Raw genomic sequence first — 72,089 nt, 5'->3', positions numbered from 1 at the left:
TGAGGTTTGCTACAACCCAGTAAAGCAAACAAACAAGTGAACCAGATTTAATATCACCTAAAAAGGTATGAAATTCTACAACTTTCTTAGATAATTAATTTTATTGATGAATTCTTTCTATTGTTTTGGGGTTCACGGCTAATTATATTGATGTGCGAATTTTAAGGGTATCAGAGCTAGGTTCTCATCAATAAAATTAATTCCATAATAGTTCTTGAATTCGGTTTTCCTTGGAATTGTTAATTCGATTTGATGCATATGTTATAATGATTTTGATTATTTCATATGATGAATAATTAGATCTGAAACTTATTTACATATAATATATTCTGGTCTTTAGATAATTTTATTTGTTTTTGGTTTTGATCCATTGAAAACACAAATCTGATTAAATACGATTTTGGCGTATACAATTAAAATTGGGTTTGTTGCTGCTTTTGTTTTATTACCTTCAACTCCAGACCTGAACATCTAATGTTCATGGTGTTATCTTAATGTTTGTAAGTGATAAAACTGATTGGACATGGATCAAACTCATGCTTTTGCATTAAAAACGTGTAAAGTGCACTATGTTCATAATTGGTTAGTGTTTATTGGCTAATTTAATTAGCTTTGAGTTGGTTGGTCCAAGCAACAAATTAGAGTTCAAAACATTAATCTATAAATAATCAAAAAGATTTTCTAAGTTGCTGGAGTTGATCCAAAGTCGTTTGGATTAATTCTATTGCAAAACTAATGCAAATTGAGTTTTGAGCTTATACTTAAAATATGATTTTGTATAGTGTTACTTGAAAATATTTAATTAACAAAATCTCTTATGTGATAAGAGTATTATTTCTGGAATTATGATTTTTATATATATTCAATATGATAAGATAATTGATTTTACAATTTAATTATTAATTGTATTGATAATTGGAAACAAGACAACTCAACTTTACAAATATATATATTGCTTTGGTTTTTTAATGAGATTATAAACTTTTTCTTTAAAAACAAATATGAAAAAGGTTTTCATATGTGGTTTTTAATTTCATTAATGAGATTGATGAAGTTTGTTTTCAATTATTAAATATTTCAAGGTTAGGCATATGCATGAATCCAAAGGTTCAAGAGTTGAATCTCTACTTTCACTATCAAACCGAATTCAAAAATTATTAATTTTCTTTATGCATTAGATAATGCATGTAGGGGTGTATGTGTTGGCATCATGATTTAGTTGTGGACTAATATAGCCAATGTGGTTGATCATGCATGGTTTTATTTTGGTAAATAGGCCTTGCAAGTCCTGCCTTTCTCTATTTCTCTATTGTATTTCTTTTCTCACCTGACTCCCCTCAAATGTAACTTGACGTTTTCTATTGAGAAATTATGTAATTAGATTATATAGGATTAGATTAGGAAAAGAAGCTTAAGGAGAAGAAGAGGAGATCACATCAAGAGAAGGACCAAAGAAGAAAGATGTAATAGATAGAGATTTATGTTTTTTTTTTCTTTGATTTGTAACATCATGCATTTTTCCTAGGTATGCCCAAATTGATTTCCTTTGTGGCTTGAAGAAGTCAATCCAGAAAAGTCCATAACTAGATCATATTTGTTTATTTACATGTTAATGAGATTAATATGATTTGCATTCCAAAGCATGTCAACCGTGTGTGATGAGACTTAAAAGGAAGAAATCCCTCACTTATTACGACAAAATGCCTTCTCCTAATATAGTATGAACTGGAATTCTCTTTAGAATTAGGTTGTTGAGCATACTCAAGCCTATTCTATATAGAATATGTTCAAACCATATTAGTAGATCGGTCTTAACTAGTTCTTTAGTTTGTTGAGCATACTCAAGGCTATTGAATTGGAGGCCAGATTAGGAAATGTATATGAGATATGCTTGGGTCAAGAGTTGATAACCTAATGATTTAGTAGTTGCATTGGATGCAATTGGTATGAGATACCTATCGTTTGAGTTAGAGTTGGCTTCTTGAGCATGCTGAAGGCTTAACTCTAACAAAGGTGGATACTGACCCGCTAAGAGAGTTTTATATGGGCTCTCTCGAATCAATAGTGAGGGTTGTTGGTTCACAATAAAATAGTGAGAGTTAATATGCATTTAATTAAAGACCTTGTTAATGCATTCGTTAAAATAATCATATTCCAATATGTTTTTTCTTTTTGCACTTTTAGATTAAAAGGATGGGATACTATTGATCTACAATAATAACAAATTGTATGAATTACACCAAAAGATGTCAAGAGTGTCAATTACATGCAAACTTAATTCATCAACCACCTGAACCACTTCATCTAATAGTAGCATAATGGCCTTTCAAAGCTTAGGAATTGGATGTTGTAGGACCACTTCCAAAAAGTTCAAGTGGCCACCTATACATTCTTACTGCAACTGATTACTTCTCAAAATGTGCTGAAACCGCTTCATGTAAAGAAATCAAGGAGATTGTAGTGAGCTTTATTATAACGAACATCATTTATCGTTTTGGTGTGCCTCGATACATCATAACTGATAATGGAAGGGGGTTCTACAATAAAGCCATGGACAAATTATATGAGCAATAAATTTAAGCAATATACTTCGTCCATGTATAATGTAACACCCCTTCCCGGTCCACCCGTAAACCCGAATGAACCGGACCGAGACGCTACAAACTGGTTGACTGTATGGCCTGACATGCTGAAATCATAATGTATATTGAATATAATATCAATAATAATGTAATTTATATTTACAAAACATGATACTAGTGTCAAAATGAAATGGGCCCAACTGTGTGCCCTGTACATGCCATAAAAAGGGGTAGACAAAAATACACATCCAAATGAGTAGCTACCCTGAAGACTGAGTCTTCTACAGATGAACTGCAGCAGTTGTAAGCCGACTCTCTACGGTCCAATCTCAAAACCTGCGAGTTAAATAGGTAACTCGCTGAGCAAATAAAGCTCAGTGGATATCTCAACAGATAAAGAAACAATTAAACACATACATGTATAGAAAGAACCATGTAAACACATATGGCACATATAAGCACACACATCATGATACTTTCATGATACCTTGATTATCTTTTGTACTGTTTATAATACTGTATAATTCATGAAATGTTATGTCAAGATATCTGTATGGCTCCATAAGGTTATAGTGAAACCGAAGTGATAAGAAAAACTGTATGAAACTGGATGAATACTGTATGCTTGGCTGCTATGGCCCATATAATCATATCCACTCAACGGCCTGTAGCCGGAGTATCAAACTGTATGAGGTGCAGATCTGCTATCCTATGTCGCGACATAGCCTTATCTACATGGTTTCTACCTAACCTCAATGGAGCATAATGTTGGTATGTCAATAATATAACACAACATCATATTTATAGTTCATAACTTCATAATTCATAATGTATATTTGATTTCACATCATTTGCATGCTTGCATGTTGTTTTAATACATGTTCTAATGTTGTATTTTGATGTTAAAATGATTGGAGGCATATAAGTGAAGCAAAGGAATACAATTGCATTGAAAATGAAGTCCAAAAATGCATGAAAACACAAGTTGCGAGCGCCTACTTGAAAGTCGCGAGCGCGTAAAGCACCAGATGAGAGACAGTGAGTTATTGGGCACAAGTCGCGAGCGCGTACTTGAAAGTCGCGAGCGCGAGAAGTGCCAAATGAGAGACAGTGAGTTCCCAGGCCAAATTCGCGAGCGCCCAATGAAGGTCGCGAGCGCTTACAGGCTAAGGGCCAAGTACGCGAGCGCGTACTTTAAAGTCGCGAGCGCGAGAAGTGCCAAATGAGAGTCAGAGAGTTTCAGGTGAAAGTCGCGAGCGCGCATTTGAAAGTCGCGAGCGCGAGAAGGCAACGCGAGCTCATCATGCGATTCGCGCGCGCTTCGCGTTTTCCAGCCTGCACAGTCTGTACTCTTTTGATCATATCTCTCAATATACAACTCCGATTTGGATGATTCAAAAACCCATGTAAAGCTAACACATAGAGGAACAAATAACTCTTCTATGACACTTCCTAATTCCATCACTAAATGGGGTCAAAATCAAGATGAAGTTACTGGTAAAATTTCCAGCAAAACCTGTTTCAGCATAAACTCAATATTTACTTCATTTATTCAATACTTCCCCTGTTTTCCCCTGTTTTCTCACCATTACCAGTCCTCCCACTCACATAAAGCAATATGGTCTCATAGCAACACACCACACAAATCTCATACAAAGAAAATGGGAAAGGAAAAGAGATATCAAACCTTTACTCCAAAAGCTTGAGCTTCTCTTCTTTTAACTTCTTTTTTCTACACTCTTAGAACTCCCTTCACCTATAAATAAGAATTCTTATAAATTCTAATATAATAGCACCAAATGATTCAATTATGAACTTCAAGAAGGTTTACTTACTTGGATAGAAGAAAAATTGAAGTTAAGGCTTAACTACCATTAAAATTGAAAGGAAGGTGGAAGAGGAAAGGAAGAAGATGAAGATAAACATGAAAATGGGAAAGTGAAATGGGTATGCACGGGTAGGCTCTAAAAGATCCATGACTTTGTGTGTAAAAGTTCTAAATGGTACCTCAATTGTAAGAAGGTTACAACTTAACACCCAAGCTGTATGTTTTAGTGCAAATAAATCCTAACCCTTATACTTTGATCTTTTTCTCTCACTCAAGTAACTCCACTTATAAACCCATTCTACCCCAACCGGGTTTGGTTCAACTCGACTCAACTCGACTACTCGACTCTATAGGATGTCACATATAATGCACTAGAAACTAGTCTTGTAGAGGCATTCAACAAGACTTTGGGAAAACTCCTCAAGAAGATAGTCGATCTATCAAAAAGAGATTAGAATGAAAGATCAGGGGAAGCGTTATGGGCTTATCGAACTATATATAGAACATCAACTCAAGCAACTCCAAATTCACTTGTTTATAGTGTAGAAGCTGTTCTTCCTCTCGAACAATAAATTCCATCCTTGAGAATTGCCATCCAAGAAGGTCTTTCCAACAAAGATAATGCTCAGCTTCGCCTGCAAGAGTTAGAACCATTGGATAAAAACAACTTGTAGCACAATAATGTTTGGAGTGTTATTAAGCTCGAATATGCAAAGCTTTTAACAAGAAGGAACGAGTTCGCTTTTTTCATGTTGGAGTTCTGGTTTTAGCAATAAGAAGTCTAATAATCATGTCACGACGTATAAGCAATAATTTTCTCGTAAACTGGGACGAACCATATGTAGTTCAAGAAGTTTACTTAAATGGAGCATATAAGATAATTGAACAACATGGAGTGCAAATCGGGTCAATTAATGACAAGTTCTTGAAGAGATATTACGCCTAGAAGCTCGACAATGCTCCTGGTCCACACGAGCTAAAATTGTAAATGGCTAATTAAAGCAAAAAAAATCTTATAGTTGAACTATGTTATGACTTGATCCTTCTAAAAGAGGGTACATAGGCAGCTTAGTATTGTACTAAGTTTAGTCACAAAAAAAAATCTCAAAATAAAAAAGTTTATTTGAATAACATAATGACTTGATCCTTCCAAAAGAGGGTATATCGACAACTTAGCATTTTGCTAAGTACAATCGTGAAAAATTTTTGAGCAAGAAGGATAAATGTGATAAGTGATTAATGAAATCAAAATTTATTAATAACTGAAGCTTTTGATTAAATTAAAGTTGGAGGGCTAAATAAAGTCTAAAAAAAAGAGAAAAAAGGGGAAGCATCTATGGATTCCATTCAAGCTGCTCTAACTCATTGTGCTTATCAGAAAGTAGCTTTTGAACCATAGAAAGAGAGTGCTCATCTTTGGCACTACTTATAGGCACAACTTCAACTTTTGGTATTTTTTCATGAACTTTTGAAACCATCCATTGTTTCTCCAAGGTATCACTTTTTATCCCTTCTAAGGAGGATTCAAGTACTTTCTTTCTTGACGTTAGCCTTGCTAGTTCTTCCTCAATTTTGATAAGTTCATCTTGCATGAATGAAGAGTTGGCAATGGCTTCTTTTTCAAGACTCAAAGAATTGTCCAGCTGTCCTCTTAGTTTCTCTAATTTCTTAAGTTGAAATTTCGATGAAACGCTTGAAGAAAAATATGATTTCTATTGCAAAAAATCACTTGCGAGTTGAAGGTAGCTTGCGAATTGCTCTCTTAAGACAGTGGTATCAAATTCTTCTACTTTTTCTATACCATCAAATATTATATGAGCTTGCTCAATCAGAGGAGAGACTAAAAATAAGAAGGATCAGACTTATGTGAGTGCAGCCAGGCAGAGAGATCCTGTACAGACTCACTGTGTGCATCTCCAGCATGCCCTGTGCAGTCAGTCCAGTGCGCGCATAAATGAAGGTGAATAAAGCACGTGGGGCATGCTCTGGCTTGTCGACCACGATAGCAAAGTCCGGCACTTCAGTCTTAAATCCCCTCCTGATGCGCTTGCCGCACTGCTGCCATAATAGAGTGACTACAATAACCAATTAAGATGACATACTAGGGCAAAGCATAGAGAAAAAAGAGGAAGTGATACTTACTCGAGAAGGGACAACCCCTGATCTCCCATCGCTTCTTCTTCCTCCAGAGCCGGCTTATCATCAGCAAATGGAGGTACTCGTATCAACAGTTGATTCCGAACAAAGATCACGTAAGCGCCGGGTCTAAAGTCAGCCGAATGATCAATAGCTGTTGTACCCCACTTGCACGTGGCAATCATCTTGCCCCTTATCTCTCGAGTGGCCATCATGAAGTATGAGACTCCATGTGGCACTCTCCTTTTTACAGCACTGATCTCCCACTTATACACCCTCTCTCCAAGATGATACATACCATAGAAGAGATCGGGTAGGAGTAGCCTCCTCTATTGATATGGCACAGCTGCCTGCCTGGATAAAGTCAAAGAAGTCAGCAACGTGGGATATGGCACAACTGCTTGGATAAAGTCAGGGAAGTCAACAACCTATCCCCACGCATATTTCTAGATATGTAAAGGAACAATAAACAATGAGTGGCATGAATTAGGAAAAATAAAGCAAGTTTCAGCATTTTGGTGAAGAGACTCACAGTGGTCTAATCCAAGCCATTCAACATCTGACAAAATACTGATAGATCAGAAGTAGTATAAGCATATCTCTCACTATAGCTCCAAGCCGGGCTTCGGGGAAGAGTCACCTCATCTACGCCAGCATCAAAACGAGAAAGACAAAGCATAGGAAGCACCTGATGCTCGCAAGCCCAGATCTATAAAAGAAAAATAACCAACAGTCAGTTGTTAGTAATAAGTAAATGTAATAAATAGCAGAAATGATTTTGCTACTTCACCTTTATGGCATGACGATAATCGATCTTCAGATGGCTGCCTCTCACATAGAGGTCCATCCCATAATACAGATAGGACAGAGTAGTAGCTCTCTAGTTCAACTACCCAGTCATGTCAAGGTCTTACAATCAGGAACAATGCCAATTCTGCATCGTTCCCATGGTTGGTGAAGAGAGTGGTCGCTAGCAAATAAAACAGATAAGCTCGAGCCACTGTGTCTACATCCATTAACTCCAGCTCCTCCTGGGGCATCTCCTTATACTGTGCATAAATACTATCATACCGAACTTGACTCTATGTGATAGTGGGCTCGATGCCAATAGCGGCTATGAGGCTCGCTCGCAGCCCTGCCCGGCTCAAAGATCAGAGTTGATCACCAAACACAACTGACCCCCCTCCGAACGGTAGGCCAGTGATAGTGGCAAAGTAGACCAGTGTGATAGTTATCTCACCGAATAGATGATGGAACCTGTGAGTAGTGTCCATCCATCACTACATCAGATCCAACAAACTCAATGGCAAGCTCTACCCTTGAACCCACGATAAGGTATTGACGAAGTGTCCAAAGCTAGCCTCCTGGACACGGTCCTGCACTCGCTCGGGTAGCCGGTCGAACCACTCACCGATGTTAAAGGCATTTCCACCATCCTCAACGTGCGACATGCCCTTCTATAAGATAAAGCATTATGAGTAATACGAATAAATAAATGCACAACACGGGCATATGTATGATCATTGTAGGTTATCAGAGAAAAACAGAAAAAACGAGCAGTTGTACCGGCCTTGTGGCACTAGGCACAAGAAGGGGCACCAGCCACTTCATAAGTGGTGGGCGGGTGCCACTACCTCAGAGGCCCACGCCCTAAGCCAGGCCAGAGGATCAATCCAACCAAACAACAACGCAAGTAGCACATGCTGCAGCTATTGTGGCGCACGCCACAATGGTGCAAAAAAGCATAAATCAAGCGAAGCATGTATTATTTACATGTTTCTAGTGTTTCTAATGTAGGAAAATTAAAAGAAAAGGTTTCGAATTACCTTGGCCATGCTCCAACAATGGTGCGTGGTAAATCTACCTGTAAACTGACGGAATCACCAACAATCGGAACAATCTCCCCAAGTTTCATGTTGTGGCTTAATACCAGAGTCACGGGATCGATCACAACACCTCCATGGAATCCAATCAGCGATATTTTCCACAACCATAATGTTTGGATGAGTAGAGAGAGAAGCAGAGGATTTCAAAAGTTATTTAGAACCTTTTGAGTGAAAGTGAAACCTAAAGGTTCTCTTTCACTTATTTATAGTTTTTTTAGGCTTTTGAGCCCAAGTTGGGCCTTAAGCCCATATATGGGGACTAGCTTCTATGCTTAGTCGATAACCCATCATGACTCGCCACTTAAGTAGGGGCATGACTGCTGGTCACAAGTAAGATTTCGAGCCAACAAGTAAAATTTTTCTCGTTTTGCGTGCTACAGCACGTTTTTCAATTAATTCATAAAAATTTGCAAAGTCACACAATTTCATATAAATTCATGCTTTTTCACATATTTCGATGCAAAGTCACGCATTTTCACACAAGCATGCTTTTCTAGGTATAATCATGGAATTTTACTACTAACCATAATAGGCCAAAGGCTTTTGTTTTATATTAGCAAAATTGCTTTTTACAGGCCCGTCCAAAGTGGCGTAATTCAAATCAAGTCATTCAAAGAATGCACTCGCCTAAATTGGTGCATTTCAGATCAAGCCATCCCAGATGGCGCACCTCCTGATCGGATCGTTAAAACTGGCATATTCCTTCAGTTCAAACTGTTTAAAGAATGCACCCGCCTAAAGTGGCGCACCTCCTAACTGGATTATCGAAACTGACGTATCCCTTCAGTTTAAGCCGTTCAAAGAACTCACCTCTCCAAAGTGGAGCATTTTAGATCAAGTCGTCCAAGGTGGCGCACCTCCTAATCGAATCATTGAAACCGATATATCCCTTCAGTTCAAGCCATTCAAAGAATGCACCCGCCTAAAGTGGTGCATTTCAGATCAAGTCGTCCCAAGTGGCGCACCTCCTGACCAGATCGTCAAAACTTCGTATCCCTTCAGTTCAAACCGTTCAAAGAATGCATCCGTCAAAAGTGACGCATTTCAACAAGGCTGCCAAAAAGGCACAGTCATCCACAGAATGGCCAACCATCACAATGGCACAACTCCTCCACTCTACATGTCCAAAGTGACACCAGTCCAAAGTGACGAATTTCAGCAAAGCCACCAAAATGACGCAATCGTACATAGAAGATGTCAACCATCATGACGCAATTCACCCGCAGAACACCGCCAAAAATGACACCCTACATTAACAAAGCCACTAGAACGGCGCACTTCCTACATCCAAACTGTTCAAAGAACGCAAACCAATCAAGTAAGTGTGTCTTACTTTCGCGTCTACTTTACACTTTGACGACATCTTGCTCAAAGAGCAAAATGTCATCAAAGTGGGGGCAAGCTGCAGACGCTTAAATTTTTGCCCTTTGACTTTCACTCACATTTTGGTCTTCCTTAGACTAAAGCTACTAATTAGTAATTTATTATTAACTAATTTAAAAATAATTCATAATCTGTTAATTAACAATATTATGAGAACTATACTAGGGTCCTCGTGCCCATCCTTAGCTTAATTTGGAGGAATACTTGACCTCTTTGGTCGTTTACCATCATGGAGCTTCGCAACTGCACACTTGCACCACTCGACCTATTGACCCGCGACCTAGGTTATAATCACTCAAACTCGATCTTTGTCAATTAAGTCCGATCTGTCCAGCACCTTATAAATTGTCAAGCCCGGTCCGTCCGGCACATAGCATGCTTTATAGCCCGATTCGTCTGGCAAAATCGATAAAATCAATTTTCAACCCAAAAGCCCAATCCGTTCGGCACCCTTTGCCCGGTCCATCTTTTGCACCCCATAAGCTCACTCCCCCAATGGCACCTTCAAAATCCTACCATCGTAATTGATGATAGAACTTTATGTGCCTTGATCCTCACACAAACGAGATACGAAGGCATACCTACGAATTTCAGCCTAGGCAATGGGCCCCTAACCAAACTAACTGATCGAGATTTGGGAGAATGTGTCGCACGACCTAGAATCCTTAATAAACGAGATTAGAGTTGGTCTCCTCTCCGAATTACACCATTTATCCATTCATTACTTTTAATACAATATATTTATGATATTGCCATGCATTATTAGTATGTTCACACATCGATAAAAAGAACTCGAGGGGGGGGGGGACAACAGCCTCGAAGTCCCTCGGGGGGCACTGACAGTGGTCGTGCTCTTGCTGAAGAGAGGTGCCAATGCACCAACCATATCGAAAAGAGGAGCCAATGCACCACCCATTAAAGGCACCACTCCAAACAGGTCGCCCCACGTGCAGGCCTACAGTGACTCCTAACATTATTTTTGGGACCACTAGTCCTGTGACTAACCCAGGTATTTATGAGGCTGAGGCTTCTCAAGTGCCTCAGTCGTTAACGAGAAAACAAGGAAGCCAAGGAACTAGAGGGTTTGCCTTCAACATAGCTCCTCGTAATACATATACAGGTGTCACTGTGGTTCCTCAAATGGCGAGTAATCTTGTTCCTTAGATTCCCAAGTCACCATGGATATTCTGAGGGACGCTGTGCAGGAGCTGTATGGGCCTGGTCTAAGATAGGTTGCCCGCCCAGAGTTTGTGAAGCCGTATTCAAAAACAATTGACAGAGAGAACCCTTATCCCAGAGGATACAAAATTCCAGACTTCACATTATTCTCTAAAGAAGATGGACAATCGACCGTGGAGCATATAGCCAGATTCACCATCTAATGTGGGGAACTTGCCAATCTGGAAAATTTTGCTAACTCTAAGTTACGACTGTTTCTTAACTCCTTGACAAATACAGCTTTCAACTAATATTCAACACTTCGGAGGAACTCAGTCAATTCATGGTATGAGATGAAGCGTCTCTTCCATACCCAATTCTTTAAAACTGAGCCAGAGGTTTGTGTGGCCAAGTTGTCTAGGTTGACGCAAAGAAGTGGAGATATGGCTGACTCATTTATTGTAAGGTTTAAGAAGCTGAGGAACAGGTGTAAGGCGTTCTTACCTGAACACAAGTTTATTAAGATGGCTCAGAGAGGCTTGGACTTCAAGCTGAGGAAGAAATTCCAAGGGATGGAGTTTAAAGGTTTATATGAGCTGGTGGCTAAGGTAGCAGAATATGAAGAGCTACTGAAAGAAGAATCACAGATGAAAAGAAGCTCACCAGGAACTTACTATCATGAGCTTCATCAGGAAATAATTGTGGCTGACTTGGTGAATTCATTTTCCTTCGTGTGTCCAAACCTCGAAGCTCAATAAAGAGAGCTCTTCAGAAGAGTAAATCTAGTTTAGAGACTTAATTCACATTTGATGTTTCTAAGATAGAGGAGATATTTGATTTCGTGTTGAAGGAAAAGATTATATCTTTTCCATCTCATCATAAGTTGCCGACAAAAGAAAAGATGAAAGGCAAGCAATACTGTAAGTACCATGATTCCTGGAACCATAATATTAATAATTGTTGGTATTTCAGGAATGCTCTACATGATCACATTAATATAGGAGTGTTGAGTTTCTCTGACAAAGAGCAGATATTGATTGATGAGGATCCTTTCCCACTTGTGGCATCTATCAATGCTATTGAAGTAGATCTGAGGAGTATCAATTATCAATTGAAGAACCTGTAGGTTCATTCGAAGTCCTTGAAGACACCTAAAGAGTTAAGTCATATACTAATAAAGAGATGGCAATAGCTGTAACTACTATCTCCATAATTTATTTACAGCAACTATTTGACAGGGTAGCTACAGAGGAGTACCTGGAGGTTGATGTTGCTGAAGGGATCTTCAGGGAAGAATTAACATTTCTTAAGTTGGACAATGTTCTTACTAAAGTCCAAGATCTTTTGGAGGAAGTCAACCTCAATACCCTTAGGAATTCAAAAATTTTCATATATTAGTAGCCTGTTGAAACCTGAGATAAAATAGAAGATCATACATTTTTATGGTCATAAGGGCCTAGAGGAAACGCTCATTGGCTATCAAGTAGCATAGGAGAGACGCATAAGAGAAATGACAATAGTCGTTACCTTAAGGAGTATTATTCCACCAGGTGGGAAATGAGGGATCATCAGTAATGGCAGTGGGGCTAATCCCACGGCCCCACTAAGAAAGGTCACGTATAGCAAACAACGCAACAATTATAAGCAGGTGACATAGCTGATCCCACGAAAATCATGAATAAAGTAAATAGGCCTACTGGTCGTTTCTTTCATAAATGTGTAAAGGCTGATTCACGGCTTTAAATATTTTCATACAAATTCAAAAAAAAAAAGGTCAGTCAAGGTTCATATATTTGAACTGGTTCCAAGTCCACTGGTGCTATGAAATAGTGGAGGAGTGTGTCTCATAGCTTTTTATCCAAGCCTGTACCTGAGAAGAACAATGTTGATCACTCGGGAAAAAGGAATAAATAATAGATCCTCAATCTCAATAATAATAACAAATAACTTAGGAGACGAGTCATCTGCAGGTGCGACAAAGGGCAAGTGCAATAGAGAGCATACTTGTGGAGAAGAGATAACTGGAACATCTGAATCTTAAATGGTGAGAAGAGGAGACTATCAAGCAGGAGACATATGAGCCAGGGGAGTCACCTCAATTCAAAATATATATCTAGAAGCAGCTGATAGAGGATGATGAACCAATCGCAAATGTTCCTAGAGAGAATCTAACAAAAAGAAATGGTGCAAAGTTTAGCAGAGGAACTTACTTAAGGAGCTGGTGCATTAGCAAGGGCACCACCCGAGGAGTTAACAAATGAAGCAATGGAAACTATTAGTAGAAAATTAAAGGTACATAATTTGCAACACAATTTATATTCATGTTAGAGGAACTAGTTTTCCATTGGTCATAGTAGAAATATATTTTCACTGGTGCCATAATCTGAAAAAATGGTCGCCAATGGAATTGGTATGAAAATTTGGAGCCTCTAGAATTCGTTTTTATTGGTTCCATAGCTATAATTCTTAAAAAATTCATCAGAGATAAAACACAGGAACCAAACCATAATTCCCATTTCACAAATTCACTGCCATCTAAAGAGACCCACTTTTCTATTACATTTATATAAAAAAATAATATATATTAGTTATTATATGTCTATTATAAAAAAAAAAAAAAGGAAAGGGGAGTGTTGTGTGCGGTGTACAGTTGCAATGGTGGCCAAGATGGCCACAAAATGTTGATCAAATTTCCCTTAAAAAAAAGAAAACAAAGAAGAAAATGAATGTTCAGTACCGTTTATATATATATATATATATATATATATATATATATATATATATATATTTCAAAAAAAAAAAAAAGCTTTGAGCATAGTTTTTTGCAGCGATGACGTGATTATCAAGGCTAGATCGTCATGGGTTTTCAAAGTTAGCGATGAAGAAGTTATTACCTGTTTTGGTCTTTGTGGTGTTAATGATGGAGATAGAATGGTGTTCGTGTTATACAATGTTTGATAAAAAAAAAAAGGGTGTTTGTTGACGGCATGAATCTGGGAAAGAGAGGTGAATGCAGTGTTAGGGTTTCTTATTTATTTGTTTGGAATTATATTTTTTAATCTTTCTACTTTTAATTATAAATGGGTTAGAATTTTCAAAATGGGCTAACATATTAAGCATGGCCTATCAGACCAACCCATTTTGTGAGCTTTTAAATTTGGGCTTTATATTTTGAGTTTGGGCTTGGATTTTATTAGGACTTAGTTAATATTTTTATTGGGAATCAATTAATATTGTTTTGGGTTATTAATTGATTAATTAATTTCTAGTAATTAATTAATTAATTAAAAGAAATAGATAAAGAAGACGTTATGCAGTTGAGCAAGCACTCCTCAAGCAATTGTTCAAGTACAGGAAGGTGGAACACCAAAGAAACTAATGGAAATGTGTATCCGTGAATCCTTTTGGTAACTGCCTGTGAAGCTTATAAATGGAGCAAGGAAACCCCAACAAGAAACCAAAATTCTCCGACGAATTCAATAATCAATCAAACTCTCCAACGAGTCAAATCAATTTAATTTTCAAAGCATTGTCTCTATTTCTCCTAAGAGCAGTTTATTTACATTTCCTATAATTACAATCTTTTATTTCAATACAAGCAATCAAAATTCTATTTACTTTTCAAGCGATCAAACTCTCTTTTACAATTTCCTTTACCAATTTTATTTTAATCACATAACTGGTGAAACATATACCGTGGAACCAAATCAACAGCCTAGAAGTCAGATCAAGCACACTTTATTTTTCAGTTGGGTAGTTCACACACCTGGCGTTCTCGCAATTAATTCACAAATCAAGTTGTCAACTAGCAGATTCGTTGCTCTTTTCCAAAAAAAGAACCAACAATATCCTATTTTAGAATATTGTTGCTTGATATAATTATTGATGATCACCATTGTGAAATTTATATGCTCATAAATGTTGCACATAATAGTTTAATTTCTGTAGATTTTAAGAAGCTCTTAAGTTGTACTTAAGCATGATTGTTTGTCAAGCTTTTTAGGAAGCATAAATGAAGTCTTGTGAAAAACTAAAGTAGGACAAAGTTGAAATTAGCATATTTTGATCACAAGATGGTGTTAATTTTCACACCATACTTAAACACATGTAGTTCATGTAAATAAATAAACTAATTTTGTAATTATGAATTATCTTGTAACCATAATTGATACAAAGGTCGTCATAGTTCAACATTAGTTGTTTATTAGACAAAACTATGATGCTTGAAGCATTGTTTTCGATTATGATATTTTTTAAATGAGTGGCCACATAAAAGTTTCCTTTATTTGCTAAATCAATAGTCGTTTTCTAAATAAAAGTTTTATTATAAAATTAACAATCAATAGCGCCGAAGTGGAAGAATGTTAGGAATTTATTTATTTGGACTTATTGATTGTGTGTCATTTGGTTATAAAATATTTGGAGTAAGCTCTACAATCCAAATGTTCTAATTTAAAACCTATTATTGAAGAGTGATCATTAAAAGTATTGATAGGACAGTTAAATGTGTTTGATTTTAAGTGTGGTTGAATTAACCTTGGTTAGGATTGTATATTCTATTAGGGTTATGATTAGAGACCTAATAGTCTCCTATATATATATATATATATATATATATATATATATATATATAATGATTTATATATAGTATACAGAATCATTGTAAAAGCGAAATCAAAGAATTAGAAAATAAAAAATTAATTTGTAAATCACGAAGCCCATGGTCATGTGCAGCATTTTATGTTAATAAAAATGCGGAAATAGAAAGAGGCGTACCAAGATTGGTAATAAACTATAAACCACTAAATGCAGCATTAAAATGGATAAGATACCCAATTCCAAATAAAAAAAGATCTTTTAAAGAAATTGTACAATGCTAATATTTTTAGTAAATTTGACATGAAATCAGGTTATTGGCAAATACAAATTGCTCCTAAAGATAGATATAAAACAGCATTTACTGTCCCTTTCGGTCAATATGAATGGAATGTAATGCCTTTTGGATTAAAAAATGCACCTTCAGAATTTCAAAGAATAATAAATGATATATTTAACCCATATTCAAAATTTTGTATAGTATATATTGATGATGTGTTAGTATTTAGTCAAACTATTGAAAACCATTTTAAACATTTAAAAACCTTCTGTATGATTATAGAAAAAAATGGTTTAGCACTTAGTCAAACTAAAATGGATTTATTTAAAACCAAAATCAGATTTTTAGGACATTATATTGAACAAGGAATAATTCAACCAATAGAAAGAACTATGGTATTTGGAGACAAATTTCCTGATAAAATACAACTTCAGCGATTCCTTGGTTGTTTAAATTATGTCATTGATTTCTATCCTAATTTAAATTACATGATAAAACCCTTACATGATAGACTTAGAAAAAATACTGGTCCCTGGACCGCCAAACATACACAATTGGTAAAAAATATTAAATCATTAGTAAAAGAAATTCCTTATTTATGTATCCCCAATCCAACTGCATTTAAAATTGTAGAAACAGATGCATCCAACATAGGTTATGGAGGCATCTTAAAACAAAAAATCAATGGTACAGAGCGTATAATCCAATATACGTCAGGACATTGGAACCAGACACAGATAAATTATTCCACTATTAAAAAAGAAATTTTAAGCATAGTTATATGTATACATAAATTTCAATCAGATTTATTAAATCAAAAGTTTTTGCTCCGCATTGATTGTAAATCTGCAAAAGATGTTTTGCAAAAGGATGTTCAAAATCTTGCCTCTAAACAAATTTTTGCTAGATGGCAAGCACTCTTAAGTATTTTTGAATTTGATATAGAATACATTAAAGGAAATACTATTAATATCCCAGACTTTCTGACACGAGAATTCTTACAGAACAATGGGAAAGAAGAAGGATAAGGGAAAAGAATCTATCCAAGAGCCAGATTCACCCACTAAAGCTCTTTCTGAGCATTCTGAAGATCTCCCTAAAACCTTTACCTTAACTAGTAAACAAACCCCTTCTAAAGACCTCAAAAAATGGATTGAAGAACTCAGTCAATCTCCAGAGGTACTAAAGGCCTTGCAAGGTATGGCATCTTCTTCCACAGAAGATACAGATATGATTTCTAAACCTCAAGCAATCGTACCCGTTCATGGTACGGCTAGTCTGTCTCAAACGGTAGATAGTAAAGACTTATCAAATCCGTTGATGGCTGTGGATTTGCCAAAAATCCAGTATTCTAATAATAGTAGTATTCATAAATGGTTTGTCAAAAATATTTATGATTATGAAATTGAAGTCGAGGACGGATATAATAATATTAATCCTTGGCAAATCATAAAGCATTATTATCCTGAGGATTGGTATTTTGTTCCAACTGATTTTTCAAAACCTCAGGAGTATTATCATAATATTTTAATAGATACTGGTTCTGTAAAAATAAAACATACTTTTGATACAAAAAATAAAACTGTAATTTCTTATTCTTCTATTCAAATAAAATGGGTTATTCATCCTAAAGATTGGCCCGTATCTTCACTTTCTACTCCAGTAAGATTTAAAGTTTTACATAAACACAATACTACATATAATTATTTTGACTACAAAGAAGCTTGGGAAAAAGTTTTTTGTATTCAAAATCCAACTACCACTCATTCGTGGTTAGTTTATTTTGATCAACATATCCGAACTGATTTAAAAATCCCAAACTGGTTTAAAAAGTGGTGGCAGTCTAGAGGTATCTCTGAGGATATCATTCCTCCTGATATTATTTCTTTATATCATTATTTTAAATCCCACTATAAACCTAATCCTGGAGAAGTCCATATTCCATCCTTGATGTATTATTGTATGACTTTCTTCACCCCTTGGGTATATCAGTGGTATTTTGATTATCAATATGTTCCGGGAACCCAAATTCCTATGTTAGTAAAAAGACACAAAATAAAATGGTGGGGATCTTTCAAAAATACCACTACTGAAATAAAGATCAGTCAATGGATTCGTACTAAAATAGCTAACTCCTCCATGCCAGCATTAACCTATGCTAGTACACTAGCTATTCCGGAAAACCCTACATTTGGAATCCAGAAAGCACAGTGTCAAACCCGGTTAGCTGCGGCTAAAACCCCAGAAGAATGTAAACTGATCTATCAAGAAATGTTTCAACAACTTTCAACCAGCTCAGAACTCCCAGTAAACCCATCATCCAGTAAACCTAGAGGCGTGTCATCTGGTAAATCCTCATCTAAAACAAGTCATAAAGGCAAAAATAAATTCATTTCATCATCATCTTCAGCAGTCTCTGTATCTTCCCTTGACGACAGTGATGAAGACAATATTCTGCCAACAATAAAAATCAAAAGTAAAGCCGATAAAAAAGCAAAAGCAAGAAAAGAAAAAATAAAGCAAAAAGAAAAAAGAAAAGAAAAAATAAAAAGAAAAGAAAAGAAAAAGAAGGACACATCATCGTCCTCATCTTGTTCTGATTCCCTATAAAATAGGCAGAAGGAACCTTATTCCTTCCACTCATTAATTTTCAACAGTAAAAGCCAAGCTACTATTTCCACAGTAGAAGCCAAGTTACTATATCAACAGTAAAGGTCAAGATTCGGTGGCAGACCAACCACTGTTCATCCACAGTAAAGATCAAGATTCGGTGGCAGACCAACCACTGTTCATCCACAGTAAAGGTCAAGATTCGGTGGCAGACCAACCACTATTCATCAACAGTAAAAGACGGTAAAGATTATTAATTTTCTTATAAATAGGGAGCCTCTCCCCTTGTGAAGGCATAAGCTAGAAATAAGCCAAAAACATCTCTCTCTCTTAGAAGTCCCTCTCCCCTTTTGATTCTCACTTCATTGTAAGAAATCAAAGTTGGAGAAAGTCTAATTATAAAACCTTTGTAAGTATAAAATATTGTGTTATATTTAGTATTTTGTATTTAAATAAAATTGTTTAAAGTTGTTATGTTAAGTTTGTTCGATTAAGTCCGTGTTGACGGCACCTTTCTCTTCTCCCTCCACACTCTGACTTAATTCTGGAGATCCCAGATTAAGGTTGCAGGAACCTAAAACTTTCATATATAATGATTTATTTTCACTTGTTTTTAATGATTTTGTATGTTTGTTGCTAAATCATATGATTCTTAATTATTTATTCATATTTATATATTGCGATCCTTATTTTGTTATATATATATATATATATATATACACCGTTAAAAACATAAAAATCATTCTCCACCAATTGGAAGTTTGTAGAAATAAAGAGGAAGCACCAAGTCATTCCACGGACAATTATGCATGGCTACTTCTTTTTAATTCAACTTAGTATTTGAGATCAAGATGGTGTCAATGGAAGTAGACAAGAGTATCTGTAAGTTATTATTTTTTTCGTAATTTCAATTTATATATGACTATCTTGTACACTTAAATTCTAAACATCCAAATCTATCCAGCTCTTCTAATTAACTCGAATTATAACTCAACATCAATAAATTTGAACCATATCAAGGACATGCAACAATGACAAATTAAATATAAGCAATCAAATGATCTAATAACAAATCTAAAAAGCTCAAAGAAAAATTCTTCAAAGAAAAAAAAAAGGTATTTCAATATAATTTTGAAAATCATAAAATCTAGCAAGAAAACAGTATATGGGTTTCATGCAATCTAATAAAATAATAGAAATGAAAATGAGAATAAAGACAAATAAAAAGGGAAATTACCTAGAAGATAAGTATAATCTAGGAGAGGTATATGGTGAAGAAGAGAGCACAATCGGTAAATTTTGGAGATGGTAAAGTCAGTAGAAAAAGGTAAAAGGACAAATGAGAATAATATGAAGAAGAGACAGTTAAATCGGTATAACATTATTCCTTGAACAATGATTCTGATTTTCGGTTTAGTATATATAATATACTATAGATATATAGTTATTATAATAATTAATATATTTATTATTGTTTTAGAGCATTGTTTATAATTTTGATTCTTGATTATTTTTTTTTTTTTTTGGCTAAAGTTTATGAGTATATAATTAATTTTATGGTTTTTTTTTTTTAGGAAAGGAATCTTCTCAATATGTTATATGATTTGCTAATATAACATGTTATATCATAAATTTATATTTACATATATTTCTAGTGAGTTTTATTTTCTGTTTTATATCAAACAATAAATTTTATAATATATTCTTTAATAAATATAACATATTACATTTATTCTTTTTAAAATAATCATAACCAATCAAATGAAACATTTAATAAAAATAATAATAAAACATATTATATTCTTGGAAAAAATGCTCATTTTACCTTCTAAACTTAGATAAAGTATTCAAAATGCTCAAAAATTAACTTTTCGAGGCCAATTTCCTCCATAACTTGTATAAATAGCATCAATTTGCCCATGTTTTGAGCTAGTTAGTGCAAGTGCATAATGATAAGAAATAAAAGCGAATGAAGTTTCTGATTTTTCTGTCTTCAACTTTATATTTTATTTTTATTATTCTATTATATTTATAATTTCATGAGAACGCCTACAAAATCTCTTTTTTTTCTCTCACTCCACACAAACTCAATCCACAGATTGTCCATCTCTTATGGAATTTGTATTACCCCAATTCGACGGTCTTAAATATTCTGATTACTATGGTAATTATTGTTATTCGGAAGGATAAAATAATTGAAATTACTTTAATTTATTAATGAGGAACTATTAATTATAAGATATGATGTTTAATGGAAATCAATTTTGTTTTGAAAATTAAATTGGAAGAATTTCAAATTGGTAGTTCTCGGTATTCTAACTTGTTCAATTATTTCGATTATCCGAGTAATCTAGAAATTGTGAATGACGAGAAACACTATAGTTAGAGAATATTAATATTAACTAAATGGAAATTGAAGTATATATGAATCAATTTGAAATATTAAAGGGAATTGAAAATGAGTTAAAGAAAAATGATCTCCCGGTAAAGCACAATTTTACCTGAAAGCCCTGAAAATCGATGATTTTGGTATGATGTTACTTAAACATGGCTAAGATTATTAATAGACTTGGTTTAGACCTAATTGGGACAAAACTAAAGTAATCAAAAAGATTTAGGTGCAATTGTAAGAAAAGAAAAATAAATCAAGGATTAAGGTGCAAAAAGACAATTAAAGGACATGGAGGGAATTACTATGAAAGGGTTTTTGATTGCCACCTATTTAAGATGACCCATCAAACACCTCTTGCTCATTTTTACTATCCATGGTCGAAGCTCCATGAGAAGAGAGAGAAAATTCTTAAGGACAAGCTTAAGTGCATGATTTCTAAGGAATTTTCAACTGACTCTTAAGGAGAGGTTAGTTATTTTCTCTTCCTCTTTCTTTTCCATGGTTTAATTTTTTATTTCCTTGCACTATGGTATGAGGTTCTTGCTTATTATTGCTGACTTAGTGAGAATGAAGTGATTAAAGTACTTTTAAGGTGATTTACATTGGTTGAGAATGGTTAAGCATGAATTTGAAATTAAGTTTGCATAATTGATCAACGTGGATAATTTTAGTCATTTGATTGATAATCTATGAATTAGGTATTTTGATATATGAAAGGTACTTATGTTATTTAAGTGTTACAAGAGTTGTTATGCGTAAATTAGTGGTGGAGGTAAGCTAAGAATGCTAAGGAGATAAAGTATTGCTTAAGCCTATTATGCATCCTGAAATTTAGTCAAAAAGATGGACTTGGTTAAATAGATAAATGAGCTCCAAAAATTATGAAATTTTACCAAAAACTATTTTAAGATGTTGGAAAGGTTGTGGTAAAAGGGATAGTGCAATGAGTAAAGAGAAGTGGAGTTATAGTTAAATGAATGCAGGCTGCTCAGTGGAAAGGATGACTGAAAATTAGGTGTAGTGTTTAGGTTATTTAGCTATGCAAATGAGCTCAAAAATTCATGAAATTTTATATGGCAGTATCCTAAGATGTGAGGAAGATGCTGTTAAAATTTTAGGACAAATAGATCGAAGAAACGAGAGATATAGCCAAAGGAATGCATGCTACTCATATGATGAAAATCTTGTATTCCACTAGTTTGTAAAGAGTTTAGCATACTTTTAATATGTTATTAAGTTCAATTATTTTAGTTGTTATTTTAATGTTTCTAGAATGTGATTAAGTGTGAGAAATGAAGTAATTCATGCCTAAAATAAAGTCCTCTGTTAGTTGATTAAGCATAATGAAATTGAAGGAAAAGCATGAATATTACATTTCAATACTTAATTTACATTTATATGATAGTATGTGTGTGTATATTGAGTAGCATGGAGTTAATATGAATATTAATTTCATGCTACAATATCTAAGTGGAAATGATTGGAAGATAAGTCAATAAGTAGAGGAATAAGGCTAGGAGAGCATTCTAATTCAAGTTAGTGCACTATATCTATAACTTATGTTGTTTAAGTGATAATTAAAATAGTTTTAAAGAAATATTTTATGAAAAATTACAAGGTAAAAGTTATATGCTAAGCTTACTAATTTATTAGCTTTTACAAGAGAAAAAGTTGATTTATTTATCAAATGTTCATATCAAATGAAATTGAATTCAAATGTGATTATTGCAATTGTGAATTGATTATAAAGAAAGCAAATGCTAAAGTTATAGTTAAATGTGTTTTACACAAAAATAATAAAGAGCTAATGTTAAATGTTTATAATAGTTGGAAATGAATTTCAAAGTACTCATTTGAATGGAAAATGGAGGATGATCTTGAAAGAATGGGTATAGAAATGTTTGAGCAAAATGAAATGCTACTCATTATGGCTAATGATTGATTTATAATGGAGATGTTTTAAAAGTCTCACAGCTAAATGCATGACATAGTTATTATTTGATATCACTTCATTTGTTCAAGTTGAGATTATGATATGGTTATTACTTGATATGGTTATGATATTGTTTCCTCTTAAATGAGGTTGAGATTGTCCCTCTTCTATTGATATTTATATCACGGATTGAGGTTAAGATAGCTTTGTCTTGATGAGCTCATAAGACACCGATGGCCCTTCAGATTGAGTCTGCATAAGCTGTGGAGACAAAACTATTGATTGATGATTGTATTGTTATGCCATAATATATGCATATAAGTTGATTAGTTTTTGTAAGCAAATGAATATCATTTAGTTGATATGACTACTTGTTATTTCTATCAAACTGATTTGTTTTCAGTAAACAAATAATAAACATTGAACTTGAAAGAGGTAATGTTGCAAATTGCTTTTCACACTTAAATATCTTAAATATCTAATGGTAAAGTATTATTTATATGTGTAATTTATATAGTGCACCACTAAGCCTTATGTTTAGCGATAGTTGTTCTCTATACTATCGCAGGAAAAAGGAAAGGAAGAGTAGGAGAGTAAGTCCGACAAAGTGTTGAGTTCTTTTTATAACTTTCAAAGGGTGAGATACTGATGTAGTCATTGCCTTATGAATAGTTTTATTGAAATTTATATGATGTATAAAATAGAGACTAGTCACGTATATATATTGAACAGACTAATACGACTGAAACTTATATGAGTTTACAATTATTGATATACATTATGAAGCACTCGAATGGTTTAGTTACTATTGAAACTAATTTGTTGTCTTAATAACGACTCTAAAGAAACAATCCAGTATGTAATCATTTTTCTAATGGGCTTATAGTAAATGGTTTCACCAATTATTTGAGTATGTAAATGTGTAATTTGTAATGGACTTTTAGTTAAAACATTTTAAATAGTGGAATGTTTATATCTTTTATAAAAAGAAAATTTATTGAGTTTGAGATTTTTATAAATATGGGTCTTATGATATCTAAAATGTTTCAAATAGTATTTAAAATTATTACCACACATGCATTTTGAATATAAAAAGTTAAGTCTCTTAGTAGTATGTTTATTAAGTTCTTATATAGACATACAACGGGCGACATGTCACGTCTTACAGTGGGGTAAGGTGTGATATAATTTCGTGGAAAATTTTTGGTTTTAAATTAAATTGGCATAAAAAGTCAGCTACTAAGCCAGTATATATAAAAATAAAGCAATACATTTCAATATTTTTAATTTTGGTCTTTTCAAAATTATTCCAATAGCAATAGCTTTAGACTCCGTTATTAGTTTCTTTTGTTTTGCTTCTGCTACTGCTGAGTCATGGTCGAGTTGATTCAGACCCTATACAAGACATGCAAGCTTTCCTTTCTCTTTCGAGTTCCTTACATCCCTTCAAGCTTAACGAAAAAGGAAATGCAATAATTTATATCTTGAATGCTTGTTGCCCGAATGTAATAACACATGTCTATTGATTGCAAATTTCATCGGTGCAAAAATGTCAAACACAATAACATACAGATCACATATTATTCCATTGACGTAATTCATTAATTAGATAGAGATAAGTATATCACATATGCATTCAATTTTCTCTGCCACTTAAAAATAATTCCATGTCTTTTTATTTCCACTTCTATAATAAAGTGAACTGCTTTGCTTTCTTCTTTTCTTTTCTTTTTCTTTTTCTTTTATTTTTTTAGCTTTTATTCGTAGAAACAACAAAAATGGAGAGAACATGTGTTAGAAATTTGCTTTGGTTTATCACAGTAATTGTGCACATGATGTGATTGGTAGGTAGGTAAAGGGCAATTTCTTAGAGAGGGTTGGTCTGCATTTCTAATGTTTTGTTTGGTTAAACCGCTTCTTTATTCTTTAAAATTAAATTAAACATTTATTAGTTGTTTTATTTTTGTTTGACTGCGTGTTAATCACGCACGCATTGTGGAGGAAGTTGGCCAAAAAAAATATATTATTTTGGACATTTTGAATGTTTAACTTAAGTTCAAGTGCAAAATGAGCGTTTATCCTGTATTCTTACCATATTTAATATTTATTATATATAATATAACGTAACCAATTAAAAATTAAATTACATTTATTTATTCAACTAATAAAATTAAAATCTTTGATGATATTATATTCATATTTAATATTATCTTATATAGTATAAAATATAACTTTTTTAATTTATCTAATAGAATTTAGACTTAAGTGGCACCTCAAACTTTGTGAGAAACTTATTATACCTGAAATTACAATTTTTGGTAGCATTTTACAATTCTTTATACTAGCAATAACAATTTGTTTGATGTTTTTAGCATTTATATGCAAAATATGCTATTGATATGTGCTTACGATAATCTTTGAAACAATAATTTTCATATTTTTCAATTATCGAAAAGTGTTTAGTCGATCTATTTTATAAGTTTAAGTATCAATAGAATAATTTTTGCAAATTGAAATATTTTAATAGGTTAATATAAAAACAGAGGATATCACAACATTTTTTATGTAAAGTATGGGAGTGCATGTATACATCCAGTGGTTTATAATAGTTACTTCAGGCATTAGAAAAATAATGACATCACAGGCAAATATAATAAGACATAAACAAGCTTTTTGTAGAATATAATTCAAATAAGGCTCGATTTACTCTCTGAATTTGGACACAATATATAATTTACCCAAAAAAATATTAACTTTTTGTATATTTTACCCCTTGAACTTGCACCAAAAGTATAAATGCCCAATTTTTATTCCAAAAAATAAATTATTTGATATAAATCAAATAGGATTAAAAAGAAATTAAATATTTTATCAAAGTCAAATAAAATTAAAATAAATAATAATAAATATTTTTCTAACCAAATATCTCAATATAATCAAATCTTTTTCTAATTTTATATCTTTTCAAATTAAATAAATTATTTTTAAATCAAATACTTTAAATTTTCATAATTATTATATTTTTAAATATTTTTTATTTTTCAATTTTAAATTCTAGTTAAAATTAAAAAAAAAATCCTTAAAAACTGAAAATGCTGTCGTTTTGGTGCAATTTAAAGGGGTAAATTATATTAAAAAATTAATTTTAGATAAATTTTAGATTGTGCCAAGTTTAAGGGGGAAATATAGCCTTATTCTAATATAATCTCATAAATTGAGGTGTTTGGCGGTTGTTTTTTTCGATTTCCACCTTATCCGTGTAATTTATTCGGTTCGATTTGAAGAATTGTCCAAAAGGGACCGAATAAATCGAATGCTGACCTATTTTGCTTCTTTCTTTCTGCTGCAGTCCTTGCTTTCTCTTCTCATCACCATACCGAATGGCTGGGAAGCGAGAATCTACGGCCTCTTCTGGAGCAGCTTCCTCCAAGAAGCCAAAAGGGAATAATGCAGAAGATGAACCGTTTCCAGAGGAAGTGGATCAGGTGGATGAGGTTGGGGATAAGCTGGGTTCTGCCGTAGGGTCTCATCCGGAAGGAAAATTTATGGGGATAGAGGAGAATGGAGGTGGATCTGATGCAAAATCTCCTTCTGATGATAAATTGAGTAATAAAGAGAGCGAGTATGGTGGAGATAGTGAGGAATATAGACCTAGAGCTAGATTTATTGGCGACCCTTTTCTGATGAAGAGGCCAGAAGACTATGGCCTCATCTATATGTGAAGAAGAAGATATAATTTTCTAACGAAAAAACACTTGTTTTTTTTCTTGTGTTCTCCACCTTTCCTATGAGATTGTTAAAGTTAATTATATATATAGCTGGTGACATGCTCTTTATCTAGTATTTTTCTACATAGTTCTCTCTCTCTCTCAAAGATTTCAAGCATCAAGATTTGTGCCAAAATTTAAGGTTTGAGATTTCAAGCATCCAAGATTTGTGCCAAAATTCAAGGAAGCCATCCACATATCTATTGTCTAATTTTTATTTCTAAACTCTTAATCTTGTTTTTCTTTTCATTATTAATTATGAAATTTTATTCAAGTATTTTTGTATCGTTGAAATAAAAAATTAATTTTTTTTTTTTTTGTTTTATGTTTATGATTTATTATAAATGATCATTTATTTATTTGAAATATTAATGTATTACTTATTTAATGTATTGTATCCTCAGCGTGTTGATATCCTACCTTTTTAAAATTATTGCATCCCGTGCATTCCTATATTTCGTGTCCCATTTCCATGCAACCTAACTTCTAGTATATGAAACTGCTCTATGCACCAAACTAATCAACTAAGGTTTTTTTATTACCAATAAAAAATGAAGTGCTTTTTTTTTTTTTTTTTGAAATTTATTTGTCATTGCAATAAAAAATTAAGTTTTTTTATTTTTTATTTATGATTTATTATAAATAATTATTTATTTATTTAAAATATTAATGTATTATTTATTTAGTGTACTTTGTCCTAAACGTATAAATGTTTTACCTTTTTAAAAATTGTGCATCTCATACATTCTTGTCCCGTTTTCGTGTAACCTAACTCCAGACATATGAAACTTTTTCTATACACCAAGCTAATCAACCAAGATTTTTTATTGCCAATAAAAAATAAAATATTTTTTTTAATTTATTTGTCTCTAAAATAAGAAATTAAGCTTTTGTTATTTTATGTTTATAATTTATTATAAATAATTATTTATTTATTTGAAATATTAATAATTGTCACGGCCTATTTCCAAGAGCCGGACCATCACTGGGGGCCAGTAGGGTTAAGGCCTCCTAAACCTGTAGGAAGCCTAAATCAATTAAGCTCATTTTCTTCACAATCCTGGCCTCAACCCAATAATCATATTCTGATAATCAAAGCCCAATCCAATTCTCCACAGATGTATCGAAAATACAATTTATATAATTAATACATATATCCATATTATTCAATTACAACTCACTTGGAATATAATTGCGGATCTCCATAAATTACAATCTTTACATCAACATGCTTTATACATTTATTGTTATTTTTCTTTATTTATATTTCAATTCAGTTGGATCCATAGGATTTTTCTCTTCTTCTAGCACTTGGAAAAATAAGGAGGCAAGGTGAGCGCTAAATTCAATGAGTAGGGTTAGATAACCCTCCCATACCATACAATCGTACATACAATGATCATGTTTTACAATCAGTAGCCCTCTGGCTAATTATGGATGAACAAGCAAGCATGAATGAACACTTACCAAACAAGTCACAATAATTCAAGTAATCAAACAATGGATATTAGTCTGTGGAATCACCCATTATAAACCAGGATCATGCTCACCCCCAAAGCATGCTTTAAAATAATTTCCGGAAAAATAATCTATGATCCTTGTATCAAGTGCACTCAGGGAGTCCATCCCTGTTCGGGCTGGACGGACCTCGTCCGTCTATTTCTCTTTACTTTCCTTTTCTTTTCCTTTTTGTTATTTTTCTTTCTTTTCCTTTTTCTTTTTTTTTTTTATCATCGATGCGCATCAAATTACACAGTGCAAAGGGGGGTGGAGTACCACCCGCTTATGGCCCACTGACGGCATTCTCACCATACCCGTGCTCTCACCCCATGGTGACCCACATCATTCTAACTCCACAGCACATTACAAACAAGTCACATTCAATCACCAAATTTCACATCATTCACGCAATGTATAATATCCAGCATCGCCATATATTTTAATATAATACATGTATTCGATGTTGTTCATGGCATACACGCCTATATGGCATTTCTACATGTACGCATGCTTCATATAGATAGCATATTATTCATGTATGCATAGATGTAAAATGCATGAGCGATGCGGATTATCTAACCCTGCTCACAGTTTGTTTGCTTATAGTAAGTCATTGCTCAACTTCTCGATCCTTTATCAGATGCTGATGAACTTTTTAAAGCCCCTAAAGAACAGATATAAAATGATATTAAATAAGGTTCTGTAACTAGAAGATTTAACTCTTAAATTTCATTTACTTTATCTTGCATTATTTGAATATTCATGTTTATTAATCAAATCCTTTTATTACTTATAGTTTCTTATTTGTATTATATAGTTTTTATTTCTTAGTTTATCTTCACTTAGTATTATTGTTCTAGATCACTATCAAAATTTAAGAATAGCACTAATAATAACGAACATACTATTAATATTTAATGTCCTTCATTTACTTAATTAATCTTGGATCCTAATAGTCGTTTTGCCAAAAATTCGGCAGCATGCCCTTTATAAATTAGACAATCTACCTGTTTTAAATAGTATCAATTTATTTAACATTTCTATTCATTCAATTCACACAGCCCATCCTTCGGGCGAATCAACTATATAATTCCCATCCTCCATTCACTAACAACAAACCATTCAACAACCTTCCATATCAACATCAACATCAACATCAACATTACTTAGGCTTTTGGTACTCTCATAAATGACAATAACAATCTTTTATATACATATATATATAGGAACTCAATTACAGATACTACAAGCATATGTTCCAATTACAATGCTACTTGCTGTAATAATATTGGAATATTTTAATATATTTTCTAAATACAAAATCAAATTCTCATTTGTTAGCAATTGACAGCCTATGGAATTAGAAATTCAACTCTAAAAATAAAATTTAGACAATTTAGTACTTAAATACTTACCAACTTGATTTCTATTTAGAGATTTACGATCAACACAGCAAGAGGAAGATCTGTGTTTTATACTTCACCTAAGCCTCGTCGGACCGCCGGGACAGCCGCCGTACACAGTGGCCAGAGTTAGGTTCTTGCCCGCGATCATTTGGTTAACAGATCAAAATGTTCGAAATTCTATGGGGACTTCGATTCTTTGATCAATTTCAACTGTTCGATATTAATTAGAGCAGAAATTAGAAATCCCCAATTCTCAAAAACCTAACTTTAGCTATATACACATTCACAAAGAAAGGGACCACATTATTTGATGGAAACAGATTTAGACTTACTTAGAAGGTGTTTTAAACTTACCAAGTCAGGTTATGTCGCCGGAAAAGCATTAAGGTCGCCGGAAGTCGAAGAAGAGAAAGCTGTCGAAGAAGACAGCTCCAGATCGCGCTACTGGAGGTTCGTTCGGCGTGAAAGAAGGTCAGAACTTAACCAGCGACACGAAGGGAGCTTATCGCCATCTTGCTCTCGTCGAGCAGTGGTCGAAAAGTTGATCGGGGAAAGCGAAGGGAGCGTCGCATGATGAGGGATCGACGAAAGAGAAGGTTTTGTTTAAACCTTTCTTTCTCTTCTTTTATGTAGATGGGAATTTTCTAGGTCTGGTTTGATTTACTGATTCGGTTCGATTTATTAAAAACTTCTAGATTTTAGCATAATTTCAGTGGTTTAAGTAGTTGGGTTTATTTGTTATTTGTCTTCTTTGTAAAATAGTTTATTCATTTTAATAAAATAATATTTTTAAATTCTCGGATTTAAAATTAATTTGAAAACTTTTGAATTTCAGAAATCATGATATTTCAATTACTTATTTAATGTGTTGTGTTCTAAGCGTGTGGATGTCCTAATTTTTTAAAAAATTATCATATCTCGTACGTTTAATTATCTCATGTCCTGTGTCCTTGCAACTTAACTTCTGATATATAAGACTGCTCAATACACCAATCTAATCAATCAATATTTTTTTATTACCAATAAAAATGAAGAGTTTTTTTTTTAATTTGATTTTGTGTCATTGAAATAAGAAATTAAATTTTTTTATTTTATGCTTACAATTTATTATAAATAATTTTTTATTTATTTGAAATATTAATGTATTACTTATTTAGTACAGCATAAATTGGATCCTAAGTCAAAAAGATGTGTTTTCATGGGTTATAGTAAGAAGCATAAGGGTTATATCTGCTTGGAACCTACAACCAAGAAAATATTTATCTCACGCCATGTTTCTTTCTTTGAATAGGTGTTTCCATTTGCGGATCCAATGGTAGACAGCCCCATGTAGACATGGCCATATTATGGTTCCAGGAACCGGAACCGTCGGTTCGAACCGGTCCAGAACTGTAATCGGAACCGGTGAGAACCGGAACCGGGCCGAACCGGAACCGGAACCGGAAAATTTCGGTTCGATTCCGGTTCCAGAAAATTAGGAACCAGAACCGGCGGTTCCAGAGAACCGGTCGGAACCGGACTGGAACCGCCGGTTCTCCGGCCGGTTAGAACTGCCGGTTCGAACCGGCGGTTCTAGCCGCTCTCCACAACTGCGAAGGCCATGTTTGACCCGCTGAGCTCTGCAACGCGAGCTTGCAACTCTTGTGAGGCCTCAATCATGCAGGCCCTGCTAAAAGAGTGACTTGCTAGAATACAGCTGTCACCAACATCCCATGCACATATATATACACTATAATATTTGTGTGTTTTTGAAGGTAATGTTATATTATTTTATATTTATTAATATATTATTATTATTAAGAAACTGTCAGTTTTGTGTTTTTTTTTTTTTTAATTTAAGTTCAAGCCTTCTTTTTTTAAATTATGTTAAAACTTTTTTAAACAAAAAATAAATTCAGTTGAAGAATTTTTTTTTTAAAAATAATTATGTTCAAGTCTTTAAAAAAATAAATTTAATTGAAGTATTTTTTAATTTTTAGGTGTATTTTTTTTACAAATAACATTCACAAATTTATTAAATTTTTTAAACCGGTCTTTAAAATTTAAAATTTAAAATTATGCGATTCGCCGGAAAACCGATCGGAACCGGAACCGAAACCGAAACCGGACGGTTCCAAACCGGAACCGGACCTTTTCGGTTCGGTTCTGGTTCCAGTTTTTCTGGAACCGAAACCGCCGGTTCCGGAACCGTGGCCAAGCCTAGCCCCATGGTTCACATGCAATCAGACATGACTCCCGTTTATCTACCGCCGCCACCAACTTCACCTCCTGGGATTCTTGGTCAAGTTCCAATACAACCAACCACAGAGTTGACGCAGCCTGTATCTCCTCAGCCTTTGGTTGTGATTCCCCAATCAAATTTTGAGGTTGCCGAACTTGTGGCTGTTGAGGTTCCTGCTCCTGTTGTTCAACAAACTGCTTCATTGATGCCTTCAGTTCGTACTCACCCAATGGTTACTCAAAGTCAGACGGGGAGCTTGAAACCACGTAATTATTCAACAAGTGTGGAGGTGCCCACGTGTTTTACTAAAGCAGTTTCTGATCCAAATTGGAGACATGCAATGGAGGAAGAATTTAATGCTCTAGTTCGAAATGGAACCTGGGAGCTTGTTCCGCGCAAAATTTAATTGGGAGCAAATGGGTTTTCCGTGTGAAAACAAAGGCAGATGGAACTCTTGACCGGTACAAGGCACGCCTAGTTGCAAAAGGGTACACGCAACGGCCTGGAATTGATTTTACTGACACATTTTCTCCGGTTGTCAAGCCAACAACAATTCGGCTTGTACTTTCTTATGCTGTTTCTAAAAATTGGCGCATCTCCCAACTGGATGTCAGTAACGCGTTCCTTCATGGTGATTTGGAGCATGATGTTTATATGGTTCAGCCATCTGGGTTTATAGATAAAGATAAACCAAATTATGTCTGCAAATTAATGAGATCGTTATATGGTTTGCGGCAATCACCGCGACAGTGGCATAAACGACTTGCTTAAGCTTTAACAAATTTGGGTTTTCAGAGTTCAGCGGCTGATGCCTCTTTGTTTTATTACAAGCATAATGGATATCATGTGTTATGTTTAGTCTACGTTGACGATATCATCTTAACAGGGAGTAGTAATACGAAGTTGGATTCTATTATTTCTTCTTTGAAACAGGAATTTTCACTTCGTGATATGGGAGCTCCTGACTACTTCCTGGGAATTGAGGTAAAACCAATGAAACATGGTTTAATTTTAACGCAGACTAAATATATAACAGAAGTATTGAAGCGAGCCAATATGCATGATTGTAAAGGATTATCCACTCCAGCCGCTATCACTGAGAATGTTCAAGATAATTCATCTCTTTCTGCTGAGGATTCAAATTTATTTCAGGTCATCATTGGTGCACTGCAGTATTTGTCTCTTACAAGGCCTGATGTATCTTTCTCGGTTCACCATTTATCTCAGTTTGTTCATTGTCCGAGTATCAAACACTGGTGTGCAGTAAAAAGAATTCTCAGATATTTGCAGCAAACAAAAGACCACGGGTTGCACATTACACGTAGCTCACATTTTCATATACATGCCTATACTGATGCTACGTGGACTTCTGATGTTATCGATCGCAAATCAATCTCTGGAATGACAGTATATGTGGGTACAAATTTGATTTCTTGGGCAACTAAGAAGCAAAAGTTGGTTGCAAGGTCTTCTACGGAAGCGGAGTACAGAGCACTTGGGACTGTTACCGCTGAAATCACTTGGTTGCTTTCTTTGATTAATGAGATTGGTCTGCCAAATCCGTCTCCACCAACAATTTGGTGTGATAACATAGGAGCTACGTATCTTTCGGCAAACCCGGTGTTTCATTCTCGCATGAAGCATATTGAGGTGGATTATCACTTCGTACGTGACAAAGTTAGTAAGAAGCAAATTCAAGTTAAGTATCTCTCCAGTAAAGATTAAATCGCCGATGTCTTCACTAAGGCCTTGTCAAAACGCCAGCATGAGGTTTTCAAAGAAAAACTAACAATTCGACCTCCTTCGGGGTAGAATTGTGGGGGCGTGATAAGGATATGTAACTAACTTACAGCTGTTTCTGTTTTTTAATATGTATTTGAATAGTTAGAGCTTATCTATTGTAATCTATATATACAAGAGATACAGAAATACAAATCATGTAATTCATACAATTATACTTTTAATTAGTTATAATTCTATTACTTGAAACATAAAAATAAAGAAGAGTAAAATTATCAATTGGTTGGAGAAGTGGATTTCATCCATGATAATACTAACCTCCATAAAGGTATAAATAGAAGTAAAAGTTAAAAGTGAATATTGATCAAAGTGAAGAAATAGAAATATTACCTGAGTTCCAAAATCAAAGATCCAACGTAGACATCTTCACAAAAGAGGCTGCATTGAAAGTGAAATAATTTTAAAATAGATTATTACCAGCCAAATACAACCTCAAATATGGCAAACATATAGGTAAGATTGGCTTAAAGATAGATAATTAATAATAAAAATAATAAATTATTTATGAAATATAAATTAAGAAAAACATCCTTATAACAGTCAATGCTCGCATCCTATTCTGTTAAAGAAATGCAATCTAGCAAATTGAAAAAAAAAAATGATGAAATGAAAACAAAAACTTATACTTGAGGAGATAGCAAGTGAAGAAGCATAGAGATACAAAATCTTAATGAAAATTATTTAACCAAAAACGTATATAGCAAGATAGTTTCTAATGTATATGATTAAAATCTAGAAGCAAGTAGATTAAATTTGAATTTGTTAAATTTGATTTTCAAATAGAATTCTAGAATATAACACTTCAAAAATTTTTATTATTAGTTTTTTAATTTAGAAAGTATCCAATCAAAATGTAGAAAAGTAAGAAAAAAACTAAAAAAAAATCCTTAAATAAAGAAATGCATGGAGCAAGACAGTTTCTCATATATATAATCAAAGTTTAAAAGCAAATAAATTAAATTTGAATTTGTTAAATATCAATTTTCAAATAGAATTCTAATATCAATCTAACATTTCAAAAGATTTTATTATTAGTTTTTAAATTTAAAAAGGAAGGATATATAGCAAGAAAGTTTTTGATAGATATGATTAAAGTTTAAAAGCAAGTAAATTAAATTTGAATTTGTTAAATTCGGTCTTAGAATTCTAATATGAATATAACACTTAAAAAAAAAAAATTTATTATTAGCTTTTAAATTTAGAAAGTATCCAATCAAAATACAGAAAAATAAAAAAAAGAACAATTTTTTAAAAAGAAAAATAGAATATTGATTAAAGAGAGAGCTAGAGCTTTCTCTTTGTCTATTTACTCTCAACCAAACATCACGTTATTATTTTGTTAGCAGTTGTATTGTTTTTTTTTTTTTTTAGTATTGGGGAAGGGAGAATTTGAATTTAGGTTAATCATTAGGTCGTATATGCACTTATCACTAGGCTATGTCTTAAATTCAATTCTAGGTTAATCATTAGATCGTATGTATAATTATTACTACATTATGCCTTGGTGTGCTTGTCAGTAGTTGGATGTTAATAGGAAATAGAGAGTGATATTCAAATTTTCAAATTTTTTCTTTATCTGGATCATTCTGTCACAAAAATTTTGAAAAGATAAAAGGGATAATTCAGTTTTCACAGTGGAGTTGACTCACATCACTCTTTCACTTATCACTAGGCTATGCTTGGTACGCTTATTGTAGTTGGATGTTAATAGAAGATAGAGAGTGAAATTTAAATTTTCAAATTTTTTTATTTATCTAGATCATTCTGTCACAAAAATTTTGAAAGGATAAAAGGGACAATTCAGTTTTCACAGTGGGTTTGATTCACATTACTCTTTCACTTATTACTAGGCTATACCTTGGATTTGAATCTAGGTTAATCATTAGGTCGTGTATGCATTTATCACTAAATTATGTCTTAATGTGCTTGTCAATAGTTGGATGCTAATAGAAAATAAAGAGTAAAATTCAAATTTTCAAATTTTTTCTTTATCTGGATCATTCTGCCACAAAAATTTTAAAAGTATCAAAAGGACAATTCATTTTTCATAGTGGGGTTGATTCAGATCACTTCACATTATAAGTCAGAACTGCAACACTGTAAAAATATAGGTAAGGAAAAATTGACACGCACCGACACATGTATCTTTTGATGCAAAATCAGGCAATAAGCCATAACTCCAAATTTAAAATTAAATACATAAAACCAAACACGTCCCAGTTCCCAACGTTCAAAAAATCAAAAGTACCGCCTGACCTCCCGCCCCATTTCCAAATCCGCTCCACAAAATCCCACCAAAACACTTTTTTGCTTCCCGCCCATTCCCTTCTGAACTCAAAATTAAAAAAAAAAAACAAAACCCTAGTTACTATAACTTAAAAAAAGGCCTGTCTCTCTTCCTCCACCTCTCATCTGTTGCCATTCTTCCTCTTCTCTATCCACTCGTAGTACTGCTACTATTCTTGCTTTCTCTCCCTATCTCCTCCATCCGTGGCTGTCGGAGCACCGCTGGGACATGGCTGGGAAGCGGAAATCGACGGCCTCTTCTGGAGCAGCTTCCTCTAAGAAGTCAAAAAGAGTAAAAGCTGAGGAGGAATCATTTCCGGAAGAAGTGGATCAGGTGGATGAGGTAGGGGCTAGGCTGAGCTCTGCTGTGGTGTCTAATTCCGAGAGAAATGTTACGGGGATAAAGGAGAACGAGAATGGCAGTGCATCTGATATAAAATCTGCTATTGAAGAGAAGTTGAGGAAAAATGTGAGTGGTCCTGGTGGAGATAACGAGGAAGATGGACCTGAAGCTAGGTATATTGGCGATCCTTTCTCTGATGAAGAGGCTAGGAGACGGTGGCCTAATAGATATGCGAAGAAGGTAAAATGTTTTAACACAAAACGTCTTATTTTAGTATTGTCTTAACCTTGAAATTTTAATTTCTTTATCCTTTGAAGTTCAGCAACAAATATACACAGCATCGTGGTTTAGTGTATTTTGAGATATTTATTTTTGGTATGGCTTTGTGCTTATTGCACTTGGTCATGAAATTTCCTGTTATAACTAGCGGTGAAAATCAAGTTTCACAAGGTATCAGATTGTCCATGGTCAAGTAATTTGTTTTAGAAAAATTGCTTCTTAGCTTTGAACATTAGTTGCTTGCCATAGAGTAGTCATTACGCAGCTTTCCCCACTAGCAGACATCAATCTGAAACACTCAATTCAAAGCCCATAGTGCTACCTATTTTCACCAGTGGATCTGCTGTAACAGCAGGCTTTATAACAGTAAAACAAAGATATCTTCCCCTCCAAAATGCAATGTAATTAGAACTATCTCAACATAAATATTTCAACAAATATCTCTGTAGCCTTAAGACATGCATAGTTCCCTCAACAAATTTTAGCAATTTCTTTTTGATTCCCTTTATATTATCAAATATTTTTGCAGTTTTAGTACTTGGCTTGGACTCGCCATAAAATTTTAGAAATTTTTAGACTTGTTTAGGTTCTTTCAACATAGTTTATGCAGCTTTAGGACATGTAAAGGTCCTTTGAACAAGTTTGGTAGTTTTACTACATGCTTAGGTTCTCTTCAGTTTGTGGATATGCTGGTTCCTTTTTATTTTACTTCCAAAAATCAAAAGACAGATTTTACACTCTTGAAAATTGGTGGTTCTTGTTAAAAATTAGACAATTATCCAGAATTTCTTTTCCTTTTTTATTTTTAACAATTTCCACAAATTTAACTTAAGAAACTCACGAGCAAACACAGCATAACTGTTTTCTTGAACACTCAAAAACACAAACAATGTTAGGAATGAGGCTTTAGGTCTAAGGCCTTATTTGGTTTACACTTGAAGAAACAAAACAGCTGAGAGGAGCAAGTTTGAGAATCAAGTAAAGAAATGAATATGTCATGCAGACAGTTAGTCCTTAGCAGCCTAGGTATAGAGCCAATTGAGAGAGAGAATCTTTTGCTGTAATTAATTGAGGCAGAATTCTCTGCACAGGCTTGGGTTGAGGGTTTTCTAACAACCATTTATCCTTTATTCTTCTGTTATTTTTCAGTTCTTGGTTTAGTTCATTAATTCCCTCATTGTTACTGAATTTCTAGATTATCAAATTAATACAAGTAAATTCTCTCGGTTCTATTCATTTTATTTGCTATTCTTCTATTTGTTTGAATCTTTCAATTGCAAAGGTTCACTTCTCTATCATTGGTCTGACCCGCCGGATCTGTAAATGAAGTGAACCAATAATTGAACAATAACAGAAGAATAAGGGATAAGTAGTTGTTAGACAATCCCCAGGCCAAGCCCATGCAGAGAATTCTGCCTCAAAAGTAGTTACAGTAAAAGATACTCTCTCTCTCTCTCAATTTGCTGTATACATAGGCTGCCAAGGACTAAATGTTCGCATGATGTGCCCCTTTCTTTACTTGATTCTCAAACTTGCTCTGTTCGGCTGTTTTGTTTCTTCAAGTGTAAACCAAATAAGGCCTTGGTCCTGAAGCCTCATTCCTAACAAACAAGTCCTTTAAAGTAGAAGCTTTTGTACCATGTTGGAGATAAAAAACATGTTTTGTAATTGAGCCTTGATAGGATTGAAACCACTCACATATACAGCTCATACAAGCAGCATAGGTTTTGTTATTGAACCTTCAAAGAGCTTTGTTCCTCATTGATTTATATGGACATGTATATAGAGATATATCTCCAAGATTTTGTTTACAAAGATAGATTTTAGCCTTTTCTAAGTATGTGTATATTTGTATCTTAACTAGATATGACTAGAACACAATCAAAAACCCATACTACTACCTAGCCCCTTTACCAAACACAGTAGCATTAGGTTTTATAAGAAACCAAAGCTACTTTTCCCCTTGAAATCCAAAATTAAGAAAAAATGTCTCAACAACAATGTCGTAACTCCAATAGTTTGTCTATCAACACAAAGCCAAAATAGATTTTGTAGTTGAGCTTCAATAGAATAGAAATTACTTAGAAATATAGCTCATACATGTAGCACAAGTTTGGTAATTGAATCCTCAAATAGCTTTGTTTCTGATTAATTTCTATGGACATGTACATAGAGATGCAATAAGAAGGTGTTACATACAAAAATAGATTGCAGCCATTACTAGCATGCTATCTCTGTACCTTAAGCAAGTCATAATTGGTTGATTAAAATACAATGAAATTCCCATACTATTACCTAACCCTTTAGCAAACTTATTGTAGCAGCAAGTATATAACAAAAAAAAAAAGAAAAAAGAAAAAGAAACAAAGCTAACATTTCCTACAAAATTCAAATTAATTAAAGTATCTCAACAAAGTCTTAGAACTCTAAGGGCGTGTTTACTTACAGAATGCATTTTTCTGTTTTCTAAACAAACAATTTTCTTAAAAAATGAAAATTAGAAAATAGAAAATGGAAAATAAGTTCACTTGGTAACAATTAAAAATCATATTTTAATTAAAAACTTCACAAACATTATTTATAATTTTCACAATTAAAAGAAATTAAACAATTATAAATAAATTTAAAAATTTGTAAATTTTATTATTGATTATTTATAATAATAGTATCAATTCTTATCATTCTGTACAATTTTTTAAAAATAAAGGATATAATATATTTGTAATAATAAAATTAATTATATATTAAACATAATATAATTTTTTTTTAATTTAATTATTTTTTAGTTTTTCAATGAAAATATTTTATAGAAAATATTATTTATAGCTATTATAATTTAATTGTGAAAATGTTATTTTTTAAAAATGACAAACAGTTTGTCTTTTGTTATAAAGCAAAATTGTGGAAAACAACTTAAAACTATTTTCTAAATCCTAGTTAAGTTTTGGAAATTAGAAAATTATTTTCTAGTTTTTCAAATAGAAAATTGACTGATTTTGAACACAAAACTCTATTTTTCAGTTTTCTTAGAAAACTTCCCTAGAAATTAGTTCAATTTTTTTACAAGTGAACACACCCTAACAGTTTGTTTATCCTTAAAGATCAAAAATTCCAAAATCCAAATATTAGTGTTTTTGTTATTTTATTATAAAGTGTTGCATGTACAAAAAGTTTGCAAATTTGCGATGCTACATTATTTTGAAAGTATGTATGTTTTCTTGAAATTTTTTATTTTGTGGTACTATAATTTAAGTACTTGTAATTTGGGCTATGTCATTGTTTAAGTGTTAATTGGTGGTTCTAATTTTTTTTGCATTATGTTTCATATTGTAACATTATAGTTTAGCTAATCTAGTTAAATTCATCATTGTTGACCTTACTTGATTTTTTGTCACATTTTAAATCAAGTGTGTGCAAAAATAAACCAATCACAAAATAGTATAGGATTTTATCCTATTTTTGAAAACTTTGGAGCTTCAAACTTTACTTTGTAGTATGTGGCCATCATTTGATATTACTCTATCAATCTTGGGGTAAATCATATTAATGATTAATAAATGTTCTATTTAGTTTCATTCAGGTACTACAACTTCAATTTGTCATTCTTAAATCATTAAACTTTAATTTTTATTTTAATGGTAGGTCACCAAAATAGTAATATGAACCAAATTACATATTTGAAATTAAAAATAATGACTACAACGGAATATAAGACGGAAAAAGTGATACAAAATAAAAATGGTAGAGAACATTTTTTTTCATTTTCTTTGTTCTTTTAAAAACTTGTTTCATGTAGGTGGCCATCATGTTTTAAATAAATTAATGAGTAAATTCCAGTTTAGTATATATTAAGAGAAATATGATTTTTTGAAATGAAAATTTTGTTTTACCATGTTAACATTTCTAATGATTGGATTTTAATGAGTGACCTATTAAAATGAAAATCCAAGTATAGTGACTAATTACAAGGGAAGTTAAGTGACTTTAATAAAATAAGTACAAAATGAGATTATTATTATAATCAATCCATTAAGCTTGGTTGCAATTTAAGGATATCTTTTGCTTTTTGAGGGGGAGTCAAATTGTAATTGCTTTGCTGATTTTTTTGCTAGACAATATAAAAGTTACCATTTTATGTAATAAATCAATTTTAACCTAAATCAATCTAATATTTTATTTGTATGTTTAGAAACTTGTAAGTAAATTCAACATTCATCAAGATCAAAATAAAAAACTTCAAGGATTATGAAATTTTGAGAGCAAATTGATGTGGGAAACTTTTTTTGTACAAGCTTTGAGTTGACTTAAAATGCTAGAAATGGATAGATACTAAAATACATCAATGTAGTGGGCTTTGAGATGACTATTAGTATAATCAATCCATTAAGCTTGGTTGCAATTTAAGGATATCTTTTGCTTTTTGAGGGAGAGTCAAACTGGTAGATGCTTTGTTGATTTTTTTGCTAGACAATATAAAAGTTACTGTTTTATGTAATAAATCAATTTCAACCTAAATCAATCTAATATTTTATTTGTATGTTTAGAAACTTGTAAATAAATTTAATGCAACATTCATCAAGATCAAAATAAAAAACTTCAAGGATTTTGAAATTTTGAGACCAAATTGATGTAGGAAAGCGTTTTTTGTAAAGCTTAAGGTTGATTTAAAATGCTAGAGACGGATAGATACTAAAATACATAAATGTAGTGGGCTTTGAATGACTGAAATTTGCAATTATTTGAAAGGTTCCAAAATTGATTATAATGAAAGATAGGTTTTTAGATGCTTAGAAGCCTTTAGACATTGCTCATAATGTTTAATTACATCACAATTCATAAAAGCATAAATGTTGTTATATCCATTGGCTAAAGTTGGATTAGAAAACATGTTAAATATGTGTATTTATAAATTCAAGCAATTTTAAAATCGCCGGAGAATGAATTCTACACTAACTTGTATCTCCAAAGAAAATTGGAAGGAATATGTCATCTGAAATGAACAAAGAATCTAAAGAACTCAAAATAAAAATAAGAATTTGCAAAGACATTAAATATTATGAAATTGTTCATACTTTCTAAAAGATAAATTCTACAATTTTCTTGCTTAATGACTATGAAAGCAAAGCTGTCAATGTCTGATTCAGTTTCTAACTAAGCTTCTCGTTAGGGGTGTAATTTGGACGGTATGGAATGGAATGACTCTCATTCCAATTCCGTTCCATAATATTTTGGAATTTGCAATTGCATTCCATTCCATTTCAAATTTTGGAATTTAAATTTTATTCTATACCATTCTATTGAAATTTGGTAGTTCTAAATTTCTTAACCAAATATAAATATAACATATTATGATATTTTTTAAGATGTAAATTTTTAAATTTAACAAGGAATAATCACCATATTTTTATATATACATACTAAAAAGATATAATTAAATTTTAAAAAATAAATTAATATCACATATAACTAAAAATCAAAATATTTAGTCTTAGGTGTTTATAGAGGGTAGATATACTTCACTCTTAACATTTAATAATTTAGTGCATATAATTGACAACTTAATAATTAATAATAATAATAATATTATAAAATCAACAAAAGATAATACCATTTATATTAGGATGTATAAATATATGTAGTCACCAAATTCATTAAAACGTGCTAAATCCACAAAAAAAAAAAAAAAAATCTACTATGAGTCGAAGTTTACTAAAATATCTCAAACCATATAATCTAATAAAAAGTAAGAAAATCTTAACTTAGAATTGTATTTTTCAACCCAGGAAAGTATATGTGAGTATTCAAGCTCATAGTATATATGTTAACTACTAATTAGAGTTAGGGTTAAAATATTCTATTAAACTACCTAGTTTTAGAATTAAATAGAAGTTTTCTTACAAAATATGAAGAATTAAAGATATTTTATTCTAATTTTTAATTTACTATTTTATTTTAAAATATATAATTATAAATTAAAGAATAATAAAATAAAAAATTCAACCCAGGAAAGTATATGTGAGTATTCAAGCTCATAGTATATATGTTAACTACTAATTAGAGTTAGGGTTAAAATATTCTATTAAACTACCTAGTTTTAGAATTAAATAGAAGTTTTCTTACAAAATATGAAGAATTAAAGATATTTTATTCTAATTTTTAATTTAATATTTTATTTTAAAATATATAATTATAAATGAAAGAATAATAAAATAAAAAATTTGGTATATGGATTGAAACATGGAATTTTATTTTTAATTTTCATTTCATATTCCATTTACCAATATTTTAAAAAACTGCATCCATTTTAAATTCCGTATTCCAAAATTCCATTCCAAATTAACATTTGGTTTGGAATTTCGACATGGATTGGAATATTCCGATTCAAGTTACACCCTCGTCATTAGATATGTGAATGCAGTATGTAACTTGAACTAAATGCCATTGTTAATGTTAGCTACGTGGCCTTTTGATGATATTATCCATCTTAAATTTTCATACCTTGCCTCATCTTTTGTAGAAGTCTTATATTTCGTTGATATTACTCCCTTAATTTATTTTAAATTCAACTTTTGCTTTTCCAGACAAATAAACACGTGACTACAAAAAGTTCAAATGTGTAAGTGTTTGGTCACATTTTGTCTATTCAATCAATCCCTTGCTTTGTGTCTTTCTTTCTCTTCTACTTGTTATTTGTGTGCATTTAAGTATAATGTTTCTTTTTTTACTTTGTTTATTTTCAATTTGTCATTCGGCACAGTAAGGATGATTCTGACGATGTAATTCTAGCTCGCTGCCATTATCGACAAGCTGAGGTTGATGGGCACAACATCTACAATCTCTATGATGATGCTCATGTCAAAGTGAGTTGCTTTTGTTTCTTTCCTTTTCTTTCAAATGAAATCTCTTCGCTCAAAGTGCCATTCTTTCCATAATGAATTTCCGTAGTCCTTACTAAATTAGTAACATACCAATTTGGTCATTTGGGCTGTATTGTTTAGAATTAAGGACTAATTTAATCTCATATGATAAGGTGTTATGTCAATTATTTATAGACATGAGTTACTTTTGAGTATAGTTGACTAATGCTCCTTTGTCCTAAATTTGTTTACTAAGACTGTAGTTCTAATTTAGCTTTGTCCTTGGATTGTTATTTGAGATGCAAGTATTATTGTGCATTACTATTGCATGCTTGCTTATTTGCATTGGAGGCTTTATGGTGTAATGGTTTACAAAGAATATTATTTATTCATCTTTTTTCCCCATTGAAATACTGTCATAAAGAATTTGAGTGGAAGTTGTGAGATTCAAATGTTACTTTACCTCCTTATCTTTTAAGTTTTAACTATTTTTTCTTTATATGAGAATATATTGTTTGGCTTGGCTTTTGTTGCCATTTAAGTTTAGCTGGTTCTTTTGTGTTTAGGCAGCAGATGGGGAGGACAGCTACATATGCAAAATTGTGGAGATGTTTGAGGCTATTGATGGGAACCTATACTTTACTGCCCAATGGTTTTACAGGGCTAGGGATACTGTAAGTTATGGTAATATAACATTTCTTGAGGTTTACGCTTGTAAATATACTAATGTCATTATTGTTTTATTTTTTTATTAGGCAATCAAGCATGCCTATCAGATGGAGCAAAAGCGCGTTTTCTTTTCAGAAATTCGGGATGACAATCCACTGGATTGTCTTGTTGAAAAGCTGAACATTGCCAAGTTGCCTTTGAATGTATGGACATTCTCCTTTGCTCTCATTTGTTTCTGCCTCTGCCAAGTAGGTGACTGTTTAAGTTTGTCTATTAGGTGGATTTAGAGGCAAAGGAAGCAGCAATCAAATCTTGCGACTATTTCTGTGATATGCTCTACTTACTTCCTTATTCCACCTTTGTTAAATTACCATCAGGTCATTATTTTTCCCCATTGGTTCTGTGAATTGATGATATTTTATTTATCTACAATAGTTTGCAAGTTATAAATAGGTTTTCTTTGTTGTCATGATACTTCTAAATTGCAGAAAACACAACCGCAAGCAATGAGAGTTCATCTACACTATCCAGTGACAATGAAATGAATGAGTTGAAGTCTGCCAATGATGTTTATAATAAATCAGAGGTGACATTGTTAGATTTGTATTCTGGTTGCGGTGCTATGTCAACAGGCCTATGCCTTGGTGCCAAATTGTCTGGTTTAAATCTTATTACTGTAAGTTTTTTTTTTTTTTTATTGTTTTTTGGATATTGTAATTGGGTGTTTGAAATTGACAAATGCTGTTATCTAGATGCATACACTTTCTGGTTAGTTTTATTATTTTCCTGAATTAGTAATTATTCTTTTATTTTCAACTGTAGAAATGGGCAGTTGACTTGAATAAATATGCCTGTGAAAGTCTGAAATTAAATCACCCTGAGACAGAGGTATTCTTTTCAAATTGAGCTTCAATTTCTTATTTTGTTTTGGTACAATGTGAATTTTCTGTTCTTAGGTCGATTTACTTCAAATCAGGTGAGGAATGAAACTGCAGAAGATTTTTTATTATTGCTAAAAGAATGGGAGAAGCTCTGCATCAGGTTTTCACTTATAAGTAGCACAGATCCAGAAAAGCAGCAATCTTATTCTTTTGATCTAGAAGAAGAAGACAGTGATGCTCAAGATAATGATGACGATGATGATGGAGATGATGGTGAAGTTTTTGAAGTAGAAAAGGTGCTCCAAATTTGCTACGGTGACCCAAAGGAGAAAGGGGAGCATGGATTGTACTTTAAGGTACATAACCATATGCTACTGAGAGAAAAAAAAATGAATCACTGGATTAATTTTTTGGTTTGGTCATTGGTGTGGCATTTCCCATGGGGAATGGTCTTTTCCATTTCAAGTTGTTTATAGTTAAACATTTAGTATACTTATTGGGTTATGGCTTACTTAGCATAACTGTTTTATCTGCTAGGACAGCATGAGTTATACTAGGGGATTAATAAAGTTTATAATATTGGAAAACAAAAATTGAGGATTTATATTTCTCAGTTTAACATAACATTTGAAAGGAGAGTGTCCTATACATCTAGAAGTTTTTTTTAGAGTGAAATAACTTACATAACTTGAAGAAGCTTACATTATTTTTGGCTATAGTTATCTGACACACCTCTTTGTTCTTTTAGGTAAGCTAACGTGAAATAACTTTTAGGGAGGATAATTGATCTTTTTTAGTGCTTTTGTAATTTTTTGATATGTAGCCATCATGAAGTGGGTGCTCATGAGAATTAGCTTCTGTTATCTACAATGTCAATTGCGAATCCATAGATGGATTAGTGAAAAGATTTGGTTAACCATAAAATTGTTTTAGATGTATTGGCAGAACTACTTATGACTTGGTGCATGAACATAAAGAATTTGATTGCTTATTTCCTACGTGAACCCTTTACAAGGTAATTTCATGCAGAATGCAACAATATGCTTAAAATGAAAAATTATATATTACATAGAATGTAGTGTTCATATTAGTAAATAATTAAAAGAAAAAACATCAGCTTTGAGTGGTCTGTCTAAATGTTCTGTTACTTAGGATAAGAGGGCAAGGAATTGAAAAATGCATCTAGGATTTCAGGTTTGAATTGGCTGGTGTTGGAAGAATAAGCTTTTTAGCATATTCATGTGTTAGCAGAGAAATCAGGTCTTTTAGAAGTTTGTGTGGTTACTGGGTAATAAGCTAGGAAAGTTTAGTGCAATTCTAGAACAAGGGTTTTGGGACAAAAATAAGTCTTGCAACCAGATTTCAGGATGCAGCCCACAGCATGGTTAATAGTGCAGTGTCCTTGATTTTTGGTTACTTTTTTGACTATTCAGAAGATTAGTGTTTGACAGTTTAATTTTTTTTTGTTTCTATGGGGGAAATCATATTTATTTGTATTGAATAATACTGATTAATTTACATGGAGGTTGATAAACAAGAAGAATAGATTGCTATTTCCTAATTCAGATTTTTTCAAGTTGGTCCATATGATATTTCATCTTCACTTCAGCCATGCGTGTTGTATTGAACATATTATTTTTGCTTCAAAAATTAGGAGCTGGTAAAATAGAAGGTGGGATTCTTTTCCTGAACAAGTTTCATTTATTTATCAATTAAATTTGCCCTTGGCAGGTTAGCTGGAAGGGTTATGGTCCAGAATATGACACATGGGAACCAATTGACGGTTTGAGGTATTCAATCAGAGAATAGTTAGAACTATTTTCTTTTTCCTTTTGTTCTTTTTTTTTTTTTTTTTTGGTCTGGTTCATTTTCAAAAGTTGAACTTGCACCTTACACATAAGGTTCTTCCAATAGTTATTGTCAGGAAGCTATAAAGAAATTCGTTGCTGATGGGTATAAATCAAGTATTCTACCATTGCCTGTGAGTCTACTTCATCTTTTACCAGTATGTTTGAACAATTTAACATCTGTTATTCATTTTTTTTTTCTAAAGTTTTTTATTCAATTATTATAGGGAGCTGTACATGTAATTTGTGGAGGGCCGCCATGCCAGGGCATTAGCGGATTCAACCGTTTTAGAAACAAAAATGATCCTTTGCAAGACGAAAAGAACAAGCAGCTCTTAGTTTTCATGGATGTTGTAAAGTATTTAAAGCCAAAGTTTGTTTTGATGGAGAATGTTGTGGATCTTCTGAAGTTTGCTGATGGATTTTTGGGGCGATATGCCATGGCTCGGCTTATTGAAATGAACTATCAAACAAGAATTGGCATGATGGCTGCTGGGGCATATGGGCTTCCTCAGTTTCGGATGCGTTGTTTTCTTTGGGGTGCCCAACCTGCTGAGGTAGCTATACATCAATCAACCAACTTGTGCAATGGTTAATGTTTTATTATTTATTTATTTTTCTAACTGAATATTCACATTCTACAGAAGCTACCACAGTATCCGCTTCCAACACATGATGTTATTGTGAGAGGTGTAGTGCCTGTTGAGTTTGAGGTATGAGTATCAATATTTAGAATCTTTGGCTTTGGTAATTCATTTTTGGTATTGCATCAATACGAATGCTAATGATACTTGCAGAGTAATGTTGTTGCTTATGACGAGGGCTCTGTTGCTCAATTGGAAAAGAAGCTGTTGTTGGAGGATGCAATTTCTGACCTCCCAGCAGTGAGTCTAATTTTGTTTGGCTGACTTTTCCATATTGTTATGTTCTATTTGTTTCACTTTTCTTATGTTTATTACTTTGTATGTTTCTAATTAGATTGAGAACAATGAACATCGTGATGAAATGCCTTATGGTAATGATCCTATAACAGACTTTCAGCGGCAGATTAGATTAAGAAAAGATGGTAAGTGAACTTAGCCTGTTAAGCTTTGCTTGCTGGCATTACATACAAGTTATTAGGGTTGAGCAAATGGTTGGTTCGGTTTAAATTGAACTGAAATAAAAAAATACAAACCGAAGTTTTTGTCAACAGATTGAATCAAATTGAAATTGCCTTTTGAACTGAATTGAACCAGTTGGTTTGGTCATTTTTGATTGGTTTTGTCATTTTGGTTTAGTTTTAAGCCCCATGGATTTCTATTAAACCGACTTGAATCGAACACTAAAATCGGTTCAAACCAAATAATCCGACAATCGAACCTCTCTTGATTTAGCTGACCGAACTGAATTGAAATGAGTTGGTTTGGTGGGTAAGTTTGCACACCCCTACAAGTTATTGCAACTCTGTCCATCAGTGAATATCCTATGCAAATTAAAACAAAATCTTTGTTCTAGGACTTCCATTTGTTCGATCCATGCCAATAGCATTCATTTTTCTGGAACTTAAGTAATTACATAACATGAATTCTTTCTTGATTTGTTAATTTTGCTGTCCTTGTAGGGCTGTAAACAAGCTGAGAGTTTGTCTCAACAAGGATATGTTCGAGCTCAGCTTGTTTAAAAATAGTAGCCCAGCTCAATCTCGCTTGGGCTCAGCTCAATGATTATAAATGAGTAGAGTTCAAACTTGAGTTTAAAATCTATCAAATTGATAAGAAAAGATTAATCAAATGAAAATAATGTAATTTTAATATTTATATAACTAATCTTGGCTTATTGAACAAATTTGATTTCCAGCTTGTGAGCTCAGCTCGATAATGCTCAAACACATTAATCAATCACATCTTGTGAGTTCATGAGTTAATGAGTCGAGCTTGAGCTTGATAGCTTGGTTTGATAAGTTTATTGAATGAGCTCGAGTCAGCTTTTATCAAATCAAGTCTCAAGCAACTCATGAATGTTCAGTTCATTTATAGCCGTACCTACTGATGCAACCCTTTACACCCGAACTTGTTGGCGAGGCTACATATTTTAATTTTGATCTTGCAGAATTGTTGGATTCTTCATTGAAGTCCAAATCATCAGAAAATTTGCTCTATGATCATCGTCCACTTGAGCTGAATAATGATGATTATCAACGTGCTTGCCGTATACCAAAGAAAAAGGTTTTTCATTGCAGTATCATAGTGAAAACCTCCTGCATTACTCAGAACCTTCTCCACCATTGCTATCTAATTGAGCTAATTTGCCCTCTTTTAAATCAGGGTGCAAACTTCAGAGATCTACCAGGTGTTCGTGTGCGTCCTGATAACAAAGTTGAATGGGATCCTAGTGTGAAAAGGGTTTATCTTAAATCAGGAAAGCCTTTGGTAATATTTTTCTTTTTCCCTTTTGTCCATGTTTGTATTTTTTGTTTATTATCAGTCAGGGATTTAAGACTTTGTAGCTATATTTTACCAATAATTTTTCGCTTATCGGTTCTTTTCGCTTATCGGTTCTTTTTCTGCTTGCAACCACAGGTCCCTGATTATGCCATGACTTTTGTGAACGGGTCATCATCAAAGTAGGTCGCTTTTCACTTGATATTCTTTTGGTTCTATAATCAATATGATTTCATAATAATGTTAGTTTTTTGACTGATTAGACCTTTTGCCCGTCTTTGGTGGGATGAGACTGTGCCGACAGTTGTTACAAGGGCTGAGCCTCACAATCAGGTAAAGCGATATCGCTTTGGATTTAGTAACATTCTATATGTGTACAAGTTCATCTACTTGGAAAATGGGGTGGAGATTGGAAAGAATAGCCATCTTAATAGCTCTAAACATGCCAAATGTAACAATTTTAATAACTAACTGGAGCCTCTAACCGCTTCTAATGATCTTCTCGCCAACTTCTATTCTTTATTAAATTATTTTGCAATCTGTCTTCTAGAAGTTTATTCTGATTTTCAATACTTCACAGGCAATTTTGCATCCTGTACAAGACCGAGTTTTATCTGTTCGTGAAAATGCTAGACTCCAAGGTTTTCCTGATTACTATAAACTCTGTGGGCCTATAAAAGAAAGGTATATGCATGAATATAATTATGTTATTTTTGGTTTTCTGCAATATTTCTTCATATGAGCATGAGCGCAAAGTTGTCATATTTATATAAATTCAAATATAGTATAGAAATTTACTTTTCTATAAACCAAATCAAAATATTCAAAATTGCATTGCAATAGAAGCAGAAGAAAACAATTAGTTATTGATAAAAAAGTTGGGACGAGTAGGATTTTACTTTTCTGGTATCACCTTGAGTCAATTGCTCTTACTTGGTTAGTATTGCATAACATAGTTTCTCTTGTATTTTTTTAGATATATTCAAGTGGGAAATGCTGTTGCTGTTCCGGTTTCTAGGGCACTCGGATATGCACTAGGTTTGGCATTTCAGGGTTCTGCAGGTAATGACCCTTTGTTTACACTGCCAAAGAAATTCCCAAATCTTACAGAACAGGTTTCTTCAGCATCGTCAGAAGACAATGCTTGATTATTGTGTGGCAAAGATAGAAACATGACATTCATTCCTTTTGCCAGATTATTTTCTCCATAGAAACAATTGTACCATATATATAACATTCTTCATAAAATGTTGTATTGAATATTAGAGGCATCAAGTTAAGCCTTTTAAATTGTTTCACATGGTTAGGACTTAGGGGGAGAGCTAATTTTGTTGTAGAATGCTTTTATTGATTGCGGTTAAAGCCTAAGGAATTGACATGTAATTTGCTTCTATTGTCATGGTTTCTAATTGAAAATCAAATTAAATCAATCCATTTTTGGTTTTTAGTCATTGATTAATTTTGTTATAGAAAACCATTCGGTTTTTGGTTTTGATTTGGTTTAGTTTGGTTCAATTAGCCGAATGTTCATCCTTATTTTTAGCATTAAAGGTTGTGAACGTTTACTTTTTCTCACTATCTGAATCAATTTTAATAAACAGTTCATTGGATGGAGCATAATAAGTTAGTATCAGTCTAATAAGTTTATGAACTTCACATAAACAAGCTTTGCAAATGTTCATATAGATGCAAAGTCAAAATAACTTGGACTTTCTGCTAAATGTTTATAGTCACACATTGCTATTATAGCACAATTTATTAAGATTCATGCACATCGTGGCAGCAAATTTTTCATCATTCTTCCTAGGCTGGAAATAACAAGACAACTCCATATTTCAAATGTATATGTGTTAGCTTTTTTTTTTTTTTTTTTTTATTTGTTTTTTTATTTTGGATCTTCTTGAGTTGTAGTGAATCAACTTCGCTTCTTCTTTCTCTGCTTCTCTAACAAAGCGATATCTGATTTTTACGTGCTTGGTTCTGTTGAAGAAAATTGCATAAATCTTTACAACAAGCTAATATCAAGTATAATATCAGGGCTTGTTGCTATTAGATACAACAGACAACCAACAATTCTTTTAAATTCTACACTTAAACTTTCACAACTCTATCTTTCTTCATTGATTTTTCATTTTGAACACTGACCTGCAATTCTCCATAGTAAATTTCTTTGATACTCCCTAGCGTACTTTCTTTGGCAAACAAAGATTCCTTATTGTGTTTGATGAATCTCTACGTCAAGAAATTTAGTCAAATCTCCTTAATTTGTCATTTCAAATGCCTTAACCGAAATTGAGCTACTGCCAGTTATGAGAAGATCATCTACACATAAGAAGATTATCACCATTGAAAAGCTTCGTATTAGTATGTGATCATTCAAGCTCTTCCTGAACTCTAGCTTTGTTAGGTGCCCATCATTTCTGCTGTACCACGCTTTAGGAGCCTGTTTTAATCCATAAAGGGCCATTTTAAACAAATTAATACACCTTCCCGCAATGGTGAAGCCCTTTGGTTGCTGAATGAACATTTTGCTCATTTAAATATTGTTACAGATAATATTGGTTATATTATTTGTTATTAAATAACTGTATGTAGTTGTATTCTACTGATAGTCTTACACTCTTATAGTTATCCTTTGTAACTACTCTATATACAGAGTTGTATTATTCAATACGAGATATATAGAAAACCCAATTCTTTCCAGATTTACATGGTATCAGAGCTACCATAATTCCTCATCATGGCTCTTGTTCCTCTATCTTCTTCTTCTTCTTCTTCTTCAACTATCACTTCTGCATCTTCTTTTTCAATCAAATTAAAAGACAATAATTACCTAGCTTGGAAAACCCAGTTTGGTCCAATACTAAATTTCCAAGGCCTCAATGGTTTTATAGATGGTTCGCAAGCAGCTCCTTCTAAAACTATACCCGCATCTGCCACAGATACTACACCTATACCAAATCCAGCATATAAGGATTGGTTTAATAAAGACCAGATGCTTCATTCATGGCTGTTAGCCTCCCTTACAGAAGAGGTTTACTCTCTTGTTTATGGACTCGATTCTTCATATGCAGTCTGGCAAGCTCTAGCCAACGCGTTTGGTGCTGTATCTCAAGATCGTCAGCTTCAATTACATATTGAGCTTTAAGAACTCAAGAAAAATGATCTCTCCGTCTCTGCTTATCTTAAGAAGGCAAAATCTCTGGCCGATGAACTTGGTGCAGCTGGACGCCCTCTTTCTCCGGCTGAGTTTAATGCGATAATCTATCAAAATTTGGGTTTCGAATTTCATTCAATTATCACAATTCTTAATCTTCGTCCACAACCAGTTTCATTTTTCGAGTTACATAGCCATTTGGTTGCACATGAACTGCTTCTTAATAATCTCCATCAACCAATGACTAATCTCAGTCTTCGTTCCAGTTCATCTACACCAAGATCAACAACTTCTGCTCCTGTTACTCCCTCAGATTTCTCGAAGACTCGTGTGACTTGCCAAATCTGTAATAAACCCAATCATACTGCTTTGAATTGTCGTCGTCGGTTTTATCGTGGAAATATTGGGCAGAATAACAGTGGTACTCAATCTGGTTACACTAGCGGCAACAATTCCAGTTATCGTCCTTTCCGACCATGTCGACCACCTGCTGCCAATATGGTGCATACAGGCACTTACCCGACTGCTCCTTCTATGACAGATTCTGTTCTGTTTCTTGGTTTCCAGATACTGCCGCTAATTACCATGTTACACCAGATTCGCAACAACTGAGTGCTATTAATGAATACTCAGGTAATGATCAATTATTGGTTGGGAATGGGCAAGGTCTGCAGATTTCACATACTGGTAATGGTCTTATTTCCAACTCAAATTGCCAGCTTAAGCTAAATAATGTCTTATGTGTGCCTGCAATTACAAAAAATTTGCTTTCTATTCAAAAATTTACCACTGATAATTCTGTTTTCTTTGAATTTTGGCCTCATTATTTTGCAATAAAGGACCAGTACACCAAGAACACACTGATGCAAGGCCCAAGTGAAGATGGCATGTACAAGTTAACTCAACTCCGACCACATCCCATGGCAAATCAAGTGTCAGCAGCTTCTTCCATGAATGATTGGCATCGGCGGTTGGGGCATCCGAACTTTCAAAAATTGTTTGATTTAGTTAAGCAGAATAAAATTTCAGTTTCTGATACTAAGATGAGTCCTTGTTCTAGTTGTCGCTTAGGCAAATTGTCTCGTATGTCTTTGGTTTCTAAAGAACATACAAGTCGAAAACCATTTGATATTGTATTTTCAGATGTATGGGGTCCTGCACCTGTACAATCTAGTTTGGGACATCGATATTTTGTTCTTTTTGTTGATGACTTTACTCGTTTTACATGGGTTTATTTCATGAGAAATAAAAGTGAGGTGTATGACATTTTTCTTCAGTTTGAGCAGCTAATCAAACGTCAATTTGGGATGCCTATTTTGGCTTTTCATTCAGACTGGGGGGGGGGGGTTGAATATCAACGTTTAAATCGGTATTTAAAGGCTACTGGTATTGTTCATAGGATTGCCTGCCCATACACTCATGAGCAAAATGGTACAGCTGAGAGGAAAATTCGACATCTTGTAGATACTAGTCTCACCCTTTTAGCTCATGCTTCGTTACCTTTGAAATACTGGAATTTTGCTATTGAACAAAGTGCTATGTTAATTAACACCTTGCCTTCTGATGTTTTGCATAAAATTTCACCCTTCTTTAAATTATTCTCCAAGGATCCCAACTGTTTGTCCTTTCAACCTTTTGGATGTAGTGTCTTCCCATTATTGCGACCCTACAATAATCATAAATTTAGTTACAGATCTGCTGAATGTGTATATCTTGGGCAAAGTCCTTTTCATTCTGCCTATAGATGTCTAGATTTTAGAACAGGACGAGTGTATTTGGCGAAGCATGTTCGGTTTGTGACTAATGAATTTCCTTATGCCAAGATGACTGTGTCAAGAAGTATACAAGAACCGCAGGCTGATCCCACATGGCTTCAAGTTACTTGTACAACGCCATCTTCACCAACGCCTTCATCAGGTATATCCTTCTCTTCTACTCCATCTTCCCCACACACTCCAATTCAATCTCCATTATGTTCTCATAATTCTGCAGAAATTACACCATAATCTGCAATCTCCACGGGTTTACAGATTGTCTCCGATATTGCTTCACTCAGTCCACCTCCAATTCGGGTCCATCCTATGGTTTTAAGGACAAATCCTAAACCAAATCCAAAATATGCTTCTGTTGCTCAATTTACTTCATTTCAGGAACCAAAAACTTACTTGCAAGCTAAAAACAAACAGGAATGGTGTGATGCAATGCAGGAGGAAATTTCAGCATTATTAAAGAATAAAACCTGGATATTGGTGCCACGGCCAGCAAATGTGAATGTTATTCAAAATAAATGGTGTATCGGGTCAAACAGCACTCCAATGGGCATATTGAGCGTTACAAAGCTCGTCTAGTCGCGAAAGGATTTACACAGCAGATGGGTCTTGATTACACAGAAACGTTCTCTCCGGTTGTGAAATTCACTACTGTTCGCATTCTTTTGGCTCTCGCTGTAACAAAAGGATGGGATATGCGGCAATTAGACATTTCAAATGCTTTCCTCCATGGTTCTTTAACAGAAGATTTGTATATGGAGCAGCCAAAAGGCTTTGTTGATAGTACTAAACCGAATTATGTTTGCAAACTTCAGAAATCTCTTTATGGATTAAAACAGGCACTGCGGGTCTGGTTTGAAAGACTCAACCAATTTTTATGTTCTCTTCAATTTTGCGGCACACAGGCTGATCATTCTTTATTTATATACACTAATGGAGTTGATAAATTATTTGTGCTTGTCTATGTAGATGACATTCTTGTCACGGGAACCAAATCTTCAATCATTGATTGGTTTGTTCATAAGCTGGCTGCTACCTTTCCTGTTTGAGATCTTGGTGAGATAAATTACTTCCTTGGAGTTGAGGCCACGAAGACGCCAGATGGTTTATTGCTTTCTCAAAGCAAATATCTCTCTAAAATATTACAAGCAACACAATGGAAGACTCCAAGTCCTGTGCTACACCTATGGCAACTACACCAAATCTCAGTAAACAAACAGGAATTTTATTGGATTCTATGACAGAGTATAGACAAGTGGTCGGGGCTCTACAGTACTTAACTCTTACTAAACCAGACATTGCCTTTGCGGTTAACAAATTAGCTCAATTTTTACATTGCGCTACAGATGTTCATTGGCAAGCATGTAAAAGACTGCTACGTTATCTTAATGGTACAGCCACTCGAGGTCTTTTGCTTCGTCCTTCATCAACATTCTCACTTCAATGTTATTCAGATAGTGACTGGGCTGGTTGTCCTGATGATCGACGGTCAACAGGAGGCTATCTAGTTTATTTTGGTGACAATTTAATCTCCTGGTCTAGTAAGAAGCAGCCAACGGTAGCACGCTCAAGTACCGAAAGTGAATATAAAGCTATTGCAAATGCCACTGCTGAGATAATGTGGATTACTACTCTTTTACGTGAGATTGGATATGCTCCTGCAGCATCTGCAACTTTATGGTGCGATAATGTTAGTGCTATCTATCTTACTTCAAATACTATTTTTCATGCTCGAACAAAGCATGTTGAAATTGATTATCATTTTATTCAAGATCAGATACGGCTTGGCATTGTTTCTATTCGATTTCTTAAAAGTGCAGAGCAAATCGCAGATATAATGACCAAACCTTTGGGGCAGCAACTATTTGCATCTCACTCATGCAAGCTTCAACTGCAGTCTCCTGCCGTTCAGCTTGAAGGGGGCTGTTACAGATAATATTGGTTATATTATTTGTTATTAAATAACTGTATGTAGTTGTATTCTAATGATAGTCTTACACTCTTATAGTTATCCTTTGTAACTACTCTATATACAGAGTTGTATAAATAGAGTTGTATTATTCAATACGAGATATATAGAAAACCCAATTCTTTCCAGATTTACAAATATCACATTTTCAAAATTAGATTCACTCGCAAAATTTGGTGTTGCATCTTGTTTTTGGAGTGTGGCCCATTGAACTTGCTTCTTATTTGCTGTCTCCTCTTCCTAATGTCAAAGAGCTTCTTCATCTATCTTTACTTCTCTGCAAACTGAACATTTTTTTAGTTTGCACATTGAAAATTCTATAGCCTTTTGAAACGCTGTAGTAATCCATAAGAACACCAACCTCAATTTATTGACTGAATGTATCTCTTTTGACAATGGAAATGTGACTATAGCAAATGCTCCCAAACGCTCTAATAATTAACATTAGGCTTGAACCCACAACATATATAGTGGGCTCAATTGATAAAAGATTAAAAAGTATATATTAAGAGAAAAAGTTTAGAGTTTTTAATCTAATTGACCCACTAAAAATCAAATTATATAAATGATAACTCCAACACTAACCCCATACTAGGCTTCATATTTATTTTGCAAGTAAAGAGTTTCCACCATATTTTTAAATTTTTGAAACACCTTAGCTATTTTAGATATATCATCGATAAAATGAACAAAGTATCTACTGCATATACGGATTTACTTCTCGACTAAAGCCAATTCATAGTCCAAAAAGTCTCTTACTAGTCTAAGGTTTGTCATTTCTTATGTACATTATTTATATCTTGTGCTTAGCCCATGCAAGATTCGCCTAAAGTTGTAACACATATATATCAAAATGTTTAAACTGCAATTTTAAATTAGCTCTCCATACTTAAATTTTTTGAAATGACGGCCCACTTTGTTTTCTATATTGACAAATAATAAATATATCATTACAATCATATTTTCTTGTGCAATAATGTTGATTCCTCAACTGTGTTAAGAGTATGGAAGGGCATTTTTGTGGCTCCAATCAAGATAAAAGCTTCTATTTTCCACATCGACAGTCATTAATTCACTTCTCTCTATTATAGTGCAAGCTATATTTTTAAAATTCAAAGTATACTTCTTCTCAAGCCTTTGGCCATCACAAATTAAATTTTGATCTAATTGAGGTACCAACATAACATCCGCTATGGATTTAGTACCCATTGGGGTATTTAGAGCAACACGTCCTTTACCTTTAACTTGTAAAAATTTTCCATTGCCAATTGTAAGCTCCAATGTTGGTTTGAACTTCACTGCTGTTTGGAATGGACAAGTGTTCTTCTTGCAGCTCTTGCAGATTAATATTTCTTTTGAAGTTTATTATATATCTATTATAAAAAATTATTAAAATTTTTCATCAAATGCTATATATTAATGATAGTAGTTTGCACCTATTTTATACATGTAATAATTATACTAAAAATATTGAATTTTTATATTCTTTTTATAAAAATTAATAAAAAAAATTATAAATAATCATTATAACGGGTATGTTGAATGAGTAACAACGTGTATCACTCGTTCTTGAACAAATATAAAGTATCATACATAAAATTTTATTATAAAATATCAAATTCTATTATCATGACACAACTTTAAAATTATATTATAAATATAAAATTTATGATAATTACCAGGCGCATTGCGCCGGATCGTGTGCTACTTAATTGTCTAAGGGAAGTAAATATTTTACTCTTTGCCTCCTCTTTTAACATAAGCATTAAAGGGAATATAATTTTTTTTTCTTCATTTAAAATAGGATTTATTCTTATGCTGAACCTTTCTTCAGTAGGTTGCCATCTTCTTTTATTTCGTTTAAGATAAAATACATTTAGCCCCTAAATTATGTTTTAATTAATATTTTTGTCTATCTACTTTTAAGATATAATTATGATGTGACTAATTTTTATTTCCATTTAACTGCCTGAGTCCTTCCGTCTAATAGGAGTTTATCTACCATCAATTGAGAAGGAAAAAGGAAAACCTTATAAATGTAATTTTCTAAAGTACATTCAGATCCCTAAATTGTCATAAATAATTTTTTTGTCCATCTAATTTATAGAAATAACTATAATATCTTTAACTTTTGCTTTTGTCACAAAGTAGGATCGTTCAGTCTAAAAATGTCATTTTAATTAGAAACTTCATAGTTATTTCTCGAAAATAGATAAGGTTATCTGAGACAAAAGTGTTAATTATGTCATAATTTAGGAACCTAAATTTATTCTACCTTTTTGTTTATTAAGTCTATAGGGTTAAATATTTTCTGCTCCCTCCTTTTTTATATGATTTGATTTATTTGCTCTCTCTCTCTCATTTTTTTTTTTTTTTTTTTTTTTATGGATGTCTATTTATAATATATGTTGATGTTGCGTATTATTGCACCATTGCATAGTTTTGAAAAATGCATTAAAAGGTCTCCATCATGCATGGTTAATACACATCTAAAATCAAATCCATTATTATTTCGGAACCGAATCGAGAGGTTGAAGGCTGACGTAAGTGCCTAACATCTTTTTATGTTGCATGTAACTTTCTTACTTGATTTCTGGACAAGTGATTAAGCTCTTTACAAAGGAACTGATCATTATTTGTGCCAAATTACGCAAGTGTCCCATAGGATCAGTTTGGTTTTTCCAAACTGTGCTCAATCCAATTGAAATGTATCCTCCAATAAACTCAACAAAAATTACTTCATCAATAGCAAAATTTTATCTGCAATCTTACAAAGACATTTTAAATAATAGCAAAGCATGATAAAAAAAGAATGACCTAATACATAAAAAGGGTATTTGAAGAAATATAAGGTAACCTCAGGTTTTAAGCTTACAAAAATCTTTAATAGTAGTGTAAATAACATTATTAAACTTGGGGGAAATTAATCCCCCAAAATTAATCTATATATCTAGATTACCAAGCAAATGCTAACTCATCTACGAAGTCTTATCTTTTTGTAGAGGTTTTGTAAGTGTAGCAGAGGATATATGTCTTGTGTTAGATCCCTAAATTTTGAGTGGATCTCTGTAAAAAATAAATCATCATTGTTTCTCAATTAACTCACCTCCGTAGTTAAAAAACTGTATCTAAGCCTTGGTCTTGGAGGCAAATGTTGTAGCAACAAGTAGGGGAAAAGCAATGGTTGCATCACAATGTACCTGGCATCAATTTGGAAGAGGGCAATAATTACTCGTATACTCGTTGCACTACTGACAAACTAATAAAAATTATACTAAAAACTAGAACATAAAGTCCAAACTTACAGATGCATGGAACAGTAACAAGTTATGGTGATTGTTACTAGTATTCTGATCATGTCATTTGTGACATGTATGAATAATATGGGGTGGTGGGAAAATGCAAGCAAAATAAGAAGTTGGAAAAAGAAAATTTCATACTTTGACAGTTCTAGCAGATCCTCGAATTTTTCCCCAAGATATAGCCTCATCAGGTTGAGCTCCAGAATCACTCCCATCAAATTCTTGTGCTGTATTGATGAAGACAGCATAATCTGCACCATTACGCATCATATTGGCATTGCATATGTGATGCTTAGGAAGCCCCCCTCCAAGAACGATGATTCCAGTCTTCCTGGGACTTGCATGCACAGCTTCACCATTCATAGCTCTAATGTCTGTTCAAAAAGCTACTTAGTAAGGTTCATGTCACATATTCCAAAAAGCAAAGTAGATCAACAGCATGAAACATTACCTTGCACGATATCAACAATAAGACCTGGGTTGCAAAAGGAGTGAAAGTACAACATGTCCCCCAAAGAACCATCTGTCAAGCCTGGACAGAATACTGGAATGTTGTTCTGCAAATTATTCAAAACAATATTTAAATTTTGAAATAACAACAATAATGGTAGGGCCAAAAGCCATTATCTGCTGTATTTTGTTATTGTTTGGCTTAGCCGCCTACTACTTCATCCATTGGACAGATATGATGCAATAAAAAGTGCTCGATGATATTACAAGAATTCTTTTTGTTGCATGATTCCTACTTAAGAAACAATGTGCAGTCTGGTGAAAACAACACATGAGAGAATACTATCCTTTAGCAATTTTTCATAAGTGGCTACTCTCGAGATGCAAAACCTAAACTCTTGCTCCCAAAACCAAGACATTTACCATTGCATTAAACAATCCCAAACATAGAGATACAACTCTGACTTTCATGTCATATATCTGAAATTAATCAATCCAAAACCCGAAGTAGTATTTAGTGGATAGATATAGCGGTTATGTTTTCTAGATTCTCTGGTACAACACAAGTTACTATCAGACGAAGGAGCTACTATTGGAACCATACAATTTTGATAATTTTCTTCCCATTCCTGACTCATTACAAATTTAGCAAGTCAATTCACCTATCGAAATGAAACAATAGTGTTGAAGTGCTTGCGAATGTTTGTGAAATATCCAATGTAGTGTAAGCAATTGTTGAAATCTTTATAATTAAAGTAAATATTGTCTTTTCCAGTTTATGTTTATTCCTATTTAGATTACTTCCTATATTGGAACAATCTTTTGTATATATATAGAGTAGAGATTGAAAAAATATAACACAATAGAAAGAAATACAATATATTCTTTTTAATTTCTTTATGGTATCAGAGCCATTGCCGTGAATTTTTCGGCAACGGTTTCGGTTTAAGAGTGGGCTGACATACACACAGTACTGTTGGGGGTAGGAGTTGGTCGTCACTACCCGGCTCAGAAGGAAGAGCAACCGCCGTCCGACCACGCGCGTGTGCACACGCTCCTCCAGAAGATTCTGGCTATTCTTCACGCGCCTCCAGAAGATTCTGACCGTTCTTCACGCGCCGGTGCGTGCAACTGTTTCCGGCGAGCTCCGTCGACGTTTTTTATTCCGGCGGCCTCAACTTATTATGGCGACTTTCCCCTACTGGTTCTTCAGCACCAGTTTTGCTTTTTTGGAATTTTTTCCCTTTTTGGTCTATTTCTACCACTGCTGGTTCTTCACCATTGCCGCTTGAATTTATTTTTAGTCTGACAGAATGGGTGATGGAAAGAAGGTAGATATGGGTTTTCACTCAGAGAGCCCCTCACTTCAGATTAGTCTGGTGAAGTTAGATGGAACAAACTATCTGGCTTGGTCTCGATCTTGTTTATTATTCATTGAAGCAAGAGATTTGCAGGGATACCTTGATGGTGGAGCGACTAAACTAGTTTCGACAAATCCGGGAACAAATGGAAATCCGAGAATTCTCTTATTATGTCTTAGTTAATAAATTCCATGCAGCCAACTATTTCCCGATGCTATTTGCTTCTTGATACAACTAAGAAGATATGGGATGCTGCTTCACAAACGTATTCACAAACTGGAAACTATTCTCAGAGGTATGAATTGCGACAGAAAGTTCATGAAACCAAGCAGGGAGATCTGACTATCGCTCAGTATTTTGCTGAACTTCGTGGGTTATGACAGGAACTGGATTATTACCAAGACTTTCAAGCAAAATGTACTGATGATGCGACTCAAGTTCAGAAGTTGATTGAAGTAGAACGTGTGTATGATTTTCTGGCTGGCCTAAATAACGAGTATGATCAGATTCGAGTCCAAGTTCTTGGACGAGATCCTTTTCCATCCTTGCAACAAGCATATTCATTTGTACAGCAAGAGGAGACTCAGAGGAATGCTATGGTTCACATATCTACAATTGATAAAGCAGGGTTAATTGCTAATTCTGCAAGAGAACATATACAGGCTGCAAAGAGCGGTTCTTCATATAGAGATCAATTATTTTGTGACTATTGCGGTAAGAACAGTCACACTAAGGAGTTCTGCTGGAAATTACATGGACGCTCAACTAAAGGGCGTGGAGGGAAGCGGGTAAGTTCGTCTAGACCACAGGCACACATATTTGATGGTGGAGCTTTATCTGAGGAAACATCTACTGCTGGTAGCTTTTCTGATAAGGAAATTTAGTCCCTGAAACGATTGTTGTCATAGCTTGATTCTTCCTTAACTCAGACTACAGCCTTTAATTTTGTTAATTCAGGTAATGTTTTTCTTACCTTTCTTGCAAAAATTGCAAAACCCTCTTGGGTTATAGATTCAGGAGCAATAAGGAACAAACGTAAATGATTGTAAGATCTAAAACTATTAAAATGAGAAACAAGAAAATGATAAAAATGATGACAATTGTTAAGGTAAGAAAAATTTAAGAATCTTCATTTGCAAAAATAAATGAGGGTAAAATAGAAGTTCAAGCTAATGCTAGTTTGACACTTACCTTGTATGCCCAGTAAAGGTATGAACTTTCATTGTTTATCTCTTTCCCTAAGCGAGCAATTAATTTAGATGGTGTCCATGAACAATTCTGTTAAACACCACAGAAGATGTGAGAAAGATTGGGTGCTTTTGTACTACAGAGTGAAAAAATAAATAAATGGCAGATAGTGGGTTTTTGTCCCAAATGAAAATTCCAACCACACAAGGAGGGAATGATTATGGCACGTAAGCAATGAGCGCAAGAAGACAATGCGCAAACCAGAAAAAAAAAAAAAAAAAAAAAAAAAAAAAAAAAAAAAACTTCCTATCCCTCATATGTCTCATGTATGCACACAAGCAGAGACACCTCAAACAAATTGAAAGAATACAAACACTACAAGTAAAGACCAAGTATATAACTATTATAAAATAAATACCTCTTCATTTTGTTCCTTCAACATCTGGTCAAAAATTGGAATAATCCAATCCTCAAATTTGCAATAGTTGTCGTTAGGAACCAACAAGTTCCCAATGCGGTTCAATCCTTTTGAACGCAATTGAGCTCCAGGTAGAGAAAAGTCACCTTTGTATGTGGGTGCAAGGCATTTTATAAGATCTTCTTCTATGCCACCAGCAGTTGTAACCACTACATCAACCTGGAGTCATATAAGAAACAATACTTTCTTCTATAAAAGTTGGTATGGACAGCAAGAATTAGAGCAAAAGGTTAAAATTCCTACAACTATTATATAAGCTATTGTCAAAGTTCGATTTAAAAGATTTTAAGTTAGGCAGAATAACATTAAAATGACAGCAGGTTTCACCAGTACTTGTGCTGTAAATATAGGTTATCTTATTATGAACCACTGAAAGATAATCAGAATAAATCAACCACTTGAGCAGAGCAACTCAGATATTTTTAACACCAATATAGAGAATCAAAGCAGAAAATAAAAATGGAAGCAGTCTTTAAGGGGGGTGAAACAAGATAAGTACTTCAACTGCAGTGCAAAACCCGTATTACTTATCCCCTCTTTTGGAACCCACCATTTATCAGCCTTCATCAGATTACAATCAACTGAACGACTCTTCCATTTAGCATCTGTATTTTATTTTCCTCTCTTCTCTATCTAGCAATTGAGCCAGAATTTATGAAATTAATAACAACCGAAAAACTTTTGATTACTCTTCTATTTGAGTCTATGTTTCTTCCCCTCTCTCAATATCCAGCATTGAGAAGAATTCATTAAATTAGTAACAGAAAAAATTTCCAAAGACTCTTCAACTTTGTTTGCGTTCATTCTTTGAGTTCCACATATTTTACTAGACAAGTATATAGAGGATTTTGGTCCTATTTAAGCACTAAAACAAATAAAATCAAAGATATATTATCATTGAAGTTTTAAATTCTCAGCTAAAAACATAAAGATATAATACATTATCATATTAAAACAAGGATTCCTCACCATATGATGCTGGACAAGATAGCGAATAATATCTCTAACACCAGAAGAAACTAGATTTGATGTAAAACCCAAAAACACTTTGCATTTCACAGACTCTCTATAAGCAGGGTCCTTTTCATCCTCACTGCAATCCTCTGTCATATCCTCATGAGAAAGCCTCCAGTCTAGCTTCAATCCCACCATCAAATATTGTCAATAACATAAAAAAAATACAAGCAATAAAGTGGAACGCAAATTAATATATATAAGAACCTATGAAGAATGGACATGGACATGCACAAATATAGAACAATGATACAATGATACAACTATTTTTACAAACAAATGACATATAATATCTGGGTCTGAAATATTTTGCAATGTGTTGAGAAAGTATGGGACGCATATATATTCAAGATTGAAGAGTTGGTGCTTCATAAATAAGAACAAATAACAGAAAAAGTGAAACTAACCATCTGGTTAACAACTTCAATGGCTTCCCCAAGATTAGAAGCTTGAAACCCAGTGGAGATCAAGGATTTGAGAAGCTGAGAGTAGTTAACTCCTTGATTAAAATCATATCCTTCAATTTTAATGAATTTCCCTTCAAGGGACTCAGATTCTTTGAAAACTATGTTGTGGACAGTTGATGGCAATTGATTCTCCATTTATAATTGTGAGAATTAACACCTAGGATCAAAAGGGTAATACCCAAAATGTTAAAAAATAGAAAAAGCTTCAGCTTGAAGAAAAGCAAATGAAATTAACTCTAGTTATCAAGTCAATAGAATGTTGCAAATGGTATAAAATATATACATATATATAACTAAGTATAAAAGTAATGAATGTTTATGCTATAAAATAAACAGGCAAGTAAGTATAACATTATGTAGTAATGTGTCTATGAATGATGCAAATGGTAATGCATTAATCATTATTACTCACAGTAATAGAGAGAAAAAAAAAAACTCTAGTTTTAATTATGATTCATAGAAGCATTGGACGAGTAAGAAATAAAATTGAAAAGGGAGAAGAATTAAATAAAGAATTCCTCTAAAATAAGAATAAGGAATTATTCTGAATAAATCTAACAAGGCTTTTATTAAATATACTAAATCAAGATTCTATCAAAATTTTGGCAAAACCTCCACTAAAAATAGGACTATCTACCTGTTAAATAATATCAAATATCCAACATTTATTAATCAAATTCACACAACCCATCCATCAGGCGATTAACCAAATCAAATATTCATCCTCCTTTTCATACACATTCAACAATTCTCATTCATAACTCTTTACTCACAAGTTCAAAATCAAAGTCCCAAACTAAAGTCTTGAATCTTATATTAGTGATAACATTCATCACTCAAAATCCATACTTAAGGAAAAGTAAAGTTCATAACTCATCTATCAAAATTTTTAATTAATCATCATATCCTTGTACCAATAAATAAACATCACTAACTGTGCAATGTACTCTCTTCTCATATTATAACTTTAGAAAGCTAAATAATTTGGCAACCGCATAAAAAATTGCTGGAATTCAATCATTCATTACATAAAATCAACTAATATATGAGAGTTAGCAAATAATTGGAGAAACTCATGAAAACAAACAATGTAGCTGTTGTCATAAGAAGAAAATCACAATCTCCTTATCAAAGCTTGCAGGAATAAATTGATCCGATCATTGCTCATTTATTGCTTATCAAAGTTTCATTATACAACATCTTTTCTTCTTCTCATAGCAAAATTTAAACATTTAATCAAGTTAGCTGCTAGTTTTTCATGATTCTTTCATTTTCTAAAATCCAGCATTAGACACTACTAAGATTGCTACCAAATGAAGTGAATGAGTATATAGCAATAATATTAATTCAACTCGAGCAAAAATTTATGAAATTCTCCAACCTAGCTGCTACCATGCACCAACAAACATCAAATCTCAAACCAAAGCTAGCAATAAAGGCATTAATTCCTTTATTGTCTTGCAAGAAATTGGTTTATAATTTTTTTTCTTACTTGTTTCAAATAAAAGCCATGGAGATTCCCATACAACTTCTGCAATTACAACAAAACTCACCCAAAATTTATAGTAATTGTATAACTCTTCTCATCAATAACATGAGAAATCACAAGCTAAATAAACCAAGTGATCCATGTCTATCAAATATATAACTATTCTCATAACGGCAATTGGAATTATATGAATTAAAGATAACAAATATATAAGTAAGTTTGAGTTAAGCAATTAGATTTCAGTTTACGACTAAAATTCTCACATTGCATTCTATGCCCAATACTCATCATTTCTAATTAATTATGGCTATTTAAATGTATATTCTAACTTATATTCTAACATGCACTCATTAAATTAAACCAGTTCATATCTAACTAATAAGCACTACTGGCCAAGATTTATAGATTTTCGCTCATTTCGGCTTAAAAAGCTAATATAGATATCATGGCTTCGAAATTCTGGCATTGAATCGTTATCTAGTAGTAATCCAACTAATAGTTAGCAATTGGTATGTAGCTAGCAGAAATTATCCAGTCATGAGTTTACTTCAACTCAAATAACATAAAAACCTTATCGTGGTAGCTGCGATTACAAGAAAATTCCAATTTCTTTGCCAAAATCTACAATGTGTGCATTTATCTGTTCATTATCTAGTAAGAAATAGGTTTGAAGCATCCGTTCTACCTAAATTTAGCACAATCCCCCTTTACAACACATGAAAAGTAGCTAAAAATCCGTAGACTTCCACGACTTAACAAGTCAAGCAACTCAAAATCCTTAGACTTCCACGCTTTGTTTCCTCCATAAAAAATTGATTTATGAGCAAATCCTTCAATTTAATTCGATAGAACTGAAGAAATATACTGAATAGAATCGAAAATCAGCTTACCCAACTGCACAACACGATGGAGATTATATATTCCGGTCAAGCGATTGGAAAACAACGTAGTTTCCCTTTCAATTCGTCGCTGCGTCGCTACTGGACCGAAAAACGGGGAGGACAGCAGCCGGAGAAGAGCTGGTGACGAGGTGGGAGGTCTAGTCCGGCCGGTCCTTGGCTGGTTTGACCGGAAAATTCAAGAAAATGCTGAATGAGGGCTGTGCCGATAGTAAAAAAACAACACCGCAGCTCTCTCACTCGTTTGCTGCGCTATAACCGGAAACGGAGGAAGTGGTGGGGACCGGAGATTCGCTGCCAACACAATATATAACTTTTCAATTAAACAATTTGACAATCAAACATCTATCAAAAAATAACGTTAGTAGGAGTTTTCTTAAAAAAAGAGTCAAAGAAAAGAAAATAACGTTGGTAGGAATTTTTCATAAAAAAAAAAAGCAAAAGGGTAATTTCATTAATGAAAATCTAATGGTTCAAATTTGTGAAATTCATTTAGAAATTCATCAATTTTAGTAGAATTTAGTTAGGCATATTCAATTTTATAGAATTTAATTTTTATAATTCAAATCTGTATTTTTTTCATTTTAAACACAAAATATTGGATTTTCAAATGAATTCCATGAAATTTTATGGAATTCATTTGTTCCAAATAGGCTATTAATTAAGGTTCAATTATAATTATGTTTAGAAGTTCATTAGTGATATTATATATGAGTCATATTCTAATTTACTAAAAGTCTATCTATGATTTTATATTCCACATAAGTCATATTTTAAATTAAGATTTAATTATAATTATCATTAGAAGTTTACCGGTGATGTTGATAAGTAGCATTAAAAATTTTTTAAATAACATTATAAGCATTCTATTCAATTAATAACTTTTTTATTTTTAATAAATTTCATAATTACCAAACTATAAAACATTTCACTTAAATTACTAAGACATGACATCAATACTATATATATAATTTTATTTAATATATTTTATGAAAAAAAACTAAATTCAATTTATTAAGATATTATAATTTAATGCACATAATTTTATTAAAATTTACTTGTGAATAAGATATATTATCCAATAATATTGTATTCATTAATGAATGTTTAAAGTATAAGTCACTATAGTTATTGGTATACGTATTTTTGCATATTTCTAAAATAACACAAAATTTTAATTTTATAGATTTTTCATTTTAAAGATTTAATTGTAAATTTTAACCAATAGAATTAACAGAAAATAATTTTCAATGCTAAGAAACAAATCCATAAAGCAGTTTGAAATCTTCAAATTGGATGAAAAACCCAAGAATCAACTGAAAACCGGACCAAACCATTGATTTTGATCAAATCCGGTTCAAATCAAACCGGATTACCCTGGAAAGACCTGGAATTTGGTAGAAAAGCCTTTTTCTTCTTTTTCTTCTTCTCTTTCGTTTCAGCGGCACCAAACCTTCTTTCTCTTTTTCTTTGATTTTCTAGCCACCATCTCCACTGATCGGCGTTGAACCAGTAGCTGCCATCCCTCTGCCGACTCCTCCTTGACGTCGGGCTATTGATCTCTCTTGGTTCTCGTCTCTGGTGAACGCAGTAGGCAGGCGAGCTGCAATCTCTCTTTGGCGATCGACGCAGCAGCGTCTCTACTCGTTTTCGACGACATCGACACAACCGATTGACTCCAACACTTCCCTCATCGATGGCAACTACTCTTTCTCTCTCCGTTTGTTTCCAGTTGGCGCAACAAGCAAGTCGAGCCCGTTTTGACCAATTAGAGGGCCGATCTCGCCCAACCAACGCCAAACATGGACTCCTCAATGAAATCTGAGCTAGATGGTGTAAAGAGCGCTCGATTCTGAGCAGTCGCGACTTTTCGGTCTCTGTAAACGGCAGCGCCAGCCGGTGAGTCTCTGGGAAGGCCGGGAGGCAGAAATATGAAATTTGCCGACTGAACCTAAACCCAAAATCCAAATTCTGATTTTTAATCAGTATAATCTAAGATTGAGTTTAATAAATTAAATGTAAATTTCAAGTTTAGAAATTATTGATATCGAGTTAAATTAATTTTGATTAAAATAATTAAGGATTTAGAATAAAACAAGAGTGTTAATACATTTAAGCAAGTAGTAAATTAACATGGCCATATTACGGTTTCGGAAATCGGAACCGTCGGTTCGAACCAGTCCGGAATCGTAATTGAAACCGGTGAGAATTGAAATCGGGCCAAACCAAAATTGGAACTGGAGAATTTTAGTTCGGTTTCGGTTTCAAATTTTCTAGAACTGGAATCGGACTGGAACTGCCGGTTCCCAGGCCGATTAGAACTGCCGGTTCGAACCGGCGGTTCTAGCCATTAGAAGTCTCAACTGGTTACTCAACCGCATTTCAAGTTTCAACAGTACACTGTCCTTCACAATGAAGAATGAACTTTCTCACAAAACGTGCTAAACTGGTCAAATACGACAAAACCGTTATGGGGAACCCAACCAGCCAATCAATTCACTCTTTCTTCACCATCAGCCACATGCTACCCAATGCCCATTCTCTCCTCAAAAACTCCCTCTAAAAAATTTGCTTTCTTGATAAATTTTCAAAGTCAGTTGGCCGATGGACAACAGCACATTAGATTCTATCAGTTTTGAGTTTTTTTTTTTATTTTTTTTTAAATTATGTTCAAACTTTTTTAAACAAAAAATAAATTCAGTTAAAGAATTTTTTTAAAAAAAAATAATTATGTTCAAGTATTTAAAAAAATAAATTTAATTGAAGTATTTTTAAATTTTTTAGGTGTATTTTTTTTACAAATAACTTTCACAAATTTATTAAATTTTGAAAATCGATCTTTAAAATTTAAAATTTAAAATTATGCGATTCGCCGGAAAACCGATCGGAACCGTCGGTTTTGTCACCGTACCGGAACCGGAACCAGAACCGGAACTTTTCAGTTCGGTCCGGTTTCAATTTTTTTGGAACCGGAACCGCCGGTTCCGGAACCGTGGCCACCCTTAGTAGTAATTACTGTCATGAAAAAAATAAATTGAGAACTTCAATAAATATGGATTTATAGAATGAATTTTAAATATAATAAACAAATTTATTGACAAGGGGTAGATGTCTGATATTCCTTATTTCAACTGAAATTGGAAGTCAAAAAGATCGAACTTTTGCTCATACGAACTGTGTCCACTTCACTCAATTTGACACCAAAAAAATACTAATTCATATAACTCTATATACATAAACGATTCAACTTGAACTGATAACTGCAGATGTTATTAGCGGATCATCAATCAATTTTATTCACAAACTTTAAAAGTTCAAGAATCAAAAACATACACATAAACCAGTTTTAACATAAACAAATTTCAACAGAAATGAAATGAAAAAATTTGGATAGAACATACCTTAAATTCACGAGTCTTGATTGTAGATCACCGTACTAATGGACCAATTCTTGATTAAAAGGGGATACTGAGCTCAAATTTTGCGTAAACTATGCAAATGAGAGATCGATAACTCACACTCAGATGTGCAGAATGAGCCAAGAGGCAACAAAAAATCACACAGTTCACTTAAAACTGGCTCACAAGCTGGTTCAGCTTTTCATCAAAATTACTTCGGTTTGATGTAGGCTTACTTAAATCTGTCTTATGAACTATTTCTAATACTGGAGACTCAAGACGGGTTTATTAAGCATATCTAATGAACTCGAGTGAACTTTTTCTGAACCGAGCTTCGAGTAATTCAAGAACAATTTCGCTCACCAGTTTAATTAAAAATTATTAAGCTCGAGACAAATTTGAAATTATAATTAAGCCCTATAAGAATACAAATTTTGTTGTATTTTTAAATATTTTATTACTTTTGCATTCGTACAAAAATAATACCTTTGATTACATACCACTTTATTAATTAAATTCAATTTTATGCATAGAAAAATAACTTTTTTTCTTCTTGATATACCTCAATGTAGTATATAAATTTTTATATTTCTTTTTCACATTTTTTCCACATCTATATCTCAAATTATGATAATTTATTTAACTTATAAAGAAATATTATGAAATTTTCTTTCGCATAATCAACTCAAAGGCAATATTTTACAAAATAATTATTAAAAAAATAAATTTTTAAAGACTACAATTACATCATATTTATTAAAATTTCGATAAATAATCAAATGAAAAATGGATAAATTTCATCATCTATGAACTAAGCTTTCAATTCTTTATTCAAATTTATTAATTTAACTCAATAAACAAACTCTAATCGGTTTCAACAGAGTAGTAAAAAGAAAAAACAAAAGAAAAGAAAATATGAGAATAAAAGGGGAAAAATAGTTACAGAGAATCCAATAAACCTCAATAAGATTAGTGGTTCAATTTTACAACAGGAAAAGGAGGCAATCGCAGCACTGCTTCTTCCGTCTCAATGGGATCCGATCTCAGGATCTGCAATTCATTTATTTATTTTTTAAAAATTAATAATAAAACCAAACATAAAGCCTTAAAATATGACAATAAAAAGAAAGAAAGAAAGAATAGAGAGAGAATGGTTACTGGGTCTTGAAGTGGAGGTTTAGTGTCATCTTGGGCAGGCCTGAAATAAGGTTTTTGTGGCTTACCGACATAGTTATTGTTGGTTTTGATGGTTATAGTTGGTGGCGATGATAGCTCCGATCCTTTCATTGCTATTGCTCTGTACCTTTTTCCCTTCCAATTCGAAATCTTTAGGTTTCGTTTTGCCCCCCCTGCTAATGAATGGTTATGAGGAAAGCAAACGTTGTCGTTTGCTGTATAAGGAGAGACAAAAAAAAAAAAGGTTTATTGACCATTCGACTCCCATTTTGTTGTACTTTCAGTTTTTTTTTTTTTTTTTTTTTTTTCGGTTTTTAGAATTCAGATTAACTTAAAAATAATAATTTTTTCACGAAATCGAAATAGTTTTGAGATTCTTATTATTTTAATGAGTTATCAACAAGATTTTTTTTTTAATTCTGTAATTAACAAACGAAAAATAATATATAATTTTTCACCATATTATTTTTCTTGATTAAACTTAAAAAGCAATTTAGATTAGACTAATAATTCATCGTTCATTTAGTTTAGCTATTCAGTGCCTTTTTCATTTAATTGTTTATATCAAACGGATAGGAGTGTGCACAGGACTGCGAAAATTTCAATCCATTTTAGAAAATCATTTCAAAAAAAACATGATATTAATTTAATAGTCTCATTCCAAATTGCACTTCAAAAGTAATTATGGAGCGTGAATAGTTCTTTAATTAAAACTGACTTGTACCGACCCAAGTTTCGTCCCATCCCGAAGATCAGGTATTCCCAGCCCATTTTTTCTTAAAATTCTAGGTGTCTTTTTTTATGAATTTCAAATTATGTTCATAAAAATCATTTTATTCTTTTTATTTTTAGGTTTTTTAAAATAAAAAATAATATGTATTTTTTAAATACCAGTCTTTGTTATAACGT

The 72,089-nt window shown here is 33.1% G+C and overlaps 4 protein-coding genes, 1 long non-coding RNA gene and 1 pseudogene across 10 annotated transcripts; 3 read left to right on the top strand and 3 right to left on the bottom strand.

Annotated features, from left to right (window-relative positions):
- Positions 1 to 10,993: 10,993 nt before the first annotated feature.
- On the top strand, positions 10,994 to 16,836 carry LOC149494583 (uncharacterized; annotated as a pseudogene).
- A 21-nt stretch (positions 16,837 to 16,857) lies between these two features.
- Positions 16,858 to 18,459, top strand: LOC149494582 (uncharacterized). Its single transcript, XM_089724043.1, has one exon. The coding sequence runs from the start codon at positions 16,858 to 16,860 to the stop codon at positions 18,457 to 18,459; it is 1,602 nt and encodes a 533-aa protein (XP_089580169.1).
- Positions 18,460 to 27,672: 9,213 nt separating this feature from the next.
- On the bottom strand, positions 27,673 to 30,180 carry LOC105650960 (uncharacterized). Of its 2 annotated transcripts, XR_001047711.4 has the most exons (3): positions 29,812 to 30,072; positions 29,467 to 29,667; positions 27,673 to 28,715 (listed from the first exon to the last, which is right to left on the bottom strand). It is a non-coding gene; the product is annotated as an uncharacterized LOC105650960 (long non-coding RNA). The 2 variants fall into 2 exon arrangements; XR_002283604.3 differs by lacking the exon at positions 27,673 to 28,715 and having other exon boundaries at positions 29,190 to 29,667; positions 29,812 to 30,180.
- Positions 30,181 to 35,819: 5,639 nt separating this feature from the next.
- CMT3 (chromomethylase 3) lies at positions 35,820 to 50,514 on the top strand. Of its 2 annotated transcripts, XM_012237930.3 has the most exons (21): positions 35,820 to 36,347; positions 42,968 to 43,002; positions 43,144 to 43,246; positions 43,810 to 43,917; positions 43,999 to 44,115; positions 44,190 to 44,289; positions 44,401 to 44,588; positions 44,735 to 44,800; positions 44,889 to 45,149; positions 46,525 to 46,583; positions 46,708 to 46,774; positions 46,868 to 47,197; positions 47,285 to 47,353; positions 47,438 to 47,524; positions 47,619 to 47,706; positions 48,732 to 48,847; positions 48,947 to 49,051; positions 49,202 to 49,245; positions 49,327 to 49,396; positions 49,644 to 49,747; positions 50,040 to 50,514. In XM_012237930.3, the coding sequence occupies exons 1-21, from the start codon at positions 35,994 to 35,996 to the stop codon at positions 50,209 to 50,211; spliced, it is 2,643 nt and encodes an 880-aa protein (XP_012093320.1). In that variant the 5' UTR covers positions 35,820 to 35,993; the 3' UTR covers positions 50,212 to 50,514. The 2 variants fall into 2 exon arrangements, with proteins under 2 accessions (XP_012093320.1, XP_089580117.1); XM_089723991.1 differs by lacking the exon at positions 42,968 to 43,002 and having other exon boundaries at positions 36,128 to 36,347.
- An 8,243-nt stretch (positions 50,515 to 58,757) lies between these two features.
- On the bottom strand, positions 58,758 to 68,991 carry DHS (deoxyhypusine synthase). Of its 4 annotated transcripts, XM_012237931.4 has the most exons (9): positions 67,983 to 68,991; positions 66,598 to 66,900; positions 64,159 to 64,375; positions 63,707 to 63,874; positions 62,678 to 62,896; positions 62,263 to 62,349; positions 59,712 to 59,817; positions 59,399 to 59,634; positions 58,758 to 59,158 (listed from the first exon to the last, which is right to left on the bottom strand). In XM_012237931.4, the coding sequence occupies exons 3-9, from the start codon at positions 64,351 to 64,353 to the stop codon at positions 59,087 to 59,089; spliced, it is 1,083 nt and encodes a 360-aa protein (XP_012093321.1). In that variant the 5' UTR covers positions 64,354 to 64,375; positions 66,598 to 66,900; positions 67,983 to 68,991; the 3' UTR covers positions 58,758 to 59,086. The 4 variants fall into 4 exon arrangements, with proteins under 4 accessions (XP_012093321.1, XP_089580201.1, XP_012093322.1 ...); XM_089724075.1 differs by lacking the exon at positions 67,983 to 68,991 and having other exon boundaries at positions 66,598 to 66,960; XM_012237932.4 differs by lacking the exons at positions 62,263 to 62,349; positions 67,983 to 68,991 and having other exon boundaries at positions 66,598 to 66,962.
- A 1,825-nt stretch (positions 68,992 to 70,816) lies between these two features.
- LOC105650964 (hypothetical protein) lies at positions 70,817 to 71,381 on the bottom strand. The gene is made up of 2 exons (XM_012237933.4): positions 71,163 to 71,381; positions 70,817 to 71,054 (listed from the first exon to the last, which is right to left on the bottom strand). Exons 1-2 carry the CDS (start codon positions 71,289 to 71,291, stop codon positions 70,974 to 70,976), a joined length of 210 nt encoding a protein of 69 aa, XP_012093323.1. The 5' UTR covers positions 71,292 to 71,381; the 3' UTR covers positions 70,817 to 70,973.
- Between the last annotated feature and the right edge of the window lie 708 nt (positions 71,382 to 72,089).

Source organism: Jatropha curcas, chromosome 7 (assembly GCF_041381405.1).
Source record: "Jatropha curcas cultivar XTBG-Jc1 chromosome 7, XTBG_Jcur_1.0, whole genome shotgun sequence".
In the NCBI taxonomy this organism is placed as follows: domain Eukaryota; kingdom Viridiplantae; phylum Streptophyta; class Magnoliopsida; order Malpighiales; family Euphorbiaceae; genus Jatropha; species Jatropha curcas.
Note: the sequence above shows the minus strand (reverse complement) of the source record. Positions and strands in the feature narration are given on the sequence as shown.

Excerpts from the sequence above, each read along its gene's own strand:
- LOC149494582 (XM_089724043.1), top strand. The coding sequence starts at position 16,858 with ATGGGAAAGAAGAAGGATAAGGGAAAAGAATCTATCCAAGAGCCAGAT.
- CMT3 (XM_012237930.3), top strand. The coding sequence starts at position 35,994 with ATGGCTGGGAAGCGGAAATCGACGGCCTCTTCTGGAGCAGCTTCCTCT. Across the intron at positions 43,003-43,143 it reads ACTACAAAAAGTTCAAATGT|TAAGGATGATTCTGACGATG; the intron begins GTAAGTGTTTGG and ends CATTCGGCACAG. Across the intron at positions 44,116-44,189 it reads TTGCCAAGTTGCCTTTGAAT|GTGGATTTAGAGGCAAAGGA; the intron begins GTATGGACATTC and ends TTTGTCTATTAG.
- DHS (XM_012237931.4), bottom strand. The coding sequence starts at position 64,353 with ATGGAGAATCAATTGCCATCAACTGTCCACAACATAGTTTTCAAAGAA. Across the intron at positions 63,875-64,158 it reads TTGAAGTTGTTAACCAGATG|CTAGACTGGAGGCTTTCTCA; the intron begins GTTAGTTTCACT and ends GTGGGATTGAAG. Across the intron at positions 59,159-59,398 it reads GATCTGCTAGAACTGTCAAA|GTACATTGTGATGCAACCAT; the intron begins GTATGAAATTTT and ends AATTGATGCCAG.
- LOC105650964 (XM_012237933.4), bottom strand. The coding sequence starts at position 71,291 with ATGAAAGGATCGGAGCTATCATCGCCACCAACTATAACCATCAAAACC. Across the intron at positions 71,055-71,162 it reads AACCTCCACTTCAAGACCCA|ATCCTGAGATCGGATCCCAT; the intron begins GTAACCATTCTC and ends AATGAATTGCAG.